Source organism: Cinclus cinclus, chromosome 27, assembly GCF_963662255.1.
Source record: "Cinclus cinclus chromosome 27, bCinCin1.1, whole genome shotgun sequence".
NCBI classification, from domain to species: domain Eukaryota; kingdom Metazoa; phylum Chordata; class Aves; order Passeriformes; family Cinclidae; genus Cinclus; species Cinclus cinclus.
The window spans coordinates 4,076,309-4,145,488 of record NC_085072.1 but is presented as its reverse complement, the minus strand read 5'-3'; the positions used below and the strand labels follow the sequence as shown (position 1 = coordinate 4,145,488).

Below are 69,180 nucleotides of genomic sequence, written 5' to 3'. Positions count from 1 at the left end.
AGCCCGGAGCTGTGCCTGCCTGCCTGGGGACTACTGTGGGATCAGCGGGCTCAGGGCACCCAGAGCCTCCCGCATGGATGCTGTGAGCCCAGGAGTTCAGGGAAAGGCTGCTGGGGACCCTGGAGGTGCTGGGGCACCCGGGATGAACATGAGCACGGAGCTGGGAATCCAGCCTGGGTTCCAGCCCTGCCCTCGGGACCGGAGAGGCAGCGACTCGCTCAGTTCCTCTGGCTCTGTGCCTGCCGAGGGGATATCGATCCTGGCAGCCTTCTCTGTGTCCATTTGCTGATGGCATCGAACTCTCCTGGAGGATTTGATCAGCTCTGACCCAGGCACTGAGCAGGAGGAGCCCTCGCAGCGACCTTTGTGGGGTTTGCAGAGCTTCTCTTGGGGTAACCCCACACATGGGCTGCACCCCTGGAATCGCTGAGGTGTCTCCCATCCTATCCACCATCCTCTCACCACGCCGTGGCCTTTCCCATTGTGCCTCAGCTGGATTTCCAAATGTTAATTGGGCTCTGACATTCCGGTGGTGACACGAGTGCTGTGCTGGTATTTTGGGTTCTGGCTGATGGCTGGCAGAGGGGTGTGAGAAGGGGAGATGTGCAAGCCCTGAGGCTTGGAGAGGAGAAGAGAGCCACTGCCAGCTCAGCCATGGTGGGAAGAGCACCCTGCAGTCCCTGGGATTCACATTCCCAAGACTTTGGGGGGTTGGGTTATGATTTTTCACTGGAGCCAGGGCAGCACTGAGGCATTCCTGAATGAGCAGAGCCGGCTGCCAGAGCAGCTCAGGTAGTGCTTCATCCAGAATTCTCCATAATTTATCACAAACACCTTCCCCCAGGGATTCTTTGGGACCTGAGACGCAGGCTGTGAGCAGAGCACCCTTGTTTCTCCTTGAAGGCAAACATGTGTCTTAGAAATCCCCAGGAGCTGAGGACATCACCCTATTTGGAGCAGGGACCTTGACCTTAGGGTGCCTCTAGAAGCTGCTTTTGCCAAGGGATTTGTGCCTGGCTCATCCTGTGGTGTCTGGGGTCTCCTCAGCTCTGGCCTGGGGCAGGCAGGGGGTCTTGTCCTCCTAGGGGCTTGGTCTTTATGTCCCCCCTCACCGACCACCGTGTAGATTTCCTTTTGCTTCAATTCCTGGCATCAGCACTGCCCAGGTTGAGGCTGCACACACGGAGGGTGGTGGGGCTGCGCCCCCCTCCTCTGTCCCACTAAAGCAGAGGAACAACAAACACCACAACCGCTCTTGTTCTTGCTGTAAACAGAAACACTGCAACAGCCTTGTCGCTCTGCAGGAGCCGTGCTCTGGGCAGCATCCCGTGAGCACCTGGATCCACGGGAATATTCCAGTAGCAGGAGGGTGGCTGGGGAGCTTTTCAGGACATGGATCTCACTGGGAGGCTGCAGCTCTCTCAAAGGCCCAGCCCGGGGCATTGCACTGGAGCTAGGCAATCCCGAGTGCTTCTGCAAAACTGGCTCCTCTCCAGCCTCCTAACCAGGATTTGGATGGAAAGGAACCTTTTCCAAGGGCAACCAGCCTGCCCGGGCCCCGGTTGGCCCTCACCAGGGCTGGGATTTCGCTGTTACAAACGAGCAACACAAGTCACCTCTTAGGGAAGGTGAGGCTGGAATGGAGTGTTTGTGCTTGGTTCTCTGATGCTGGGAGGGGGCAGAGAGCCCCTCCCTACAGCCAGACCCCCGCTTGGTTTGCGCGGATGGGTCCCCCCAGGAGGGGCTGGGAGCCCTGGCAGCGCCGCATGCCCGCAGGTGAGCGCCAGGGTGTGCCCCTAATTGCTCCGGTGACCGAGCAATCACCACCGTGTCATTACCGTGATGGATCGCAGCAGTTAATGTGTCAATGGCCATTACCAGGGGGCTGTGTTTTCTGTGGATTAATGAATCGACACAGCACGACGGGCTCCTCGGAGCCGCAGGGCCCGGCGGGGGGGATTGATGGGGAAAGCAGGCGAGGCAGGAGCCGAGCTCCGCGGGGGCGGGGGGTTGGCAGCGCCTTGTGGGAGGGAGAAGAGAAGGGCAACGGCTTGGGGTGACGAGCATCCTCCCTCATCGCTGCTTGCGGGAGCTGTTCCCACCTGGAAAAGGGAATTTGAGGATGGCTGTCACTGCAGGGAGCCGGAGACCCTCAGCAGCCTAGCGGGGAGACCCTTCCGCCAGGAGCCGGGGGTCCGCCGGGGCGGGGGTCCCCGCTCTGCGCTAGTGCTTTAAGAGGCTGGCAAAGCCGGCGGCGGGCTTCCCAGCTCCTCTTCATGCAAAACTTCCCCGGCCCCGGCTCTCCTCCTCCTCCTTTTCCCCCTCCTCCTCCCCCTTCTCCACCTCTTCCTCCTCCTCCTCCTCCTCGCCGCGGCTGCGGTGCGCGGAGCGCGGCGGGTCCCGCCCGGCTGCGGCTCGCTCGGCTCCCGGGCCGGGCCGGGGCTGGGGGGGCCGGGGCCGCCCCCGCCGCACGCCGCAGGGCCCCCCCGGGCTGCCCGCGCCCCCGGGCCGGGGGCGGATCGCGGCACCGGGCACCGGGCGGAGACGGGGCCAGCGGCGCCGCCAACTTGGCACTGCCCGCGGGTAAGTGCGGGCGGCGCGGGGGGAGCATCCCCGGGACGCCCGGTGCCCCCGCACCTTCCTCCGGGGCCGGAGTGCCCCCCGCTCCCCCTCCCTACAGCCTCGCCTCTCACCCCCCTCCACAACGCTCCGGCGAATTTTCCGCCTTTCCTTCTTATTTTTGGGTTGGGGGGGCTGCGACAGCGGGGGCTGCAGCCCGGAACCCCCAGCGCTCCCCCCTCTCCCACTCATCGCATTATTCATTGTTGGGGACTGCGGAGCGCTGCCCCCTCCTCGCCCCGCTGCTCCTCTCCTCCCGGGGCACGGAGGGCACCCCTTGCAGGTCCCCAACCTGCCACCTTAGTCCCCAGAGGTGCCCGCTGCCCGGCGAGGGCTCCGGGAGAGGATCTGGGGGGCTCCTCCGGACGGAGGGGGCTGGCAGGGCTTGGGGCAGGAGGCAGCGGGCAGGGGAGGGTGGCCGTGACCGTGGCCGAGCCGCTGGCGGGGGCTGCCCTCGCCTCGCCGCAGCGGGCAGCGCCCGCAGAGCCGCCGCAGGGCAGAGCAGGGGGGACAGGAGAGCGGCGAAGGGCTGAAGGCGCTTCCCCTGCCAGCTCGGAGGGGCTGTGGGGAGTACGACCCTTCCCCGTCGCTGGAGCGACCCTTCGGAGGCAGCCCTGGGCCGGGCAGAGCCCCGCTCCAGCACGGGGTCGTTTTCCTCTCTGAGCGTTCTCCCGCTCCTTGGCGCTCTCCGGGCGAGAGGATCTGAGGCGTCGGGAGCCGCTGGGGAAGTTGGCAGCCGTGAGAAAAAACCGGAGAACTCTCCCACTGCCTGCCCGGGTGCAGCCCCGCCAGCCCTCCTCTCCTCCTCCTCCTCCCCTCGGTGTGATGAGTTTGCCGTGCTCTGCCAGCCGGGTGATTTTCCGTGGGCTGCTCCGGCGCTGGGGGATGCCCGCTGCCTTCGGCGGCGGCTGCGACGGAGAGGCTGCGGGTGAGTCACTGCCTTTGCCATCGCCATCGCGCTGCAGGTGACCTGTGGCTCGGGGCTCGGCGGGGGTGGCACGAAGCAAGGCTGGCGGTCACCGCCGGCAGTGGCCGTGTGCCCCGGGCAGGGCTCGGGGAGGGACGGAAGGATGAAGGGAAGGAGCAGAGCTGATCTGTTGAATGCAGCGAGGAGCTCGGGAAAACACCATGAGAACTGCCAAAAGAAAAAGCTCGTTTCCTTCCCTGCCTTCGCGCCCTGTAAGCGACGTTTATCCTCACCGGGCAGCGGGGAAGTGCCAGGAGATGTTCTGGGCAAGGCTCTGGCGGGGGGAGAGCTGGGACAAGACCCTTTTCTCTGTGACCTGCCACCTTTGCGCTGGGAGGTTTGGTTCGACGGGATGTGCCGAGATCCCGTCTGATTTTGGGCAGCCTGGCCGAGCTGGAGGGGCAGTGCTGGGGGCCCCGGTGAGGGCGATCCCTCTCTGAGATGGAAGAGGGTCCCCGTGGGCAGCAGTGGCTCCAGCTGCCCGAGGTTGGTGGGCTACGGGCAAAGCCCTTCTGAGGACAGCATCAGGCACTGGGTTAGGGGTGCTGAGCTACACCCTGGCGTGTCGGAGCAGCACCAAGGCGATTTTCCTGTGGGAATCCAAGCTTGAGTGGAGCCATGGCCTGGCCCCACATGCCAGGGGCCAGCATCGCCCTGTGGAGGAGCCTAACAGCTCCCCAAAAAAGAGCATCACATGCTTCAACTTTGGCATCAGGCAGGAAGGAGGATGGATTTGTCAGCTCAGCCACCCCCTTCCAGCTCTTCCCAGAAAGGCAACGGCTTCAAGAAGTGGCAGGTCCTAATTATAACATACGTGAACCCGCGCCCGCCGCCCTTTCCAGCTTTGTGCCCGCTGCGGGCACCGGCTCTTCCTCCCGGTCGCTGGGTCTCAGGGAGGGTTTTCCTCCCAGCAGTTCCCTGGATGGCCCCGCACCGAGCCCGGCTCAGGATTGGGACCTCTGGAGTCACCACCGAGGGGGTGTGGGCAGGGGCTGGCACTGCCAGACCGCAGTGTCGGGGCGTAGGTGTGATGGGGAGCGGGGACACCGCGTGCTGCCACGGGCACTGCCGGGCACCGGCAGTCAGGCCGCGCTCTCGCTCGGAGCCAGCACCGTCCCAAATTGCAGATGGCGATAAAAAATTAATTGTGGGATTCTGCTGCACGTGGCAGGAGCGGGGACGAGCGGCAGCTCCTTCCCTCCCTTCCAGCTGCTCCTGCTGCAGCTCTGCGCCGGCTGCCGGCGGAGACCTCGCGCCGTCTGCCCGCAAGGTGAGCCTCTGTTCTCTCTCCGCTTGCTCTGGGGCTGGATCCTGCTCGCCTTCCCCCCCCCCCCCCGCCCCCCCCCCGCCGCGCCATCCCATCCTTCAAAGTGAGGGATTAGCCCTGACCTGCTTGGCAGCGGGAGGGAGGTGGAAGGAGAGGGCCTGCTGCAGTTAAGGACATGTATATAAATATGGTGTGATAAATATTCGCTGGATCTCATCTGCACCCTACCGGAGCACTTTTGTTTGGACATCAGGAGATGCTCTGGAGCACTGAGGTGGGTGGTTGTACCCAGCTTTTCCCCACTGTGGGGCTCTGAGCTGGGTGCTGGCAGGACCTAGTTGTGGAGAGGACACTTTGGTGATGGGCTCAGGTTTGTGCGAGCGGTGTGATATTGGTTCATGCATTGATCGAGGGGCTGCATTTTGGGGCTCACTGGGGGAGTTTGGATGGCACAATCCAGGGTCTCTGCTCACGGCTGCCTGCTGAGCCGTGGCCTTGCTTCTCCGAGCGAACACCGGGGTACCAGACCTGAATACTTAAGGTTTTACCTGTCGAGAGACAACTTAACCTGGCGTCCCTTCCCTCTGTCCACATCTCAATTCTGCTCTACTTCATGGAGCTTTTGCAATTAAAAAGACCGGGAGCCAAGCAAAGTACCCTGTAGCTGCTTGCAAGCGGGAAGAGTGAGTGTACACTAATTGGGATATTGTGCTGCCTGCTGACTGGCCCTGCTTGCTTGAGGAAGAGCAGGTGGGGAAAGAAATAGCCTTGATTTTCAAAAAGATGCTGTGGAGCTGGTAGGAACCAGTGTGGCTTAAGCTGGCACAGCCCTTCCAGTGCCAGGGCTGGGCTGGAGTTTCTGGTGCTGGTGGAGCTGGGCATGGGGATGTGCAGGTGAGTGCTGGGTGCTCTTGGTGAATTATTGCTGCATTTCCTGGGCTGTGTAACCAGCTCAGCCTCTGCCAGGTTTAACAAGCCCCAGAAAATGCCCTGGCTCTGAACTGGGAGATGACAGATCTGCTGCAGGCAGAGCTCTGGGGAGTGGGGTCTGCTCGGAGAAGGGTCTGTCTGGAGTGTTCCACCACAGCCCAGCCCGGGCAGTGCTTGGGGGGACATGCAGGAGGAGCTGCAGGAAGGACCACAGAGGTGATGCCTGGGGTGGCCAGTTGCTCCTCTGGGCACTGGAGAGGGTTTTGCAGCAGAAGATCTCTGTGATGTGGGGGAATTTTTAATCAGAGCTCGATTTCATGGAATCACAGAATGGTTCGGGTTGGAAGGGACCTTAATGCTCCTGCAGTTCCAGCCCTTGAAACGGGCAGGGAACACCTTCCACTAGAACAGGTCGCCCCAAGTGGGGCTCACCTGTCCGGCGCTCCGAGCCCTCTCCTGTTCCTTCCAGGGCCCTCCGTGGCTGGCGATGCCGATGGCCCTGTGGCCACCACTAGAGGGGGGCAGGATGCCACCGTGCTGCCCGGCCCCATGTCCGGGGTGCCGGGATCTGCAGGGCTCTGCCTGTCCTGGGGCAGCAGCACCCAGCACCGGCTCCCTCTGCCCTGGTGCTGCTCAGCCCACCCTGGCTCGGGCAGGGGATGACCCACGGCCGGGCTCTGGAGAGCTCGCTTTGGTTGGTGCTTGTGCTGGGGCATAGCTGGGGTGTGGGCGATGGGAAGGCTCCGTCCTCACCGGTGCTGTGCTGCTGCAAGTAGGAGAAAGCAGAATTGCTCCTTCCTTTGGGGCTGGGGTAAGCACGATGAGTGATGAGCCCACCCTGTTATTCCCACCCTTGGGGTGCCCCTGTGGAGCTGTGCAGGTGCGGCAGGAGGGTGGCTGTGGCCCCTTGCTGCCCGGAGCGTGTGGATAAGGGTGTTCCCTGCTCCATGAGCACCTGCTGTAGGCAGGTGTCTTCCAGATGTGCATGTCCCTCCAGATGTGCCCCTGGTGGAACAGCTGCTTTGGGGAGGCTCAAGCATGGTGGAACCGAGGTCTGGGCTGTGTGGAAGCAGTGACTTGTGTGTGGCTGAGGGGGTGCCGGGGGCAGGTGGAGGGGAGAGGGTGCTCATCTGTCACACCTTCCTGGGCTGTTTGCAGTAGGGGCTCATCGGGTAACTCCGGCTCCATCTCCCCTGATGATTCTGTGAGGGTTCCGAACCAGTTCCCTCCTCCTCTCCCCATTATTTGTGCTTTCTTCTTGCCTGCCGTGATATTTTTACCTTCAGTTCGTTCAGATTATAAGATCAAAGGAGCCACAAAGGGGAGAGAACAGAGAGGGAAAAAGCTTAAAAGAAGAAAGGGAAAAGCAGTGGGCTCTGGGGGCACTGCCAGCTCTGTGGGAGCTGCCGTGGGCTCTGAGGGCTTTCCTGGGAGCGGGTCCATGGTGTGAGCATCCCACCTTTGATGGGCAGAAGTGTTGCAGCTCCAGGGATGAGGGTGGGAGAGGTGACCTGCTTTTGGCTGGTGTGGGGCTGTGAAAGCGGCTGTTGTGTCTGAGCATCCCTTCATCTCCCCATCCTCCTCCTCCCCTGCACTGGCAGAGCCTGACCCGCTCCCAGGCCGTGCCAGAATCACATTCCCCTGCTCTGTGCCCACTGGTGATGCATGGGGTGGTCCTTGCAGAAGGGACAGGACCATGCAGGTTGATCAGGGATCACCCTGTCCCTGATCCCCATGTCAGCGGGGCCGCACTCCCAGGGGCTCTCCTGTCAGCTGGGGCAGGGGATTTGCTGCAGCATTCCCAGTCTCCTGCCTCTGGAAGCACAGAGCTGGGCACCGGGTTAATTCTGGTTCCTTAAAAGCCCCGGCTGTCAGAATCGCTTTGGAGACGGGCCTTCAAGCACTGCGGAGGGGAGGTGTATAATTTATGGAGGTGAGTTGAAGCCAGGGTCCTCCTGGCTGGGATGGCTTCGGAGCAGGAGCACCCTCGGGGCCAGTGAGGTTCTGTCCGGCAGCCATGGGCTTGGGTGCCGGCTCTGGGCTTGAGCTGAGATTAATTGAAGCTGTTTCCTTGGTCTCACTGTTACTGCCCGTCCTGCCTGGGGAATACATTTGCCTGCTCAGCTCCGTGCTGCTTTTGGTGCCTGCATTAATCATGTGCTGCTCTCAGCATCCATCAGTAGCTGCTGGGAGACAGTGGGGATGGGCATGAGGGGGAACCTGCCTGGGGGGAAACTGAGGCAGGGGCTGTCTGCTGGGCTGGGGGCAGCTCAGGTGCTGTCGATATCTGCTGCTGGAAGCTGTCGATAACGGAAGCAGCTGCTGGTTCAGGAATCAGTAGCTGAAGGGAGAGCGGCAGGAGTGCAGTGCTTTGGGTTGTGACTTGGAGCTGGAATGCCAGGTTTTGGCAGTGCCTGGCTCTAGCTGAGGATGCAGATCTCAATTTGTGGGGCTCAAGACAAGTGGGCTTGTGGAAGGTGACTGAAAAACCTGTTGGGAAAAAGTAGGGGTGTTTTAGGATAGGTAGGGTCCAGGGGATGTGTGTGGGGTTTGCCCTCCTCTGAGCACTGTCTTGGGACTTGTCCCACCCTCGCAAGTCCCTTAAGAAGGGACAGGTTCTCAGGGCCTCCTCCGAGTTGGTCCTGCTCTGTGGGGCACAGTGACCCTGAGGCCCTGACCAGCTCCTCTACCTGGATGCCATTTGGGCTAGGCCAAAACCCCTGGCGTGAATCAAAGATCTAGTGAAGCCCAAATGTATTTTTTGCAATAATCCCCAGTGCTAATTTCCCCCATCTCCCTGACGAAAGCCAGAATAGCCGATGTCCTCTTCCTGCTCCTTCCTAATTTTCTCTCTCCCCTTTTCCCCTGTCCCTCCAAGGTCTCCAGAGGACACACCCGAAGCTTTGTGTGGCCTTTTGTCTCTGCTGCTGTCTCTCCTCCCTGGTGTAGCCATGCAGACCCCGGCACCCTCCTGCATCCCAACCTCCCGCTGCTCCCCCGGGGCCAGCAGCACCGTCGGGAGCCGCTGACGGTGCCGGAGCAGGATCCCTCTGGAGCCATGCCACCCTCCCGGCCCAGCCCGGCCCCCTGAGCGCCGCGTTCCCGGCCCAAGCTCTGCCCCAGCACGGCGTTGGCGATGAGCGGGGGTGGCTTTTGCATGGAGCATTTGTCCTTCTGCCTCCTCCTGAGTGCCTGGAGCTGGGGGTGGGCGCCCGGGGGTGCTGCCAAGCCCAAAGGCCAGGGCTACCCGCACATGAACTCCATCCGCATCGACGGGGACATCACGCTCGGGGGGCTCTTCCCTGTGCACGGCCGGGGCGCCGAGGGCAAAGCCTGCGGGGAGCTGAAGAAGGAGAAGGGCATCCATCGCCTGGAGGCCATGCTCTTCGCCCTGGACCGCATCAACAACGACCCCGACCTGCTGCCCAACATCACCCTGGGCGCCCGCATCCTGGACACGTGCTCGCGGGACACGCACGCCCTGGAGCAGTCGCTGACCTTCGTGCAGGCCCTCATCGAGAAGGACAGCACCGAGGTGCGCTGCGTCAGCGGGGGGCCCCCCATCATCACCAAGCCAGAGCGGGTGGTCGGCGTCATCGGCGCCTCGGGCAGCTCCGTGTCCATCATGGTGGCCAACATCCTGCGGCTCTTCAAGGTAGGGTTGGGCCAGGTGAAGAGAGCCCCTCGGCAAAACCCCGGCGGGTGCTTTGGCAGCGTTTCTCCACAAGTGCCTCTTCCTTCACAGCTGGGGGGAGGCAGAGCTGGTGTTGTTAAAATGCTTCTCCTGCCTCCCCCAGGTCCCCGGGGATCCTTTCCTCCATCCCCCTCCAATGACGACACTCGGAGCAGGAGGATTTTTGTCTCATCTCCCCCGGCTTTGTGGCACTGGTGCTCCCACCCCGTGGTGGGGGCTGGATGGGAGGAGGGCTGAGGGTGGGTTTGCTGCTGGTTCTGGGGAATGCTCTGTCTGGGGTGTGGTCATACCCCAAAATGTAAATCCCACCTGAGCCAGGCGGCTGGGTGGCCAAAGGGCTGGAGGATGCCGTGGCCGATGGCAGGGAACAGCTCTGCTCTGGCCTGGGAACGTCAGCCAGGCTGGGGACACTTGTCCTGTGCCACCAACCCCGGGGGTGCTCAGCCTGTGGCGGGATGAATAGGGTTCTCCCTCCTGCTCTGTGCCAGCTGCAGGAATGCTGAGGAGTTGATAATTCCTTTCCCCCTTGCTGTAGAATTATTTATCCACAACCACGTCCCTGGGCTGCAGAGTGTGTGAACAAGGGTTTTATGCAGAAATGAGGGAGAAATGTAAATATTCTGTACCTCCAGTGGCAATAAGGGCCCCATCCCATCTTGTCCTTCTCCCAGCACCCTGAAATTCCTGTGTTCTGCAGGCTTGGTGCTGTTTCCCCCTCTCTCTTCCCCCTCCTCTTTCTCTGCCAGCCCAGGATGCTGAGAGCTGGGTCCCCTCCTGGGAGAGCTGGAAGCTGTTAGTGAAGACAGAAAAACCAGATCGCTGATGGAGTTTGATTTTTCTGGGTCCCTTTTTTTAAAAAAAATGTGTTAATGTTCCAGGCGACGAGTGAGAGGGCTATTCAATAATTAAAATAATATAAATTAGAGGGAGTGGGAGGAACTTAAAAGCTATTTGCCAAGACAAAAAAGATTGAATACTTGCTCTGGAGAGGAGGAGGGATGCTGGCAGGGTGGAAGGAGGCAGGAGAGTGACAGTCAGAATAGTCAGGGGTAGCTTAAATCTTTTTAGGTTCTTTTTTTCTTTTTTTTCCCCTCACCCTTCTCCAGTTTTAGTCCTTGGACAGTCCTGCCCCAGCTGAGCAGCTGGGTACTGGTGCTGCTGCTGGTGCATCCTGAGCCCCAGAAGCTTTAATCCAGAGCTGATCCCAGCCTAACGGGGCAGGGAAGAAATGCAAAGGTGGAGGGATGAGCAGGTAGAGGATGGAGACCTCAAAACCCCTTGGGGAAAGAGAATAAGGAACATCTCAGTGTTTCTTAGACAGCAGTGAATCCCATTGTGGGGGTTGGTGCCCTCCTCAGTGGTCCCAGCACAGGGACACCATTGCCATGGGACTGGGGTCTCATTACTGGGTTCAGCCATTCCTGCAGCAGGCAGGGACTGGGGGTTTGGGGGTTTTGCAGGCTCTTCCCCCTGCCACGACCCGAGTGCTGCTGCTGCTCTTTGTTATTCAAACACTGCTTTTATGGCAGGGACATGCTTAAAATGAGAATAAGGCGACTTCCATTTCACGCCGCCGCTGACCTTTAAGCGTGGGTGACTCTGCTCCAAGGTTCAGCAAAGCGTTGGCTGCCTCGGGCACAGTCAGCTGCCTCTGCCCATTCCCTGGGGCACGGCCCTGGCTGGAGCTCTGCTCCTGCTTGGCCCTGTGTTGCTGTGTCACTTCTGTCCCCCTCGGTGTTCCCCCAGCACAGGAACACTGGTGGAAAGCGCTGGGACGGGGGAACCGTCCCTGTGGGATGTTCCAAAGTGGCCTCTGAGCACTCTGGTTTCTGAAGTGCTCGAGTGGTTCTCGGAGAAGGCTCCAAAACATCTGGGAGGGCTCCAGCATATCCAGGGAGCAGCACAGAATGAATTAAAGTCCACCAAGACAAGGAGTCCGCACAAGTCCTGCAGAGCCCTGGATGGGAGTGAGGCACAGCAGCCCCCCCAGTTTTCCCCCTTCTCTCCTGTGACCGTGAGCACGCTGCAGGTGGCTGCTCCTGTCTCAAAATGATGCTCTCCCTGCTGTGTTCCCCTTGTACCACCCCACACTCCCTCCTGTGCTCTATCCATGTTACAGCCCCCAGCGTTCCCCGCTAGGCCAGCCTTGCTCCTCCCTGCCAGGGCTTTTGTTGCTCCTGCACTGCATAAATAAATAACGGGTCCTTCGTTAGCTGACGCCTCCTAATTAAAGCTGTACATCAGTGGAACAACTTGCAGATGCGGCATCCTCTGTCCAAGCTGGTTTCATCACTCCTCGTCGCTCTGCCTGCAGAAAATCCTTTCCCCAAATCCGTGCTCTCGGCCCCGTGTGATAGCATCTCTGTGGTGTCACTGCCGGAGCCCTCTGGCACGTTCTAGCTCCTTCCCACCCTTTGCTGCTGCCTCTCCAGCCCCAGCTCTACCCACTGGCTCCTGAACCACCACAGCAGTGATGGTGTCAAGGAAGCCAGGATCCCTTCTGCAAACGGGGTCCCCTAAAAGCTGCTTTGGGCTCTGAGGTGTGTTTTTCATCCCCACCCACAACGAGCTGTGCCAAGGTGGAGCACTCAGCGTGGGATGAGCAGCCAGAGGCTGGGTTTGACACGTGCCAGGCACTTTGTGGCAATTCTTTCCTCCGTGGCAGAAAGTGCAGCCGCTCTCTGCAGCGCGGGGCTGTTGTACAACATGAATAATTCACCTGAGGACGGGCACTCCGCACCTGCAGGCACACGAGGCTGCGCTGCCTGGGGGTGGCAGGGGCAGAGCTGGGTCAGCCCCTGGGTTCTGGGCTCAGCCCGTGGTAGTGCTGAGACCCCCATGGCAATTCTGGGCTCCCTGGCTCATGTTGGGGTGCCCCAAGGCTGTGGGGGCAGCGGGGTAGAATGATTCAGGACACGCTTCCCCATTCAGCAAGTAAATAACCTTCACTGAGCGGGAAGGTGGCAGCCGGCTGGGGATGCTCAGATAAATCACCTGCTGCTTCCACTTCAGTTCCTTGCTCTTCCCGGGCCTTATTGGAACAAACTGAGGCTGCCCCGCTCCCCTGGGCTGCCCCCAGCCTTGAGGTGTCCCCTGGGCAGGGCTTGTTGATGAGGAGTGGGACAGGACGGGTGGTGGCAGGTCTGGCAGGGATCAGGGACAGCATCTTCCTACACCTGCTGTGCTTCCTGCAGTTTTATTTCTGCTTTTTCCCTCTCCAGGGAGATGCTGAAGGCTGGATCCTTGGCCTGACCCCTGCCCAGGGAAGGGGCAGCAGGATGGGGCTGCAGCTCCTTCCATCCCGACGCCGAGTTCTGAGCAGCCCCACTCAGCCCCTCGCTGCTCCAGCCCCTGCGGTGCTTAATGCTCTCCCTAATTAAAAGCTGCCATCCAAATGGCTCGATGATGGAAATTCTAATTAAATCAATTCCATCTTGTCGGCGAACCAGGGGTTTGCATAAGATATGCATGAAATTAATAATTATAGGGAGGGAATTAGCTGCTCGTGACCCTGTTTCTGGCATGGGGGAGTTGGTGCAGGAGCCCTTGGCCAGCGTGCCCAGCTCTGGCTCTGCAGTGGTTTTGGGGTTTTTGGCTGGTTTTTGGTTCTTCCTGCCTGCCTGCTCAGGCTGATGTTGACATCAGTGGTTTAAGCCTGATCTGGGATGTGCTGAAATCACCACCTTTTCCTAATTCTTCCCAGTCTGGGGGGATTCTGTCTTCTGCTGGTGGAGAAAACACCACAGCCACTCCTGAGGCACATTAATGATGGGTGATGATGGAGGGTACCAAATGCAGCTTTCCCAGTGCATTTAAATCAGCCATATCAGTCCATTGATCCTGAGGGAGCAGGATGACACCTCCAACCCCACCTCCCACCATCTCTCTTACTCCAAGGGATGCTTCTCCAGGCTCAGGGTGCTTCTGGGTGATGTTTTTTTATTCAAAACAAGGAAGAAAGTTTTACCCCCTGCCCCCGCTCTTGATAAGGCAAGGAACTCTTGAGGTGCAGGGGAGCTACTAATTTCCTCAACGCAGTGTTTGTCCCAAGCTGGAGATGAGCCAGACAAGAGACCACCATGCCCAACTTTGCAGCTGAGAGATGTTTCCAGCTCCCTCTTCCCACTGCATCCTTCTTTCTAAGAACCTTGAATTCCCTGCCTGAGTTTTGCTTTTATGTACCTAAAAGGACTTTTGTCTTTTATCTGAGAAAATAGCTGGTGCCAGGAGTTGGGCTATCAAAAAGGCAGAGGGGGAGAAAAGGCAGAAGAAATCTATGAAATGGTCATTTGGGAACTGGTATTTTATTTTCACTTTCTTCCAAGGCAGAGGAGTGAGAGAAAAAAAGACCTTTCCTTTTGTTTATTAAAATACAGCTTCCAGTCCATAGCCTGAGGATCAACAGGTATTTTCTGGGCTTTGCTTTCCAGCTCAGGCTGGAGCAGGATGGGCAGGCCAGGGTTTAATCCCAGGCTATTGGAGTTTAGGTGGGATGGTGGTGGTGTGGGGAATAGCTGGGAAATCTCCATCACCAGTGCCCTGTGGAAGAGGTTGAACCAAAGCTCTTGGCAGAGGTAAATGATTTTGGGAGCATCCAGGCTCCCAAATCACCTTTGGCACGGGCACTGCTGCTGCCTGTGGGCACGCTGTGGGCACTGCCTCCATCCTGAGCCGTGGCCATCCTGCAGGTTTGGCAGGGAAGAGGAGGGATTGTGCTGGGAGCAGCCCCCCTGCTCCCCCCGGGATGAGCGATTGCCAGACGAGCTCCTCACCTGCTGAGCAGAATTTTAATGGAGTCTCATGCACCAGCTCCAGTCAGAGATCCCCAACGAGCAGATCAGAGCCCCTCAGAACGGAGCACAAAGCAGATTGTCACGGGGAGTAATCCTGTTTGTGCCTTGATAAAGATTCCTTCCTCTCCCTCTCCCACTCCTGCTCCATCTCTCTGTTTTTTCATCTCCTGTTTCGCAGGCAGGTAGAAGGGTGGCTGCTCCTTTCCAGGGGCCTTTTAGCATTCAGGTGCAGTCGTGGGTTTATAACACCAGAATCGCATTTAATAGAGAGAGGCAGGAGTGGGAGAGGGGAAATCACAGAGAAACAAAGGAGGAACTGGGAGATGCAGGACTGGAGGAGGATGGAGTGGGGCCAGGAGGGTTGGGGCACTCAGGAGGGTCCATGGGGTGGCCTTGGTACATATCTCATCCCTAGGAGGCAGCTCCCAGCTGGGCTCCCAGCGAGGTGGCTGGGGCTTATTACACCAACTCGGATTCCCACAGCTGGTGGGGAGAACCTGAGCTTGATAATTTAATAAGCCTTTTCCATCTTTAAGATAAATGAGAATGTGTGGTGCGTTTTGGAAATGGAAAGTGCTGTATAAGTGTTAAACATTGCCTGATCCTGTGGTGCTAAATCATTGCAGTGTGCTGGGAGAGGTGTGGGGCTCTGGTTAATTTAAGGGGCTTATTGAGGGCTGGGGGGGGGCAGGATGGGTTGGATCTGTCCTTCCTGGGGAGGAAGCCAAAGGGAGACCCTGGCAGGGTTGGCCTGGGCAGAATTATGGTTTTTTTTCTTTGGTCTCTCCTGCACTGGATGCTGCAGAAACCCTTTTGGGGTCCTGCTGGGTGTTCCTGAGATGCAGGTGTTCCCCAAGCCCTGATTCCCCTGGACCACCTGATGGTGGCACATGCTCCACCTACCCCGTGCTCACCCTCAGTTCCCACCTCCCTCTGTCCCAGAGCAGGGCTTTGGGAGCACGGACAAGGTTGTGGGGTGGAGATCATCCCCTCCTTGTCCTGATTCTGTGCCTTTCCTGGCTCCGTCCCAGATCCCCCAGATCAGCTACGCCTCCACAGCGCCGGACCTGAGCGACAACAGCCGCTACGACTTCTTCTCCCGTGTCGTCCCCTCGGACACCTACCAGGCCCAGGCCATGGTGGACATTGTCAAAGCACTCAAGTGGAATTATGTCTCCACCTTGGCCTCCGAGGGCAGCTACGGTGAAAGCGGGGTGGAGGCCTTCATCCAAAAGTCCAGGGAGGATGGTGAGTGGATCTCTCCTGGGATGGGAGCAGCTGAGACAGGAGGAGAAAAGGATGGGATGGAGGGATGTGTCTGGTTGGATTCCTTGGGCTGAGCTGGGATGTGGATGAGGCAATGGATGGTGTTCTTTGCGGGATGGCCCCAGAGCAGTGTGGGTTTTGGGGCTGCCCAAACAAGGATCCAAGTTTTCCAGCAAGTCTTGGGACCAGCATTCCTGGTCTCCAGTCCAAAACTCTGCAGGGCAGGCTGCTTTTGGGAAGCATCTCGACATCCCATTCCTTGTGGGATCTGCCGAGCTAGTCTCACCCCTCCCCCTGCACCTGAGCCACAGTGCTGGGCGCCTTCCAGAAGACAAGACTTTTACAAATGCTCCCAGGTTTTAATAGAAAATCAAGTTGGCGCCACCACGAGCTGCACCCAATTTTAGTGGAATTATCCCCCAGGGCAGGTGCTTTAATTTGTCTATGGGCTTTGGACAGGCAGAAAGTCCTTGCTCAGCAGAACTCTTTGGGAGGATTTGTCTGGAGGCAGAAAGCGTTTTGCTGACAGGAGCTCTGGGATGCTTAGGGGGGATTAGCAGCCTTGGGAGCAGCACAGGAGCTTGTGGGGACCCAAAATCAACCCTGGGATGGGCGAGGAGCCCTGGGAATCGCTGCTGTGAGTGCTGCTACCACAAACTCAGAGCTGCTCCAGGACCCCGAGGAGGGGCTGGCACAGCACTGGGGTCCCTCCTGGCTCTGGCATCACCTCAGCCCCCCAGCACTGGGTGGGACGGGAGCTAAAGGGTGTTTTTTTGAGACAGTTAAACCCCTGCAGGGCGCAGGCTGCTGCTTATTACAAGCTTAAGTGTGTCTGAATGGCACATTAGGTTCTGGCAAAGTCGGTGGGACACCGGCCTATCTGGAGCTAGTCAAACTGCGTTATGGCCTTATAAATGGATAAAGGGAATAAAAACTTGGAGGTGATGAGCTCCTAATCAAAGCCCTATAAATAGGAGCAGCCTTAATTCCGTCTCTTGCGCGCGCGCCCTGGCACCGGAGCTGGCTGTGCTTTTAGTATGCAGAGAAACCCATCTGGGGATGCAACCTGGGAGCTGCTCTTCAGGATTTTCACTTGAAAAGTGGAATATTTTTCACGGGGCTGTGGCTTCGCAAGGAGCAGTGCGTGGGGATGCTCTGGAGCAGTGGCTGCAGGGGGATGTGGAGCTGCAGGTGCAAAGGGGCTGTGCTGGGGGTGTGTACCAGTACCTGGCAGGTTTGGGGAGGGGCTGGGGGATGCTCTGGGGGTGTGTAACAGTGCCTGGCAGGTTTGGGGAGGGGCTGGGGGATGCTCTGGGGGTGTGTACCAGTACCTGGCAGGTTTGGGGAGGGGCTGGGGGATGCTCTGGGGGTGTGTAACAGTGCCTGGCAGGTTTGGGGAGGGGCTGGGGGATGTTCTGGGGGTGTGTAACAGTGCCTGGCAGGTTTGGGGAGGGGCTGGGGGATGCTCTGGGGGTGTGTACCAGTACCTGGCAGGTTTGGGGAGGGGCTGGGGGATGCTCTGGGGGTGTGTAACAGTACCTGGCAGGTTTGGGGAGGGGCTGGGGGATGCTCTGGGGGTGTGTAACAGTACCTGGCAGGTTTGGGGAGGGGCTGGGGGATGCTCTGGGGGTGTGTAACAGTACCTGGCAGGTTTGGGGAGGGGCTGGGGGATGTTCTGGGGGTGTGTAACAGTGCCTGGCAGGTTTGGGGAGGGGCTGGGGGATGCTCTGGGGGTGTGTACCAGTACCTGGCAGGTTTGGGGAGGGGCTGGGGGATGCTCTGGGGGTGTGTAACAGTACCTGGCAGGTTTGGGGAGGGGCTGGGGGATGCTCTGGGGGTGTGTAACAGTACCTGGCAGGTTTGGGGAGGGGCTGGGGGATGCTCTGGGGGTGTGTAACAGTGCCTGGCAGGTTTGGGGAGGGGCTGGGGGATGCTCTGGGGGTGTGTAACAGTGCCTGGCAGGTTTGGGGAGGGGCTGGGGGATGCTCTGGGGGTGTGTAACAGTACCTGGCAGGTTTGGGGAGGGGCTGGGGGATGCTCTGGGGGTGTGTAACAGTACCTGGCAGGTCTGGGGAGGGGCTGGGGGATGCTCTGGGGGTGTGTAACAGTACCTGGCAGGTTTGGGGAGGGGCTGGGGGATGTTCTGGGGGTGTGTAACAGTACCTGGCAGGTTTGGGGAGGGGCTGGGGGATGTTCTGGGGGTGTGTAACAGTGCCTGGCAGGTTTGGGGAGGGGCTGGGGGATGCTCTGGGGGTGTGTAACAGTACCTGGCAGGTTTGGGGAGGGGCTGGGGGATGCTCTGGGGGTGTGTAACAGTACCTGGCAGGTTTGGGGAGGGGCTGGGGGATGCTCTGGGGGTGTGTAACAGTGCCTGGCAGGTTTGGGGAGGGGCTGGGGGATGCTCTGGGGGTGTGTAACAGTACCTGGCAGGTTTGGGGAGGGGCTGGGGGATGCTCTGGGGGTGTGTAACAGTACCTGGCAGGTTTGGGGAGGGGCTGGGGGATGCTCTGGGGGTGTGTACCAGTACCTGGCAGGTTTGGGGAGGGGCTGGGGGATGCTCTGGGGGTGTGTAACAGTACCTGGCAGGTTTGGGGAGGGGCTGGGGGATGCTCTGGGGGTGTGTAACAGTACCTGGCAGGTTTGGGGAGGGGCTGGGGGATGTTCTGGGGGTGTGTAACAGTGCCTGGCAGGTTTGGGGAGGGGCTGGGGGATGCTCTGGGGGTGTGTAACAGTGCCTGGCAGGTTTGGGGAGGGGCTGGGGGATGCTCTGGGGGTGTGTAACAGTGCCTGGCAGGTTTGGGGAGGGGCTGGGGGATGCTCTGGGGGTGTGTAACAGTACCTGGCAGGTTTGGGGAGGGGCTGGGGGATGCTCTGGGGGTGTGTAACAGTACCTGGCAGGTCTGGGGAGGGGCTGGGGGATGCTCTGGGGGTGTGTAACAGTGCCTGGCAGGTTTGGGGAGGGGCTGGGGGATGCTCTGGGGGTGTGTAACAGTACCTGGCAGGTTTGGGGAGGGGCTGGGGGATGCTCTGGGGGTGTGTAACAGTACCTGGCAGGTTTGGGGAGGGGCTGGGGGATGCTCTGGGGGTGTGTAACAGTGCCTGGCAGGTTTGGGGAGGGGCTGGGGGATGTTCTGGGGTTGTGTAACAGTGCCTGGCAGGTTTGGGGAGGGGCTGGGGGATGCTCTGGGGGTGTGTAACAGTGCCTGGCAGGTTTGGGGAGGGGCTGGGGGATGCTCTGGGGGTGTGTAACAGTGCCTGGCAGGTTTGGGGAGGGGCTGGGGGATGCTCTGGGGGTGTGTAACAGTACCTGGCAGGTCTGGGGAGGGGCTGGGGGATGCTCTGGGGGTGTGTACCAGTACCTGGCAGGTTTGGAGAGGGGCTGGGGGATGCTCTGCTTCCCCATCCATGGGTGCAGCCCCCAGGGGATCCGTTCACGACAGGCACGATTCAAACTCACTCTCCTGCTCCACTAGGCACCAGTAAGGAGTGGAGGTTGTCACTGGTGGTCCTGCTGTGGCATGAGCTCTTTTCTTTGGAGATACCTGTGGTTAGCAGGAGCTCCTCTAACCAGATGTTAACGATCTGACAGCGTAATTGCAGAGTAAAGGAGCGCACAGGGAGCCAAAGCAGCTCTGTGTTAATCCAGGGCTGCCACAGTCGTGTAATTTGGGTATCCACATAACCTGGCGATGTGTGCATTAGTGATAATTTAGTTATCAAAAAGCAGATTTCCACGGTGCCCGCAGTGTGAGGGCAGCCCGTGTGGTGCCAGTGGTGATGCTGTGTCCCTGACACGCTGCAGGATGGAGATTTAGATTTGTGGGAACTGGCTGTGGGGCCCTGGGTGGGCTCTGAGCTGCTCCCTGGAGCATCTCCCCTGGGGCGAGTCTGGGGTGTCAGCCACACTGCTTTGCCCATGGAAGTAAAGCCACAGCCATCAAGAATGGTGAGGCTGGACCAAAAACACGCTTTTAAGTTTTTTTTCCCTTTATTTTATGTATTTAAATCTCCTTAGCCATGCCATCTGTGGTGACAATGCGAGGCTGGAGGAAGAGCCAGGCTCTGCCCACTTCACCTCTCTGTCTTCCCCTGTGCAAAGGGCTCTGTTGGCACCAAACACCTTTACACAAGCACAGATCCATGGAGAAGGACTGAAGGATCTGTGCCCTCTGTGGGATATTCCTGGCTCTCAGTTGCATTTCTCCAGCAGCCTAAATGATCCTGTGATTTGTCACTGCTTCCAGGGGCCTCCAGCCTGTCAGAGGCACGGACAGGGCTGTCAGCTGAGCGAGGATCTGGCCTGTGCCAGGGGCTGGCCGGCTGTTGGTCAAGTGGTGGAGTTTCCCCATGGGGGTTTTTATGCTGGGGGAACAGGCAGGAACAGCCCCAGCCTCATCCCCAGCCCCCCATGCTGGCTCTGCCCAGGGCTTCCTCACCCACCCAGCTCAGGGTGAGCAGCTCCCCCTCTCCTCCCAACAGCGCTCTGCTTCATTTCTCATGCCAAGCTTGAGCCTTCGGAGTCGGGTTTTATTTCCATCAGGCAATAATGCTCATTGCTGTCGTTAGCAGCTCGCACTCAAGCTGTTTGCTTTCTGATGCATTATCAACTTGACCTTCAGTTTCAATTTTTAGCAGAGCCTCACGTTGAAGCTTCGCAGCGCAGTGGAAAATGGTTCTGCTTGAGGCACAAAGCGACCTCCGACAGCGATGCAGGGAGGAAACTTGCCCTGGAGATGGGTTATTCTTGCAGCTGGGGCTGGCCCTGGGCTACCACAACAGACTGACCTGGGTGGCTGTTACATCTTTATTCATTTATCGTTTCATCTTTATCCATATTTGCAGTCGCTCTGGTGATGATGCTGTTGGCCCCTGGAGGTTGCTGGTGGCTGCAGTGGTGGCTGGAGAGTCCTTATTTGCTAGAGTGCTGCTGTTTGGTTTTTAGCATTGCAGAGATGTTCAGTCTACAAAGGATGTGTTTTCTTCTGCCATTTTTAAGTGTTTTAAGTGCATTCTGCTCCCAAAATCCATCCTACTCCCCGAGATCATCCTGCACTGGCAGTGGCTGTCAGCTGGATTTCCACTGCACACCGAGATGCACGGCAGGGCCAGCATCGAGGTGTCCCTGGTGTCCCCACCTCCAGCCCAGAGCTCTGTCCAGCATTTCCCCATGCCCCTGACCTGTGGCATCATTTTGGTGGTCAGGCAGACCCACCCAGCACCCTCTGGCGTCGTTGAGGTCTCTGCTGTCTCCAAGCTCTCGGGGATGAGGCCTGGGATGGATGTTTGTGTAACAGAGCTGGTGTGTGCCACACCTTGGGTTTGTGCAGGGGGGAATATTCCCAGCCCAGTGCAGGACTCCTTAGCTGTGTACCTGGATCAATTTTGCTGCCGTTTCCCCCCACTCTATTGTTTCATCCTTCACTAAGTTTTCCATATTTTTAGTTAAGAGCCTTGATGTATATTTGTGATGCCTTTGCTCATCCCTGTGTGACATCCCTGGCTGTGTCTTTCTGGTTCCAGCCGGGTTCATTACTCGCGGTGGCTGCACCGGGAGGTCGCCCCCAAAAAAGCCACTCCCAAATCTTGAGCCAGGAGGTTTGACTGCAGCGTTTCTGTCTCACCACTCGCAGGAGAGGGCGCAGATCTCCGTCCCTGATGGCTTCTCCTGTAATCACTTGGTTCCTCGAGGCTTTGAAGTGACACAAGCAATGAGTCCCGGGGCAGGGGAGGAGCCCACCGCTCCCAGTTAAGGCTGTGGGCTCGGGAATCTCATGGGAAGGCTGGGACTGGGAATGGCATCACTGCTTCTGTGCGGAGCCCGATCCCTCCCCGGGGTGCCCAGGACTGCCCGGGCTGGTGGGAACACCCACATCGCTGTTCCCAGCACGGCTGAGCGGGGTCCCTGCTTTACCCCTGTCCCTGCTTGCTGCAAGCTTGGCAGGCTCTGCGGGAGCCCTGGCAGAACCCTGAGCCACGAGCGAATTAAGCAGAGGCAATCAAGGGGGGAAGCCGGAGTGGCTGCGCTTTAATGGGGGAGATTAAACCCTGACCCGTGTTTGACAACAGGCGCTTCCCCAGCGGCATCAGGGGAGTCCCCAGGGCCCTGGAGATGCCGGGGGAGGTGAGATCCCACTGGGATGGGAGGGATAAAGCCACGAGCCTGAGGATGGTGTAGGCAGCGCTGGCAGGGGAGGTTTGGAAGGCGGCTCAGGTTTTCCAGGCTGTTTTTTTTGCTGCGGGTGCCCTGTGTCCTGCGCCACCAGTGACAAAATGCACGGGATCTCCTCTGAGCATCCTCTGACTGCCTGGCCCCAAACTGCATCCAGCAGCTGCCTGTGGGGTGTTCCCCCCATCTCCAGTATTCCTGCTCCTCTTTGGTCCTTTCCTAAGCTGGGGGAGGAGAAGAGGGGTCCCCACACCTCACCTGCTGCCTTGTCCCAGAGTCACACCTTGTCCCAAATCAGGGAGCAGTGCTGTGCCATCTGATTGGAATAGAGAGAGTGGTCGCCTCCTCCCCATCTCTGCCACCTCCTCGCTTGGATTTCTGGCTTTAGAGGAGTGTTTTGACTAAATGGATTTTTGTGCGAAGACAGTGGGAGCATCACTTGGCAAATCCCCTTTGCCTGTGGTGCTGGGGGTGTGAATAATGCTGGTACCGAGAGACGCAGCTCCCCAAAGCACACAGCCACTGCCCCCCTGACAGCCTGGACTTCTTGCTGTTGGTTTCATTAATTAAGAAGATAAAAACATTGTCAGCATCTGCTGTGGAAACCAGGGGCTCCCCGGCCCTGCAGGCTGTCACCTGGAGGAGCCGCGTTCCTCGTTAGTTTGATTTAACGAAGCAGCTGAGCAACATCATGGTCGTTTCTGAACTGCCATCGATTTAACCTCTTTTCTTGGTTATTTATGGGCCCATCTCCTGTGCCACGTGTGCAGGGAGCTGTTCCCTAGCACCAGTGCCTGGTGGCACTCAGGTGTGTGCCCGTGCCAGCCCCCAGCTGCCACTCGCCTGTGCGCTCTCCCTCCTGGCCGTGCCAGAGCTTTTGGACAGCTCTCGGTGTTTGTAAAGTGCTGCTTTTGTTGGATTTCCTCCACCGATTGCCATGGAAACTGTAATTAAGCTGCACGGTGGCCCCTGGCAGCGTGCTGTGACACCCTGGCCTTGCTGGGGGCTCGGTGGTGACCGGGGTGAGTGTCCCCAGGCTGGGACATTCCCGTCCTGCTGGCGCTGCCGGCTGCTGCCCGCCTCGCCTGGCTGATCTGTCTGTTTATCCAACTCCCTCCACTCCATCCATCTGGCTCCCCATATGGGAAACAAACAGCAAATTGGCCCAATTTCTTACCACAGGTAAACAAACCCCCCAAAAACCCCTGGAAAGCCCCGGTCAGTGAGTAGAGGGTGGGGATGCTGTACCCCCATCCCTGCAGCCCTCCCTGCCTGCTCAGCACCCAGCACATTGCCCTGCTCTTGGGTTTTGGCTGCAAGGGGCCAAATCTTCCCAGTTTTCCTGCAGCCCCAGGTAGGGAGCAAAATCTCCTGGAGCCTGTCCCCACCCTGTCCTGTCCTGCTCCTCTCCAGGGCCCTGCTCTGGGTATCTGTCCCAGCTCCGGGTTGGTAATTATGCTGACCTTTGCTTAAGCTGTGATGTGTTAGTGGCAGGAGGCATCAGCCATGTCATTTACTATGCAAATTGGGACCATCAATTACATCCAGAAGGTCCCACAATGTTTAATTTTCTCTCCCATCTCTCTCTTTATTGGCATCTGCAGAAATGCAGGAGCAGGAGGGCTCTGGCATTTTGGAGCTGGAGGTTGGGAGCCCAGAAGTGAAGTGTGGGGGCTCTTCCAATTGCTCTTCCAATTGTGTCTTTTAATTTTAATTACCTGTTTTTGCAATGGCTCCTTGGAAAGCTGGGCTGGAACTTGGCCAGTGCTACAGGGATGGGAATAAGCCCCTCTGCAGGGCCTGGCTGCTCTTCCCATGGGATAGTTTTGCCAGAGTTTGACCGTTCTGTGTGCAGAACCCTTTGCAAATCCTGGGCTAGGGAGAGGCTGGTGCTTGGAACTGGCTGGAAAATCCTCACTGAGCTGCCAGGATGGGACCGTGTGCCTGTCCTAGGGACATTTGAAGTGTGATGTGGTGGTGGCTGAAGGTGACAGGTACCAGAGGAGTGGGTGAAAGGCAGAGAGGAGCTGCAGAGATACAGGGTAGGAGGGAATGTGGTGCAGAAGGGCTGGGCTGGAGGAAGAGGAGGAATGAAGGCGGTGACCTGGGAGAGGAGGGGAAAGGGGAGGGCAGGGGGACATGTCCCAGGGGGCTGGGCTGAGGAGATGGTGAAGTGCTCGGCCCCTCAGTGGGAGTGCTGGAGAGACCCCGCTTTGCCTGTTGGGCTGAGGAGCCCTGTGAGAGGGGCCATCCCCAGGGAACAGGGACTCGTGGGATGTCTCAGTGCCAGGGCTCTCTCTGCCACAGGCGGGGTCTGCGTGGCCCAGTCGGTGAAGATCCCGAGGGAGCCCAAGCCGGGGGAGTTTGACAAGATCATCCGCCGGCTCCTGGAGACCTCCCACGCCCGTGCCGTCATCATCTTTGCCAACGAGGATGATATCAGGTGTGGAGGGGCCGGCCTGGCCGGGAGCAGGGTCTGGGCAGGGATGCACTGGGATGCACTGGGATGCACTGGGATGTGTCTGCAGTGGGGACAGAATGCACCGTGTGGCGTGCAGGGGGAACCCACTCAGAGTGGCCACCTGGCAAGTGGCTGCCATCCAACCACAGCCACACAGAACCCAGCAGAGGAAACTCCCACTTCTCATCGGTTTTGGAAGCCCTGGATACCATGAGCTGCTGCTTCACACCGTGCAGGGGCTGCTCTGAGCTGGCCAGGGCAGTACCCAGGCACTGGTTCATCCCCAGCCCCAGCGTGGCAAAGGAGCAGATCCTGAGGACCTTGCAGGGACCTTTCCGGGACCTCCCCAGCACTCTGTGCCCAGCAGGGCCAGGGCTGTGGCTGCACTTGAGGGTGATGAGCTGCTCTGCAGGCAAAGTGGCGGCTGCAGCTCCGTTGTTTATGGAGCAGAATGATTCACATGGAGCTACCCCTGATTTCCTAAGTGTCTAATTTATTAATCAGCAAACATTATGTAAATGTGGGTAAACTGCAAGTTTAAATCAGTTTACATCAGATGTGCAAACTCTCCCAGTTTCTTTTTTCCTTCCTTAATAGAAATGTCTGCAGAGCTGACATTGGGTGGGGGTGAGAGGGAAAAGGGATTTACCTTGCAGGATAAATGGCAGCTCCTGGTATCCAGGCTCAGGAAACATTTACCCATCCAAATGGGATTGCAGCCCTGGGCAGTGCAGTTCTGCAGCCTCCTTTAGCTCAGGAGTGGGGTTCTCCATGATCCTGACCCTGGATTGTGGAGCCTGGGAGATAGGAAGGACAGACTGGAAAGATTGCAGCTGGAATTCTTTCCTGGCTCAGTTCAGGTGTAAATCACTGATCCCACAGGAATGTCCTGGGTTTGTCCTGGGGAGATCTTGCCCTGCACAGGGTCCAGGGGCAGCTGGAGGTGCTGCTGTCACAGAGTGGGACACGGGCTGTGAGTGTCCTAGGGAAGGATGTGCCCAGAGCCCAGGGCAGCCCGGGATGAACACAGAGCAGCCTGCACTGCTTCCACTGCACGCCTGCCTCTTCCCATCTTGTCTGTACTCTCTGCTGCATTTCTATGGGGTTTTTTCCTTTATTTCACATTTCAAACACCATCTGGACTTGAAATGATCAGCTCTGACTCTGGGCATGAGTCACAACCTGCCTCAGCTCTGCATGGGGAGATGGAGCTGCCCTGGGCCCTGCTCCCACATGGCTGGGGACCCACAGGAGCCCCCAGGGGGACAGAGCCCAGAGGGTCAGATCCAGGAATGCTCCAATCCCATCCTCCCACTGAGTTTCTGACCTGGCTGGCACTGGAGGAGTGCGCAGGCATGGCTGAGTGTCTGGCACCAGGAGGGATGCTCAGCAGGAACATGGCATCTCTACTCCCAGCTGCTGCTCAGCTGCCCAGTTGAGCCCAGCAGAGCCCAGTTTAGCTCCATGCTGGGTGCTGGCAGCACTGGCTGCTCCTCTCCTGGGGCAGGCCATGCTGGGAGCACGTGCTCTCCACGCTGCTGCTTTCCCTGCCTGCTGCGGCATAACCTGATTTTTTTTTATTTTCCTTAATGTTGGGTAATTAAGGGGAAATTCAATTACCAGTCAGCAAATATGCAAATGAAGCAGGAGAACCAGTCTGTGTGCCCGGGCTGGGAGGACAGAGGGTGCAGGAGCTGAGTGACACCGTTGGATTTTGTTGTGTCCGTGCACACCGGGTTGTGCCTGGAGCAGGAGATGCCACCAGCACTGTGCCAGCATTCTCACTTCCCTGGGGCCAGACAAGGAGTTGGTGGCCCATCCTCTGCTGCTTCTTTCCACAGAAGGGTGCTGGAGGCAGCCAAGAGGGCAAACCAGACGGGGCACTTCATCTGGATGGGCTCGGACAGCTGGGGCTCCAAAATTGCCCCGGTCTTGCACCTGGAGGAGGTGGCCGAGGGTTCTGTCACCATCCTGCCCAAGAGGGTCTCAGTCAGAGGTATGGGCTGTGCTCCACGGGTCCCCTGAGCTTGCCCTCCTTCACTGCAGGTTTTGGCTGTGAAACCATTGTGGCATCACAGGATGGTTTGGGTTGGAAGGGATCTTAAAGATGGCCTGATTTCCCCACCAATCACCTCCTTATTTTTCATGTGCCTTGTTTTCCCTACTCTCCCTTTACCACTGGTGTACCTAGAAAGGAGTTTTCTGTTGCTCTCAAAGTCCCAGAAAGTCTCTGCTGTGCAGAGGATCTTCCCTGATTGGATTTTCCACTCACATCTCTGCACAAGTGGCACTTTGGACACAATCCCACCACACTGTGATGTGTCCCCATCGCTCACAAGAGCTCCCTTCCCCTCTGCCTGGGGAATTTGGGAATGTGTGATGCATCTCTCTATCATCCCCGGGATTTATCCCCTCCATCCACTTTCTCCCCGGGCAGGTTTCGACCGCTACTTCTCCAGCAGGACCTTGGACAACAACCGCAGGAACATCTGGTTTGCCGAGTTCTGGGAGGAGAATTTCCACTGCAAGCTGAGCCGGCACGCGCTGAGGAAGGGCAGCAGCATCAAAAAATGCACCAGTAAGAGCTGGGGGGCTGCTGTGGGAGGGTGAGGGCTCATGGGGGGTGCGGTTCTGGTTGTGAGCATGGAGCTTTTTGCCTGGTGGGGATCCTGTCAGAGCTCAATTCCAGGCTCCCAACTCCTTCCTCAAGCCCCACTGTGCATTTTGAGTCATTTCCAGCCAAAAGAGGCTTTAGGGACGAGTGCAGTAAACAAGGCAGCCGGGGATCTGTCTTGCTGACAGCGCTGCTGTCAGGTGATGGTTGGAGGCTCGGGGAGGTGACATGTTTACTGAGAGACGGGAGAGATTTACTGCCTGCCTGGCACTGGCTGAAGACAGATGATGGCACCGTGGCTCGCGGGCTGCGACGTGGCAGGACTTGGGGACATTGGCACATACCTTTGTCCCCTTGGGAGGGATGTCTTTTGAAGCCATCGTGTGCCATCAGACAGAGGGACCTGGCTGTGCCTGCGAAGTTGGATCGTGAAGGTTTTGTTTTTCCCCCTGCTTTCACCACTGAGGATGAGCAGGATGGTGCTTCCACATCCCTGTCCTTGCGGGCATTCCCCAAAGGCTCAGCTCTTCAGGTGATCTGGATGGGTGGGAGCTGGGCAAGCAGCAAGGGCAAGCCAGAAAACTGGCTCACGGCCATGGCCTTGCGTAGTCAAGAGCTCCTCATCCTTCCCAGAGCATCGCTGAACCCTCGGCACCAGGAGATGCATGAGCAGGCCCTGGGAGTGTTGATCTCCTCATCTCCACCGTGATGTAGCTTTTAAACAGGTGATATTTCAAGGCTAAGGTGTCAGTGGAAGCAGCTGAAACTACAACGTGGCAAATGTCCTAGGAGCTGTCTTTAAATCATTGGAATTTGTCAGCAAATAAACCATCTCCCGTGTGATTGCTTGGCTGATAGAGCAGGGAACTAACGCCTGCTGAAGCAAATCTCCTGCCCCTGCAGATCCACAAGCTCCTGCATTTGCAGGGCTGATGCAAATGCCCAGTTTAGGGCTGTTTTCCTCAGGTTTGGGTAGAGCCCAGCATGCCCAAGAAATGCCAGCTTGGCTTGTTTTATTCCACCCCAAAAACCAAACCAAAACCAGACAGTTCCTGGCTCCTGTTCTTGCATGGGAGGGCTGGCAGGAAGCTGAAGGCTGATCTGATGGAATTCCTGATGGTGCTGCCTGTGTTACCCCTGAGACCAGCCCCAGCACCCAGCAGACGTTTGCCACAAGCATCCCACGTGGAGGGACCATCCCTGCTCCTGGCTGGGCTCACCCAGCCCAAAACCACGGCAAGGTGTGGGTGCTGCTTCCAGCACCCACAAGATTTAGAGGTTCTCCATCCCCAGCTCCCCACAGGTGTGCTGGGAGTGGTTTTGATTAACTCCTGCCAAAAGGCAGGACCAGTGGTGTGCTGGGAATTGATTCTAATCCCGACTCATCTGCCGCTGGGGAAGAACTACGTCTCTCCTCCGAGGGGGCCACTGAGCCTCGTCACGCTCTTGAAAATTAATTACCAGCCCTGTAGAACGATGCACGACCCTGCTATTATAATCATCAGGTCACCTCCCTTTTGTGGCCCTCATCTATTGGAGCTTGGCAGAGATTTATTGTTTCCAGGTTGGGAACAAGTCTCAGCTGTCTGCTTCGCATTGCCCCTCTGTGCACCAGCCTAATTCCAGTCTGGAAAAAAGCAGCTGGGGCTGGGACAAGGTGCTAACAGACAGAAGGACAGTCCCAGGGATGTCTCCTTATCTGCACTGCTCAGCTGTGGCACAGGGATGCAAATCCAGCTTCCACAGCCTGTGCTGTTGTGGCGGGTTGGATTTTGGGATGTGTGCGGGATTGAGGTGGCTGAGGGAAGCTGAGGACCAGCCCTGGGTCCCGTGTGTCCCATGGGCAGGCCAGTGCTCTGGATGATGGCAGGGCCTGTGAGATCGCCATGGGCTCAGCTCCCCTGGACAGTCTATTACAGCTCCTCTTTTAATGGGTAATTATCTTGACAAGACAGAGTGGCCTGTCTGCGCCTTTAGAGATGAATATGGGGAAGGGCCTGAAGTTGAGGGAGAAGATTAATGGCTCCTGTCAATAATGTGGAAGGAGGGATCACCTGCAGGGCTTTGCATGAGTAATCTCCACGTTCCAAAAGTGTTTTTATAACTTTGAAGTATGGGCTATGAATTCACCTCCCCGATATCATCTTTTCCTGTCGGTCAGTTCATTATCAATTTGCTTTAGTGTCATGTCAGTGGCACAGGTCCCAGCATGGGGACCTCCTGTGCTGCTCGTGGGGCCATCCCCTCTCACTGGAGCTTCATCCCATCCTCCACAGCAGGGAAGGAAGGGATCAGCACCTGCTGCTGGATCCCCTGCAGTGCCCGTGAATCCCACCTTGCAGCAGGGCGCATCTCTGCCTGGTGGAGCTGAAGTTAATTTTGGGCACCCTGGCATGGCTTTCTAGGATGTGCTGCCTCTCCAGAGGAGGGAGGTGGTGCCCTCGGCTCCCTGACAAACCCTCCTTCCCTTGGAGACCTGGCAGGACGCCTGGCCATGCCTCGGGGCAGGGATGGAGGGGCAGATGCCGGTGCCCCTTGGGAGACGCACTCTTAGCTGTAATTAACAGAGTGCTGCTTTAATCGGTGTCTTCTGCTAAGTGATAAACATGTTTGTGGTCCCATCAAGGGTGGTTATGACAGGGGGGAAGGCAGCTGTCACTGGTAATTGCCAGATCCTTGTAGGATCCTGCCAGCCGGGGAGGCTGAGGGGTCAGCAAGGCAGGAGGGTGGAAGGGGGTGACGAGGGGAGTGGGGTGACAGGAGGCTTTGGCAATGAGATGGGGCACAGGCAGGCGTGATGGATGCTGCCTGGGTGGTCCTTGACAACCCTGGTGAAGCGTGAGCTGGTGGAAACTCCTGGGAGATGAAGGAGGGATGAAACATGCAGGGGTGAGGGTGAGATGTCTGTCACAGCCCAGCCCGCGTCCTGCTGGGGGACCTGGGAGTTCAGGGATGTCCCATGGCACAGGGATGTGACGTCCCAAGGGCTCTTGCAAGTACAGCAGGGTGCCAGCACCCACAATTTCAGAACCACCTGATGGGGAGGTTGGCTGGGTGTTCCCCAGGGAGTGTTCCTTGGTTGTGTGTCCCCTGGGTGTGCAGGTTTGGGAATGGGGTTGGAATTTCCAGCTCCTCCAGCCCAGGGTGGGCTCATTTGCAAAGGTTTGGGTGCAGCAGACACATCCTAGGGGGGGGATGGCTGAGGCACAGGAGGTGGAACCCCCTTCCCCTGTCCCCGCAGATCGGGAGAGGATTGGCCAGGACTCCTCGTACGAGCAGGAGGGGAAGGTGCAGTTCGTAATCGACGCCGTCTATGCCATGGGACACGCCCTGCACAACATGCACAAGAACCTGTGTCCTGGCAAGGTGGGGCTGTGCCCCCGCATGGACCCGGTGGATGGCGTGGAGCTGCTCAAGTACATCCGCAGTGTCAACTTCTCAGGTGTGCCATGGCCCTGGGGCACTGGGAGGAGCAGCCCTGGGGCCTGGGGATCTCTGGTTGTCCCCAGCGTGGGTCACACAGCAGCACCCACAGTTTATTTGTGGGGCCATTTGGCAGCTGCTGCACTGTGAGTGCAGCGTGGAGGGAGGGCAGCAGATCAGCAGGCGAGGAGGTCTGAGCTTCCACATCTCCTGAGAGCCTTTGGAGTGTAAATCCGGCAGCAATCCTGCCCTCAGCCTGCCCTCTCCTGCTGTCCTGCCTTCACCCTGCCCTGACCCTGCCCTCACCTGCTGTCCTGCCCTCACCCTGCCCTCACCTGCTGCCCTGCCCAGCCTCTCCCCCTGCCTGCTCTTCCATCCCAGCTGGCAGAGGTCCCACTGCCTCCTGCTGCTCTGCCCTTGTCTGCTTCAGATCTCCTCTGGAAGCACATCTTTTCCTCTGCCATGTCTCCTTAATAAATATTTTCTGTCTGGTCCCCTTATTATTTCTATTTATCTCCACCCTCTGATCTCCTCCACAGTGTCTCTTTTTATTTATTTTCCCCCCTCGCTTGATTCTTTTTTTCTTCCTTTCATTAGTGTTTATCTTCAGAATTCACTTGATTAAACTTCTAAAGCTGCTTTTGCCCCTTTCTTAAAAGAAGCAGTGAGGGGGGAGCATTGAGACAGAGCCCCTTTGGAGCCCATCAGCAGGGTGGGGGTGCTGTGGGTGCTGACCCCCCCCTTTCCTGCAGGCATTGCTGGGACTCCTGTGACATTCAATGAGAACGGAGATGCTCCAGGGCGTTACGACATCTACCAGTACCAGATCAGGAACTCCACCCCCGAGTACAAAGTCATCGGGCAGTGGACAGATCACCTGCACCTCAAGGTAAGGGCATGGTCCAAGGGGAATGTCCTGCAGGTTTCTCTTCTCACCACACAGAGTCTGGGAGCCCCTGGGTGCAAAGCCAAAGGTGGTGGGGTCAGAGGAAGGTGAACCCCAGGTACTGAGCTTCAGCACGTGTGACCACACCCTAGAGACTCTGGATGTGGGACAGGAGCCAGAGCAGAGAGATGGAGTTTCCTCAGGGAAGGAGGGACTTCATTTTGGGTTCCTTGTGTTGAATCTTCCCAAAAGACCAATGAAAAGCTTCACCACCTCCCTGTCCCCACGCCAGATTGGGCTGGGACCCTTTGCGTGATGTACTGATGGGTTGAGGGTCCAGATCCAAGCAGGGCAGGGCACCCCCTGTGCCCAGGTGTGCCCGGCAGGTGCCCGCTGTGCCCTCAGCATGGCTGGTGCCATCTGTCCCGCAGGTGGAGAACATGCTGTGGCCGGGGGGCGGGAGCCAGCAGCCCAGCTCCATCTGCAGCCTGCCCTGCAAGCCGGGTGAGAGGAAGAAGCTGGTGAAGGGCATCCCGTGCTGCTGGCACTGCGAGCGCTGCGACGGCTACCAGTACCAGCTGGACGAGTTCCACTGCAAGCGCTGCCACTTCAACGAGCGGCCCAACGAGAACCACACCAGCTGCACGCCCATCCCCATCATCAAGCTGGAGTGGAGCTCGCCCTGGGCCGTGGTGCCCGTGTTCATCGCCATCGTGGGCATCATCGCCACGCTGTTCGTGGTGATCACCTTCGTGCGCTACAACGACACGCCCATCGTCAAGGCGTCGGGGCGGGAGCTCAGCTACGTCCTGCTCACAGGCATCTTCCTGTGCTACGCCACCACCTTCCTGATGATCGCCGAGCCCGACCTGAGCACCTGCTCCCTGCGGCGCATCTTCCTGGGGCTGGGCATGAGCATCAGCTACGCCGCGCTGCTCACCAAGACCAACCGCATCTACCGCATCTTCGAGCAGGGCAAGAAGTCGGTGAGCGCCCCGCGCTTCATCAGCCCCGCCTCGCAGCTGGTCATCACCTTCAGCCTCATCTCCCTGCAGCTCGTCGGCGTCTGCATCTGGTTTATCGTGGACCCGTCCCACTCTGTCATTGACTACGAGGACCAGCGGACTACAAACCCCCACTTTGCACGGGGCATCCTCAAATGTGACATTTCGGACCTGTCCCTCATCTGTTTGCTCGGGTACAGCATGCTCCTCATGGTCACCTGCACTGTGTACGCCATTAAGACCCGTGGGGTCCCGGAGACCTTTAACGAAGCCAAGCCCATTGGGTTCACCATGTACACGACTTGCATTGTGTGGTTAGCTTTCATCCCGATATTTTTTGGGACGTCGCAGTCGGCGGAAAAGGTAAGGGAGGAGGGGAGAGGCCTGGCTGGTGTGCAAGGCTGGGAGAGGCTGTGGTGTCTCGAGCAAGAGGAGTTCTTCCCTGTGTCTTGGTCAGCTTGGGAATTGGGGTGGGAAGTTTTCTGTGCTCTGTTGGCCCCTCTGCCCCTGGTGGATGAGGGCAGTGGGCAGCACAGGATGCTGCTGTGTGGGCTGGGGAAGGATGAGCCCCCAGGGCAGGTCCCCGGTGTCATGGGCACAATTTCTGCATGGACAGGGATCCGGTGCTGCCCAGCGAGCCCCTGTTCCCAGTGCAGAGTTCCTATGGGACCGAGGCCAGCCTGGATGAGGCTCTGTGCTCAAGTGCGAGGGATTAAGAACAAAGAATAAAAATCTCATGAATGAGACCCAAATCCCTTTGCCTGCCAGCCAAAACAGGAATCATCGCGTTTGTGTCAAATACAAACAGCTCCCGCCTGCCAGCCCAGCGCTGCTCTGATGAACAAACCTTGGAGCTGCTGGAAATCCCTGGGATGTCCCAGCACCCAGACCCCTCTCTGGATCCCCTGAGTGTGTCCCCATGCTGGTGACACCATGGCTTAGGACACACCTGTTGCAAAGGTTTGCTGAGGGAGCTCTTGCTCCGGACACCTGAGTTTGTTGTGTCCTGGAGCATCTCTTCTCAGAGCATCCGTCCTTGAGGGGGCTGAGTCTGCCCAGCCACCCCTGACCTTGGCTCAACCAAAAAGTCCCACCAGGTCTTCTCTGGCTGGAAGTGTGAAGGAGAATTAAAGGAAATAAATGGAGCCTTTTGCAGCATTTCCATTTTGATGAGATGGCAGGGGAGATACTAACAAGAAACCAGGTTTTTTAAGAAATTATTGCAAAACAAAAGCTCCCTGAAAGCCTCCTTAATGTGCTTGGCATACTGTGGATAATAAAGATTGAAATGATAATGATTGTAGATTATGCGCAAGGTTGCTCACCTCTTCACTGCAGCTTGTCACGGGATAATTTAGGGCTGCTGAACGCTGCCTGTCAGGCAGCAGCTCTACAATAGGCTGTGCCTCTCGTTGGGGGTTGTAATGCACAGGCCTGCTCTGTTATTAGGCTGCTAACAAGCTGATTAGAGGCGGAAAAAGTGATGTTGCCAACTCCCCTTGGATGCAGAGCTCTGTCTCACAACCCAGCCCTGCCTCGAGCCTGCTGAGCCGACCCTGAGGGGCTTGGGGATTCCAGCTCGGAGATCTGCTCTGCCGATGTGGGAATGGGCTTTGGGTGTCCCCAGGCTGTGGGAATGGGCTGAGTGTCCCCAGGCCATGGGAGTGGGCTCTGAATGTCCCCAGGCTGTGGGAATGGGCTCTGAATGTCCCCAGGCTGTGGGAATGGGCTCTGAATGTCCCCAGGCTATAGGAATGGGCTCTGAATGTCCCCAGGCTGTGGAATGGGCTCTGAATGTCCCCAGGCTATAGGAATGGGCTCTGAATGTCCCCAGGCCATGGGAGTGGGCCCTGAGTGTCCCTGAGCCATGCCTGAGGGATGATGGATGTACTCAAATGACACTGGAGGAAGCAGATGATTGGGGCTCCCTCAGCGCTTTAATTGTTGGTTTGCACTCTTGAGGAGAAAAAGGTTGAAAAAGAGTTGTTGCACAGCCTGCACGGAGAGTGTGGCTCTGAATGTGGCCTTAGGGTGACAGCTGGGGGCACTGGCATTGGCATCATCCACCTGGTGCTCCGGGGGTGCTCCACGGGGCACCCCCAGCTCACCGTGGGGAGGGATCCTGTCACCTTCACCCCACTGCTGCTGGCACTGAGGGGCTCTTGGGCTCTGTGGAGTGTCTGGACCCTTGGAAAAAGGAAATCCAGGAACATTATCTGGGCTGTTTTCTCATGGCTGAAGTCCTGAGGATGCCACAGGGCAAACCCGCACCCGTGAACCCCTGGCACTTCTGCCCTGACCCCGGCTGAGGCTGCGGGGCCGCAGCCAAGGCTGCCCCGTGGTCTGGAGGAGATGGATGATAATCCCCGTTTCTACTTTTATTTGCTTTACCTCGTGCCCACAACTTTGCATGGAGGTGGCACATTACTGTAACAAGTCCCCCAAGCTTTTTCTGAAAAGAATCTCTTATCCCCGCCGATCCCGCCGGATTACAGAAATAGCAATAACAGAGGATCTAAAGAAAGAGACAATTTCCTGCACTGATAAGGTGGCAGCAGAACAGTGGAGTCATTGTCTGCTTCCCTGTTTATCACATTTGCTTTTAGCCACGGAAAAGAGGGAGAGGGAAGGATTGAGAGGGACTGTCCAGTGGTGTTTGGAGTGCTGGAGGAGCACTGAGCAGGTTTGCCCTTCCCCAGCACCCACCACGGTGCAAAACCTCTTGTGGCAGGGCCAGGCGTGGATTTAGAGTGGGAGCAGCTTCCCATTAATGCAGAGATTTGCTGTGGGACAGGCACAAGCCTGGGCTGTGCCTCAAGCCTGGGCTGCTCCCTCGGGCAGGACGAGCTCGCCCAGGCCTGAGCAAACCAGCGCTGGGTTAGGGGGCTGGTGTGGGGTCATTTTGGGGAACTGCTGTCCCTCAGCATCATCGCCCTGAGCCAGGGCTGGCTGTGCTCTTTGGTCCAGCCCACGAGGCAGCAGGAGCTGGAACTTCCTCAATAAGCACAGCTCACACCTCCCAGGGCTCCGGAGGAAGCTCCAGTGTTGTTAGCCAAGGGGCAAAGCAGGGTCCTGGGCTGGAAGCCAATTAAGAGAGTAGGAAGTGAAACTGTGAGAAATGGTCATTTTTTTTTACAGTGGCAAAAGGTTAACTGTGCAGAGCTCCACGGCTGTGTGGAGTCTCCAGGCTAAAAATATTCCTGTCTGATCTGGAGAGGGGTTTGCTGCGGCGAGGCACGGCCGTGGAGGCTGGAGTGGGCAGGAAAATTCTTCCTGCAAACGCATCCTGGGGGAGAAAGGTTGCCACGGTGGCCTTGTGAGACCCCAAAAATGCTGCAGGAGGCAGAGAATGGAGTGGGGAGCTGGGGCTGGTGCCAGCGGGGTCTCAGCACAGGGGAGTCCCCGGCAGCACTGGGAGAACTGGCCTGGGAGCGAGCGGGGAGCACGCACAGAGGTGTCTGAGCTCAGCTCAGCTCAGCTCAGCTCAGCTCAGCTGCTCTCTCCCTCCTTGCTAAAACGCCCCCATGGCACAAGGAGGGGGGACTCTGCAGAGGCACAAAATATGGAAATTGCTGGATTGGCAAGGGAAGGCAGGGAGCCAGGGAGATGAGGGGTGCTGAGCTCAGCTGTGCCCCACAGGGTCACGTTGTGCTGGTTCCCAGGCAGGGCTTGGGGTGCCTGGAGTTGGGGAGGTCCCAGTGTTTCCCTCATTCCTGGCCAGTCCAGGACATCTGTGGCAGAGTCTGAGAGTTGGAGTGGGAAAAAAAAAAAAAGGGAAGAAATAAAAAAGCACACGTATTCTGGCACAGAGATGTGTTTTGACTTTGCTTGATGAAATGACATTTTTATTTCCAAAAACTGCCTAGAGAGAGAAGGTGGAACAAACAAACTGGCGCATGTGACAGCAGGAGGTTTTATTCTGGGGACAAACCAAAGTTTTTCAGTTGACTCAGAACAAGCTTGGTGGCATTTTCCCTTCTGGGCCAGGTGCTGCTTGGCTTTGTGTGGGGTCACAGGTGGGACCTGTGGGTTCTGGGGGAGTCCTGGAGCAGCTGTGTCCCACCAGCTCTCACTCTTGGGAGCTGTGCAGAGCCTCTCCCTCAGCATGTGCTCTCCATCACCTTTTCACTTCAAAAACCCTCAGGCGAAATGTGTGCCCATGGGGACATGGGGACCCCTGCTCTGGCTGCTGCTGCTGCAGCCCCCACGCTTCCCTGGCTGCTCCAGGTGCTGCCTCCTCACAGGGCATGAAATCCCACGTGGGAAGCACCTGCAGGGGAATCCCTGGACACTGAGTCACAGGTGAAGTTCAGGAACTGCTTTAAGGCTCCTCCTAAAGCCTTGTCAGTGACCTGAACATAAGTTGTGTGCAAAGGCATCTGGAGACCCAGAGCCCCCTCCCTGCTCATCCCCAGAGCCTCAGAACTGCCTGGTGAAGGGGATGCTGGAGAGGAGGGAGCCAGGTGCTGGCAGAGCAGGGATGCCCACGGAGCAGGGACTTGCCCTCCCAGCCTCCCCAAGAGGTGGGATGGGCAGAGGGGGGGGGTCCCTGCCTCCACTTGCCACCTGCTTCAGATGCCCTGGCTTGAGAGGAGCCTGCCAACTGCTCTCCATAGAAAAATGGATTATTCTACAGTCAGATTAATGGGCTTTCATTTTGCAAAACATCTGTCACTGTTAGTCCTGGACAGTGAGCGTGAAATTAGTTTTGACTGCAAAAAGGCAGCGTCGGTGTGTAATATGTGACTTACATGACAAGAGCCCGGGAGTCAGCTGGGGAATGGGAATTACCTGTTGAAGGGAGAAGAGCAGTGGGGTGTGCCACGGGGTCAGGTGTCCTTGCTGTGCCCAGCACCAGCGTTGCAGCTCCTGTCCTGAGGCTGGTGGAGCATCAAACCTCACACTGAACACCCAGCACTGCCAACATCCCAGCAGTGCCTCCCTCCCCGCTCCATTCATTTAACCCCAACTTTCCCTCATTTCTCCATTTCCTCCTTTCCCTTTTGGACCCCAGGGACTTGGGACAGGTCTCAGCTGGTGGCCTTGTGTCTTGCAGATGTACATCCAGACCACGACGCTCACCATCTCAGTGAGTCTGAGTGCCTCGGTGTCCCTGGGCATGCTCTACATGCCCAAGGTGTACATCATCCTCTTCCACCCGGAGCAGAACGTCCCCAAGCGCAAGAGGAGCCTCAAGGCGGTGGTGACAGCGGCCACCATGTCCAACAAGTTCTCTCAGAAGGGAGGGTTCCGCCCCAATGGAGAGGCCAAGTCAGAGCTCTGCGACAACCTGGAAACACAAGGTGAGGTGGCTCCTGCAGGGACTCCCAGCGGGATCCTCTGAGGATCTTAAACACCGGGAATGGGGAGAGCTGAGCTCCATCTGCATGTCCCTGACTCCAGTGTGTGCCACACGGGGCTGGGGGAGCTCAGAGTGGGCAGGGCTGGCAGTTCCTGTGGTGCCAGGGAGGGAATGGTCATGGCAGCAGTGCCAGGGGCGGGAGGCACAGGGGGACGTCAGCGCAGCGCTGAGGGGACATTTTTCACTCTGTCACTGCCGGGTCACGTATCCTTAAATAAACAACAGAATAAATAATTCACAGGGCTTTGATATGGGCAGATCAGCTACGAAAACATCGCAGCTAACAAATAGCTCTGTCAGCTCCAATTCCTTCTGCTCTATCTAATTGTTATCTGGGAACACCAGTTGGAAACCTGCAGCAAGGTTCCACTGCCAGCCAGGCACTGTGAGCTGCCCATGTCCCCTCCCTGTGGGCTCCGTGGGGACACGTTTGTGCTGCTCAGGCTGTCCCAGGCTGTGCCATCTGTGCCAGCACTCATCCCTACTCTTAGCTGGAGGGTGTCCCTGTGCCTGCTGACCCTGTGGTACCTGGGGACCTCGTGGGGGTCTCAGCAGAGTGTTGTCCTCACCGAGGGCAGAGGCCCAGTGCTGCAGGGAGCGGGGGGGTTCATTGCTCTGTGGCTTTTGCTGTGCTCCCTAGTGTCACTCTGGGATGTGTGGTGGCTTTGGAGCCATCGCTGCCTCTCTCCTGGTGTGTGAAGGCTGGGGAAGCTGGGGGGTGGCAGCAGAGTTGTGTCCCTGTGACAACCTCTGGATGAGGGGACAGCCAGGGTGGTTGATTTTGTGTCTTGCTGCTCCTCTCCCAGCTGTCATGGGGTTGTGGCCAGGGGTGTGAGACACCCAGCTGGGACCCCAAAACCAAAACCCCCTGGACCCCAGGGCTGGCTGGGACCAGCTGAGCTTTGGGAAGGTGCAGCAGCTCTAGGTCTGGCTGTAGGAGGTGGCTGAGGGAAGTGGGTGGGACCCTGAGATCACATTCCCGCTGCTCAAGGCACGTCCTGGGGGCTCTCTTTGGGGTGAAGTGACCTTCAGGAGCACCCACCACTGCTCTGAGCCTCAGGGAAGCATCCCCACTGTCCAAATCCCTGAGCAAACTTTGTCACAGCCTTGCTGGCACCTCCTGGCACGATCAGGGGGACAGGACAGGAGCCAGGAGGGGCAGGTGGCCTCTGCTGATGATCCACGTGGGCTCTGTGTCTCCTTGCAGCACTGGCCACCAAGCAGACCTACGTCAGCTACAGCAACCACGCCATTTAGCTCCAGGAGCAGCGACCAGAGGGAGCCGAGCTCCTCAAAGGGACAAGGGCACAGCACAGGGAGGTGGCAGCCAGGGGACACCCCAGGGCAGAGCTCCTGAGCAAAAATGCCATCAACAGCAGCAAAAAAAATCCATAAAGAAACGCTAAAACTCTTCCAGTGCCCACGGTGGCAATGCATGGCTCCCACGGAGGGACAGCGGAGCGCGGGGACAGGGGCAAGAGGGGACGGACTTCAGTGAGTCTTTGGTTTTTTTTTTTTTTTCCCTGTATTTTGGCAGAAAAAAAGAAAAGAAAAATAAGAGCCCCAGTATTTTCCCTTTTCTGGAATTTGTGAGATTGTTTGTGGTTGTGCAGAACCTTCTGTTTCCACTTCTTATTTTTTTAATCTTCCATTTTCTTTTGTTCCTGTCTTCCTCCGTCCCTATTCACTCTCTACCCCATATCCTACCAAATTCTATATGTTGCAAAAATGAAAAATAAATAAAAATACTTAAAATTTACATTAAAAAAAACAGACAGCAAAATAAAATAAAATAAAACCTAGACTGTGTTCAAAGTGCTGATTTCTATAGGTGGTTCCTTAATGTATGTGATGACCATATGGATTGAAATATGTCTGCTTTATGTACTGACCAGTCAAAAAAACAAAAACACACAAAAAAACAAAGTTCAGTGCCTGGATGTTTATGAATTATTTGATGACTGTGTAGAGCATGATCATTTTTATACGAGGAGATTTCTAATAAAAGACCCTGGTTTTGCACTCGGCGTTTGCTGTCTCTTGTGACTTGGTTTCAGGAGGTTCCAGGGAAGGGTTTGGGTGGCCAAACCTCTCTGGGAGAGCTCAGGGCTTGGTGTCCTTCCTCTCCTGGTTCCTGGAGATGCCAGGCAGCTGCAATCGGTGTGAGAGGGGATGGGACAGGGAGAGGGGAGCTTGGCACATCCCTGGCACGGGGCACTGGGGCAGGTTTGGGGTGGCAAGGGCTGATCCCTCCTCGTTTTCACTTCCCTGAGCTGTGTGCAGAGGCTGCAGGGATGGAGCACAGGGAAGATTTCCCAGGGCTTGTCACACCTTCAGGCTGCCCAGGGCGGTGCTGGAGGGGTTAATTTAAAGTTGTGCAGATGCGGCACCTGGGAACGTGGTGGCTTTGGCATTGCTGGGTTAAAGGGTGGACTGGAGGATCTCAGAGGGCTTTTCCAACCTAAAGGATCCTGGGCTAACGAGGACCAACAAAAGCAGCTCTGCCTTGTGGGAAGGGTTCCCCTGCCTGGCTCCAGCCTGTCCTTGGGGTGGCACAGCCGTGTGTGAGGGTTGTGGTTGTTCCCAGAGTCCTGGCTGTGCCTTTTTGGGGCAGTTTGGTGCATTGCTTGCTGCTGTTTCTGTCTCTGGCCTGGGCATTCCAAGTGTTTCCCTCTTGGATTGGGGCTGGCTGTGCCTGTTGGCTGCTGGATCAGGAGAGGTGGATCCAAACCTGTCTCTTTTGGGAGGAGAGGAAAGGACACAGGGAGGTGCTGGGTGCCTCCAGCTTCTGGACAAGCTTTGTTCCAGTTGCCCAATAAAATGTTGGAACTGGGGGTGCTGGGATGGCTCCCTGTTCCCCCAACCCCAAACTGCTGCTGTTTCCCCCTCTCTGAGCCTGTGTGATGTCACCCCTGTATTTTGCACATTTCTAGAGCTGTTTGTGTGTTAATCCCAGCTCTGTTCTCACCCTGGGGTGTGTGGGGGGCACCTGGGTGCCCTGAGCACCACAGGAGCCTCAGCCAGGAATTGGTGCCAGAGGGAAATGCAGCCTCTCCCTATCTGTGCACAGAGGACAGAGCCTGGCTTAAAGGCAGGAGTTTAAAAAAGGGAAAAAAAGCAGCGTAATGAAAAGCTGGAAACTTTGATAAGATCATACTTGTCAAAAGAGCTTCTCAGGAGAAAAAACTGCTCCGTTCCCAGCACATCCATCACTGTCAGATCGGATGTGAGGCACTGCCTGGCTCAGAGGGCTCTGAGAAAACCCAGGTTGATGTCTCTGGTGCAGCTCTGGCTCGGGGATTCTGCTCTCATGGTGTCACGAGCAGCTTTCACCCTGAATTCTGCTGGATAATGACTGGAAAGGCTGATTCTGGCTTCATTACAGCCTCCACCTGCCTCCCTTCACCGTGCCTGTGAGGGGGGTGTTCTAAACCCTCCAGATAGCCCCGTTCTTGTCACCCCAAACCTGAGCTGCTGAAGGATCCCTGTCCCTCCCAGCCCATTCCAGTAGTGGATGCAGCGACCTCCCAGCACAGCTGGTGGATTTTATCCAGCATCTCGTGATACAGTGCTGTTTAATTCTAATAACCTCTTTGATTATGGGAGCTAATTAAAAGGGAGCAGTCTGTGAGCCATTGAGATGGATGGATCCAGCCAGGCTCTGCTGTGGATGTTGCAGCAGGGACCTATGAGGATCCAGATTCTGCTTTTCTGCTTTGCTTAATATTTTGGAGGGTAGCTCTGCCTGTGGCTGGGGAGAACAGCAGGTTAGATACTGATTCCTGGATATCAGATTCCTGTTTTTTGGTATTTTGGGTATTTTTTTTTAATGAGTTACCTGGAAATTGTTGTCATCATTTCTTCTCCTTGCCTCCCTTAGAGCTTTAAAAGCACTTGTCTGATTTTCATCTTATTTCTGTGAAGGGCTGTTGAATTTAAACAACGATAATTGCCTGAGTTCCTTGAGTGCTTGACCTGCAGATTTTTCACTTTTTCTGGGACTTTGAGAAGTGGCAAGGAAAAAAAACTGGGCTGGTGCCAGTTCCCTCCATCCCCTGCTCGTATCTTCCTGCCTCCTGGAACTTTCTGTTATCCTTGGCTGCTGTTCCCAATTTCCGGCTCTTCTCCTGAGCTCCCATATCTGGGGATAAGGAGGAACTTTTAGGGTCCCAGGGCACAGCTGGGGGCTGGAGTGGGAGCTGTGCCCCTGCCTGGAGCAGCAGCAGCCTGGAACCAGTCATTAACTCTCTTCTGTGAGAGGCAAATTACAGACTTCGGTGGCATAATTAGGCCAACTCGATGGGAAATGGAAAAACAAGATAATTTCCCTGTGAATTTCCAGCCTGCCTGAAACATCGTGCCTCCCTTCCTGTGCCCTGGGGAAAATCAGCCCCTGCCCCTCTGGGCCTGGAGATGTCCTGTTGCAGCTCCTTGGAGAAAATCTGGAGGAAGGGGATGGGAAGAACAGCGCTGGAGCAGAGCTTGGTTTGGACAGGACAAGAGGACAGGGCTCCATTCAGCTCCTCTGCCACAAGGAGAGCCCCAAGGACCCATTTTCACCCTAGGAGAGCCGAGTGGGGCTCAGAGTGAGGTGGGGCTTGGGTTCAGAGCAGAGGCAGCAAAGTTGAGCTGGGTGCTGTGGTTCCATTCATGGCACACGACCAGCTCTGGGAAAAACTGGAGCTCTTTTCTCTGCTCCAAAGCCCTGGAGGAGCTGTGATGATCCCCTCAGTGCTGCTGGGAAGGTGGGCAGTGCCTCTGAGTCGGGTTGAGGGGACAGTGGGTGCCCTGGAGGGAAGGTGGCAGCACCCTGCCCTGTGGCTGGGGAAGATCCAGCAGCACTGGAGCCCTTGGAGCTCCCTTTGGAGCAATCCCTGTGGCTGGAGCCATGGATGGAGACACAAGTTGTGTGTCCAAGGGGCTCTCCCCAGCCCCAATGTTCTCTTGTAGGGCCCAGTGAGTCAATGGTGGTCTGTGTTGAAATCTCACTTCAGTGGTGAAAGCTGCAATTAGCATTTAATGAAGCTTCTTGCTTTTATTTTTAGGTAACCTCCGATTCCCTGACTGTGTAATTTAGTCCTCCATTGCTTGGAGATAATTAAAGTATGTCACTATAATTTGCTTTTTTTAAAAGCCTGTAATTATGTTTTTATTGAGAATAAAAAAAAAGGGGGGGAGGGGGAAACAAAAACAATGTTAGGGGAGGAGAAGGCTTTGGATGGGCAAGGGGACTTCTTCCAGCTTGATGGGTTTGAAGCTCGTTCCAGGATGCTGGGTAGGCTGGGGACAGAGGAAAACTCCTGGTTTGAGTGGGAAACAGTGAGGTGAGGTGTTTGAAGTGGAGGGGTGAGAGCCCTGGGGCTCCTCAAGCCCTGAGCGTGGTTGGGGACTGCAGGAAGGACCAGCTGGGCTCCCTCTGCCACCTCGCTGCTGCTCCTCGGCATCCTTCTCCTCCTTCATCTGCCCCCCAAACGCCAGGCTCTGGAACTGCGCTTGGCTGAACCTGGGGTGGGGCAGCACAGCCGAGGTCTCATCCCTACCCTCCCCACTCCCAAAATTGCCTTTCCTAGCCAGGCAAACATCTATGGGCACGCAGGGCTTCATCCAGCTGCAGCATCTGCCCCCAGCGACCGAACAGCAGCTCTGCCCTCCCTGCGCAGCCACGAATTAACAGGCAGGAATTAAATGTCTCTTCCCAGGCCTGACAGCGCTGCGCAGCCCTCGGGGGACGCTCGGGCTCTGTTTGCATCCGCAAACGCTGCTGCTGGATGTCAAACAGCCGCTGTCCCTGCGGTCCCCCCGGTGCTGTCGGACGCCGAACGCGCCAGCCGGAGTGTCCTGCCTCGCTGGTGGCCCCGGGCCAGGAGCTGCTCCTGGGCAAACCAGTGAAACCAGTGCCTGTAAACTGGTCTGGATGGAGAGCGCAGCCGCGGCCGCAGGAGCCGCTCACCTGCAATTCACAGCCTGGAAATTGGCTGTCGGAGGGAAGTTGAATAACGAATAAATTCGAGATAATTGATTGGCCTGTGGCCAGTTCACAGTCGGGGAGAGCTGAAATGAGTTGGATTGTTGGCTTTTTCTTTAAGTTAGTCTCTCACTCACAAATGTGAGCGCTAAGAGGTTTGGTTTAGTTTGGAATATATTTAATTCATTAAAATGTTGATCTCTGCTAGAGAGTTCGGATCTGATGCCAGGCTTTATTCCTTATCTAAATGCAAAGATTTCTTGCCAGAAATAAAAAGCAGAAAAGAAATCTTGGTGCTTAGGAAAAGTGACATGATGGAAGGAGCCGGGGCTGGACTGCTCCGCACTGCGGGGAACCTGCTGGGACTTGAGCTGACACCCTCACCTGGCCAGTCCTGGTTTCCTCCTTGCCACACTGGGGTGCAGCATTCAGGGTCCCATCCCATAGTGTCCCCACGTCCCGGGTGCTGCAGGTGTCACCCCGAGCTCCCTGCAGCCAGTCCCTCCTCAGGGCTCTGGGATGCTGCGGGATTTGGTGCAGTCCCCTGCAAAACTTCCCTCTGGAGCTGAGGCCAGAGTGACTCAGGAAAGTTTTGGATAGAGCAGTACCAGGCCAGGGATTTCTGTTCAAGTGTGTCCTCAGCGCCCAAATCCCGGTTCCCTCTCAGGTACCTGAGTCGGTGGCACTGGGGGCAGGCTCAGCCCCCTGCTACTCTCGCAGCTCTTTTGTCCCCCACCCCTGGTGTGCAGAAATGTCCCTCCCCCGCCCGGTGTCACCGCACCTTCCTCGCAGAGCCTTTGTGATCTGCAGGGGATGACAAAGGGGAAGGAACAGCACTTAAAAAACCCACTAAAACCCACACACCATCACCAGCTTTTGTACCGGTTGCTATGGGAACCCCATACGTGCACCGGAAACGCTGGAGTATGCAAATGAGCTTCTTAATTAGTTCTCCTCAGCCTTTTATGCTCCTGGTGCAGCAATTTGATCATTAGATGAACATGCCACTTCATTATCGGCAGCTTAACCAAACACGGGCTGGCCTGACCTTTGGGGTGGCCAGGGCGCTTTGGGAGCCGGCTGAGGAGGGGGATGACGGGGACCAGCGGCTGCAAGGAACTGGGAGCCTTCTCCAGCAGCTGCCAGACCGGTGGCAGCTGCCGGTGTGGGTCCTGCTGCCCTCGGAGAGGAGCAGGGAGGCGCGGGCTGTGTCTCCAGACAAGGAGCTGGGATGCTCTGCTGGTCTCGAGCTGCAGGACTGAGCTCCGGGAGAGGAGGCACAGCTGGAAAAGCCAAGCCCTGAGCCCCCCTCGAGCCCTGCGGGGCCGGTGTCACGGTCACCATGCTGTGCTGGCCTTGGGGACAGGCGCTGGACGCGCTGCCTCCAGCCCCACGTGTCAGATGCCAGCCGGCTGCACGCGTGATGCTCGAGCTGTAAATGCTATGAGTTTTTCACCAAACAAGCTTCATTAATCGTCTAATAACCGGATTAATTAAGGACACTGAAAGTAAACAGCAAGAATGTAATTTGCTTCTGATTGCCATGTAATTGCGGGAGTATGGTCCTATTTGCATATGCAGAAAGTGTTGTTGACAGTGGTGCTGGGACAGAGAAAACAATGGATGGAGGGCAAACGTGTCCTTGGGGTGGCCAGATCCCCTCAGCCGTGCTCTTCCCTGCCTTTGGTGCTGCCTGCATGTGTTTTGCTCTGTGGTTCTCTGCCTTCCTCCCAATTAATCAGCCCTCCTGCTATTTGGGGAGCTTTCTGAGCTATTTGCTTAGGCAAACATTGATGCTCCAAATAGACTGACAGATCCGCTTGGGAACACTCCTGTGTCCTGGGAGACAGCAGAAATAGCTGGGGAGGAGCCCCTGTCTGTCTGTCTGTCCTGGCTGGGGTTAGGGCCAGTTCTCCCTTTGACCCTGGGGGGACTCAGGGATTCTGGTTGTGCTTGCAAGAACTTGCCCTTGGCAAACTCCAGAGAGCTTGCAGTGCCCAGAGGGGAGCCGAGGAGCGGGAGGTGAATCAGGACATGCAGAGAGGGAAGCAGAGGCTGTGTGGATTTGGGGCAGAGCCAGGGACTGAATTCCAGCGTGGAATCCCCACACCATCCTGCCTCTCTCATGTCCTCCACCCCTTGTCAGCTGGTTTATTTCCCAGGAAACACAGATCTCTGGATGGTGACTAATCTTCCGACTCCCTGCCTCCCGTTAGCCCAGAGTGAGTTTTCTTCTTGCTGCTGACCTTGTCAGCACCAGCTGTACCCAAGGAGGCTCCTCCAAGGTGACAATGCACTGCCCCCATGCACACGTGCCTGTGCCCACAGGGGAAACTCAGAGGACTAATTCCATCTTGGAGAGCCCCAGGCCTGTGTTTTTCTCTCTCCCTGACAGCCAAGACTTGGATTAAACCCACAATGAGGGGGGATGTGACCTTTCAGGAGCAGCTCGGGGTGTCTGTGGCAGGCACGATTTTGAAGAGGATCTGTTTGTTTTCCTGGTGGTAGTGATGAGCTCTGTAGGCTCCGGCTCTTTCCCCCTGTTCTCCACGTGCAGATGGACTTGGATTAAACCATTGTGCTCTGTTGGTTCCAGACAGGCACCTGCTGCTCACTTGTGTGAATTCCCGCTCAGGCAGGATAACAAACGGAGAGGACGATCCTTGGAGCAATTGTTTTGGAACAGAGCTGGCAGGCAGGATGGACAGGGGCCTGTTTGCCAGCAGAACGCTGCTGACAAATCTCTGTGAAGAAAAACAGGGGCTTGGGACCCCCCCCCCCCGCCTGTCTGTGGGCATCCTTCCCGTCAGCTTTTTTGTTTCCTCGTGGTGCCTGAATGTTTTGGGCCAGTTTCCCACGGCTTGAAGTGCCGTACCTGTCCCCACCAGCTGCCAACCTCCATTCATCACAGGCAGCGTTTTGTTTTCCTCTTCTGGAAACTTGAAACGTTTAGAAGGGATATCAAGTTTTCCCTTGGAAATCTGGGTGGGAGAGGGGTGGAAGGCAAGTAGCCTCCTGTTTATTTTGCACTGCCTTTCTGTAAGCTGCTATAAACAACCTGTCAGCGTTCCTCCAGTGAGGCTGCTGAACAGGCTCCCCCGGTGCTGGGCTTGGTTCCTTGCCATGCAAGGTCTCGTTAGAGGTGCTGCTTGCTGCTGCTTAGCCATGGACTCCCTTTGAGCTTGAAGAGCAAGACAGGGAAACAGCAACGATTATGATTAGGGTTTTATTTGGAACTCCTAAACGCTCCGTTTCCCGCAGTGAACAACATCCTCGAGCAGCTGGAGGCTACACCCCACCAGTGCTTCACGGTGAATTTTTTCAGAGATAAACAAGGGAAGCAATCAGCCCCTCTGGAATGCCGAGGGCTGTGGGTGTTGCTGCCTGCGGTGCCTTTGACACCTCTCCCGTTGTCACTTTAGGAGCCGAGGCCAGCGCCAGGGCTCTGCCCCTGCCGGTGCCAGGTTGAAGCTGTGTCTGAGCTTCCTGAGCTTCCCTGGAAGAACCTGGGCTTGCTCCTGGAGAAGAATTGTTGTTCCTGTCTTGGCCGAGCCAGTGCATCCCACTTTTGATCCCACCTTTGCTCCCTCAGCATCTTGTCTCCTGAACACGGAGTGTTTGGTGGGTCTTCAAACTTGTGACGCTGAGTTGCTCTTTGAGGTTCTTCCTCCTGTGTCCCTCCTTCCCTTGTGCTCTGGAGTAGGTGTGAGGGAGATGCAAGAACCTGGTCCATCCAAGGGATGGATTTGCAACCAGATCGCTGTGGCCTGGCTGGAGCAGCCTCTGGCTTTGAGGATACCAAGATTCCAATTCCATTCCCACATGTTCTTGGCACAAGCAACAAGCAATTCATCTTTCCCTATCTCACCCTGAAATCCCTCTCCTTCCAAGCAGGTTCTGTATTCCAGTGCTGATTTTCAAGGCTGATGGGGAAGCTGCTTCTGCTCTGATTGTCAGTGCTGCTGTTTTTCTATTATTTTTCAGATGCCTTGTGTTTTGAGGGGGGAAAAAATAAGTTCCAAACTCTGCTTTGTGATTTTTCTCTTCTCTTCTCTGTAATTAGATGGAGCAGTGATCAAAATATGTTGCATTGCACTGCAAGCTTCTCCAGGCAGATGTTTCATCACCGGAGGAGAGATGACTTCCTCATTTACATTTGGGGAAAATTAAAGGAGAGGAAGAAAGAAGAAGGCGAAGGGGAATGCTGGGTTTCCTGTTGTGTGAATACATCTTGCAAGGCTTTGGGAGAGTGACGTGTGAGAGAAGAACCAGGGCCAGGAGGGAGAGGGAGGCCAGACTTTTTTCCACCCTGCTGACATTCAGATCTTGAGTCGTGCACCCCTTGGTGTTTATTTTGCTGCAAACCCCAGGGATGTTGGCTGAGGTTCATCCTGCTGCTTCCTTGGAGAAAGATTTTGAGCCCAAGGCTGGCTGTTATCCCCACATTTGGACTTTCAGGGGTGCATAGAGCTCCTCAGCTGCTGCTTCCCCTCTCCAGCTCTTACAAAGGAGATTTCAGAGCTGCTGGGGGGGTGACACCCAATCCACCTTCTGTCCTTACCTGGAACTCTTTGGTGCACTGGGCTTTGTGTTGGTGGTCAGAACTGATTAATCCCCCAAATATGACGGGCGAGGGAAGGAGAAGCAGAGGAAAAGATGGAAAAATGCCCATTTTTGGAGATTCTGGTACCAAACACCACCAGCTCAGGGACAGAAACTTGGACCTGACTGGAGAGAGGCTGAGGGAGCAGGGAAAGCCTCCCCCACACTGGGAACATGGAGCACAATTCCTCACACTCAGCTCAATAAGAGAGCCATCAAAAGTAAAAATGACAGCAATTCCGCAGTCAATATAATGTGGCTGCGGGTTAAATAAATAATGTTTGAATGATAATAATTGCAAAATGATACTATTTCATCCACCACAAACATGTGGTTAAGCTCTCATTAGCTGAGGCTGGAGCTTTGTGGGAAGCAGAGGCTCTTTGAAAGCAGATCTTTGGATTATGCTGCTATAGAAATTCCTGGACTGCTCCTGCAAGTGTTTAATGAGGCCTGTGAGTTTGCTTCTGGGATTGAGAGGAGAATTGGGAAAGGTGGCACCCCAAAGTGAAGCTGGATTTTTATTTATTTATTGGAGGGTTCTCAGGGGGATGAAAACAATGGTTTTTAATTAGCGGGCTCTATTATAATCCTTGAGCTCAGTGGGGGGAAAATGTATTTATTTTTAGATAGAACGTTTAGTTTAGAGCGTTTAATTTATAATTTTTTTTTGTGTACAGGCAAGATCTCCCACATCTGGCAGAGTTTTGTCTGAACTTCAAACTCAGTTAAAAACTGCTCTGTCCTGTCCCAGCTCCTTCCTCCATCTCTATCCTGGAGCAATGCTGTGAGTGTCCCCCAGAGATGCTGCTCAACCCCAAACTGGGGAAACTGGTGTGCTCAGCACCTCACCAGACAGGGCTGATTTCAGACTTGGCTGCGATATTGATCCTCACTTAACATAGTAATGAGAATCTTCTTCCCTAATCAGCGAGGGAAAAATCTTATTTTCCAGCGGCTGGAAGGAAATGAGCTTTGTTGGATTGTGGTGGCTGTGGGGTGGCTGTGGGGAGGGGGTGACACTGCCTGGGCTTCACCACAGCACCGTGGGCCGTGTGTCCTTCTCTCTTTGCTCCCCACTATTTGGGGACAGCATCCACTGTGCTCACCCTGAAGCCGTGCTCGGCTTTTTGGGATGAGCTCCACAAAAACTAATCCTTGAACCCCCTGCTCCTTTCCAACCACGGATCCCACAAGCAGCCGTGTCCATACCAGCCCCTCAAAGCCCAGCCTTGCGCCTCACCTTCCTCATCCAGCGCGATTTTGAAGAGGAAAAGCCGTATTTCCCCACGGTTCCCACCTCGGATCTCCCGATCCGCGGGCTCGCAGCCGCTGCTCCCGGCCGGGTTCCCCTCCGGCCCGTCTGCCTGACGGCAAATTGTTTTTTGATGGCTGGCCCGGTATAACTGAACTCAATTTGCCTTTCAAAAGCAGCTAATAGTCGCATTAAAAAATCCATTTTCACTTGTGATTGAATTTGACGGCGGCTCAATCAATAAGCGAGCGGAGTGTTTCACACGCGGTACCCAGCGCCCGTCGCCATGGGAACGCTGGCAGCGCGATGGTGAATCCCCTCCGATCGCTGTCACCCCGAGCTGTCACCCCCAACAGGCAAGGGACGCCCTCCAGGCCCTCCTGGAAGTGATGCCGGAGGGATTTTCTTCCTCCTCCTCTTCTCTGGGTAGGACGAGCGCTTCTCCGCGGCTCCAGCCTGGCAGACGTGGTGGCCTTTGGTGGCACCGGGAATGGTGGCCCTGGAATGTCCCTTTCCTTCCCAATTCTCGCAGTCCAGGGATAGAAGAAGCCTGAGCAGGTCTGAGGCTGGGCAGGGCAGCAGGGCTGGGAGCCACAATGAGCTGTCCTGAGAGGCTGGTTGGGTTTTTTTGGTTTTTTGTTTTTTTTTGGTGGGGGGCAGAGATAATGAAATGATGACATGGATACATTTATATTTGTATTCTATTTTTTTTAATCGGGTTCACCCACGTTTGAAAAAAAAAAATCAAACGAGCGTGGCATCACTTTGCCTCCCCACAATCTGGCTGCTTCCTCTCAGCCATTGTTTCCCTCTTCCTATTGTGGTGCAAAATGGAAATGAAACAGCTCAGGCAGGAACTTTGCAATTGAGATATGGCCGGGGGGGGTGTTTTTTCCCTAATTTTTTTTTCTTTATTTTATTTATTTCCGAAGCGGTTTTCTGAGGGTTTTTTAATTAGGAACACTCACTCTGCGTGCTCTGCTCTCGAGGCAGGGGAGCTCACCTGCAGGTTGAGGCCCTGGTGGTGATGCCAGCGCGGGGCAGTGCTCCCTGCACGGTGCTCACCTGCCCTCACCTGCCGGCTGCCTTCAGCCCGAGGGGGTCCAAAATGAAAAGAAAAACCTGCTTTACACCACTGTTGGTGTTTTTGCTGCAGGGAGCTTGCCTGGGGCTCCAGGATGCCTTTGGTTTCTTTAAAATGCATCTCTAAGCATATTCCAACAATGTGCCCCGTCTTGGAGCTCATTTCCATGGATTGATCCATGCTAGAGGAAGAAAGGAGAAATCTGCGTTGAGTTCGAGCTAAAAGAGGGAAGCCAGGCACCCTGGGCTCTGTTTGAGCTGGTGACTGGAACTCACCCCCACCGAGCACTGGATGTGATTGAACTTTGCTGCCTGCCTGGGTTAAATCTGACTCCTTTGGCTACCTTGGGTTAAATCCTTTCCCTCCCCAGCTCATGTTCCCAGCCCCCACGGCCACTGTGTAAGACCCTGGTGTTTGCCCTGGGCCAGGGAGGGTTCTTGGCCACGGCATTGCATTTCTCACCTTCCTTTCCCTTGGGGTGTGAGCTTTGTCCTGGGGGGAGCTCAGAGCTGTGGGTCAGCTGAAGCTGGGGCCATCCCAACCCCTCCTGTCCTCTGCTTCCATGCTGGAGCTTGTGGCACAGAGCAGGCAGGAGGAGCTGGGAGTTCCCAGCCTTTTTACCAGAGTCATTTCCATTAATCTCACAGGCTGTGTCCACCACAGCTCCCTTGGCTGCTGCTGGTGGCAGAGGAGGATTCTCCCTCCCCACATCCCCAAACCCTGCACCAGCACGGCCTGAGCCACCTGCAGACCTCTGGGAGCAACCTCAGGGTCAAGTCTTTGTCTCCCGACAGGTTCAGGGCTCCTCTAAACTGAAATTTCGGTGTCACCAGAAGCTGACACCTGTGTTTCATGTACTGGATAAAGGAACTGGCACAGGAGCTGGTTTGAGAGGTTTGGGAGCAGAGAGGGAGCTGCAGCCTCTTCCACCTGAGCGAGGACAGAGGGTGGCAGGGACCTGCTCCTGCTCCTGCCACCTCTGCTCAGCAGCCCTGGCCAAACTGCTGTGCCCGAGCCTTGCTGCCCCTCCATCGTCCCCTCAGAGAATCTTTCCCTGGGGTCTTCAGGGTAAGAAGAGTCTCCCCTTGTTCCTACACTTCCCTGAAAGCTGAGGATGTAACTTCACCCCCCCAAATCCTTCTTTTCCCCTGGGATGCTGGCACACCATGCCAGAGGGTGCTGGGGGAGAGCCTGCTGACCCCACTCAGGCTGCTGATGGATACCTGCCTCTTCTCCTGGGAATAGAAACCTTCTCCTGGTGGAAAGCTGCCAGAACAGAGCCTGAGCAGCCTGGTGAGATATCTGTGGGCTCCTGCCCTGCCCGCACAGACCCCTCGGGGAGATAAGGCGCCCCTGACAAAGCAGGGTCTGTGTTTATCTCAGCTCCCTGCTCTCAAAGCCACGCGGGCCCTGCTCCAGCGCTGCCTGAGATGGTTCCCCGTGTTCCTTTTTCCCTGATACAAAGCTGCCGAGGTGTAATAAGCCGGGGGAAGGCGATAAGATGCTCGGTCAGCTCCGCGTGCCGCCGCAGCACGTGTGCTGTCAGCAGCCTTCGGGAGCTGCAGCCCAGGGACAGCTCGCTGGGGAATTAATCCTGCGGGGAGCAGGGACGGGATCCTCATCACCGTGATGCCTTTCCGGGGCTACCTAAAAAACAGGGGCTACAAAAATTAAGGTTATATTTATTGAAGGGCTTTCAGGTGTGTTTCAGGCACACAAAGCCCCCCCCCCCCCCCCCCCCTTCCCAGGGGCTACACCCAAAAAAATGGATGATGAGTGATGGGTTTTCACACTTTTATAAGTTTGGTCCGTTTGCATATTGGGGGCTAATCTTCCCATTACAGCTTCACTTAATGAAGTAATTTACCCCCAGTTCGCTCCCCCCAATTCACTTTTGTTTCCATCTCTAAGGGCCTGATGCAGTGAGGTGTCCTTGACTCCCAGGCCTGGAGAGGAATTGTTTTGTCAAAACGGGAAAGCAGCAGCCAACACTGTATATGGAATTTAGAGTTATACACTGAAGAATTGCAGGATTACAAATATATGAAAAATACAGAAGCTAAAATCCTAAGGGATCAACAGCTGGGCCCCATCTACTTGGCTGGGGACCCCCAGTGCCAGCCACTAAATCTGGGGTTGGTCTTTATCCCAGGGATTGGGAAACAGAGGAGGAATGATCCCTTAGAGGAAACAAGGAACAGGGATTAAATGATTTGCTGGAGTCGTGCAGAGATCTCCCAACGCTTGGGTGGCGAGCTCGGGGCGGTGGCAGAACTCAGGGTTGAGGTTTACAGTTTGTGATGAGGCTTAACAAGCTGGGCTGGAAGAGCTCAGAGGAAGGAAAAGGCATTGCAGAGGGTACGAGTGTGGAGCTCTGAACGAAATCCAGTCAGACTGAGCTGTGCCACGTTCTGGGCCACGCCATGCCAGGCCAGAGGCTCCTGAAGATGAGAACTGGCCCAGGTCTGCTGAATCCACTTAAAGAGACTTTGCTCCTGGGCCTGAGTGTTCCCAGCACTGCTGTTGAGCTCTGCAGAGGAGCTGTGTGACAAGGGATAAACCTTTCCTGATGGCAGCTGGCATCTCTCCATCAAAGTCAGCCAGGATAAAGGATGTTCTTCCCAGAGCAGAGGCTCCAGCAGCCGTGGCTGTGGCTCCCTGGAATACCTGTCTCCCACCTCTGGCATCCATCCTGCAGCCAATTGATCTGTGTGTGTTTTCGTGATCTAAGAGAGCCTCAGGACCTGATGTGGGAAATAATTTCCTGTCTTACACGGCCCTGGGATAACTTCCAGATCTTTCCCCTTTGCAGTTGCTTGGAGAGAAGTTAACTCATGGGTCTGGCAATAATGCAGCAATAAATGAAATAAATTAATGTTGGCCAGTGTTGGCATTGGGATTAATTAGTGGTCAGCTGTTGCTGTGTGTGACAGGGAACTGTCCTGTGTGAATGCTGATGCAGGGAAGGCCTGGGACAAGGTGCCAGTGGAACAGGAAAACATCAATCCCAGCAGGCATTTTCCTTCTGTCTTCCTCACTGCTACCCTCTGCCTGGGGCTTATCTATGTGCCAAAGGGCTCCGTGTCCATTAATAGAGCTCCCAGGAGAAATGAGGCCCTGGTGATTGCTTTCCCTCCCGTCTCCCCTGCCCTTTCCACCCCAATAATCTAATACATTAGCCAATTTGAGCCACATTTCAGGAAAGAATCTTGGGAATGTGCTGTTGGTAACTTAGCCCAGTCTGTCTTTTGACAGCAGAGAAAGGGGAGTTGATCTCTGAGGTCACTGGGCCAGGAGCAGTTTCCCTCTTTTGGAGTTGTTCCACAGCCACGAATAAGGAGTGCAAGTTGTCTGCTGATATCCATGGCCATATCTCAAAGAAATTGATAACCAAGGGCTAAAAAATTTAGAAATTAAGAGTATTTTCCCCTCCCCTGTCTTTTCTCCTTAGAAAGCTCTCTCCTGACAATCCCTGCCACAATCCTTCCAACCAAAATCTGTTGACGACTCCTGACCAGGCAACCTTTTGTCCCCATATTTGTAGGATGAATGCCTGGCTCCACAGCCCCTCTCCCTGGAGTTGCAGAACCTTTCCCATTTACCAGCAGAGCCCTCACAAAAAACCCAGAGAAAATCATATTTTTGGCAATTCCTTCAGGACACCCTTGCTGAGAAGGAAGAGCTGTTCCTAAGGGTGTTTTATTCCTCCCTGGAACGCGTCAGCCTTCAGCAAGTGGGTTGGAGATGACGTCTGGGTGCTGAGGAGCAGCGAGCACACATGGAGACTGCTCCTTCCCCGTGTCCCCAGCTCTCGGGGACGTGCCAGGCTCTGAGCCTGGTGTCTCAAGGCTTTGGCACCTGCCTCCTGCTCCAAGCCTGGCTGCAGAGCCGTGCCCGGCTGGGAGAGGGGAGATGCTTGGAGACAGAGGAGGAAGGGAGACCTCTCTTGTGAGGGATGTTCAGAGAACCTGCAGGGTGTCTTACAGCCAGGCAGCTGAGCCAGGAGAGCTCTTGCACTTTCTAATCTGTTTTGGTTTTTTGGTTTTTTTTTTGCCTTTTGTGGTTGCTGTCCGTGGGGTTGGTGAGGGCAGAAATGTTTTCTTGGGACAGGGAAAAGCCTGGTGCTGACTGAGATTTTTGGACAGCCAGATAGATCCTGCTGCCCATCAACCCAAACCCCAATAAAACTGGGGAGTTTCAGCTTCCTGCAGCCCTCCCCAGACAGGAGACCCACGCACAGATGTTTGCCAGCTGTGTTAAAGCACCACAGCTCCTTGGTTTAGCTCCTGGGCGGCTGCAGGGCTGTGAAGTGTCTGCTGCTGGTGCCTGCTGTGCTTTGCCTTCTGTTTTCTGCAGAAGTGCTGGGAAAGGAGCTGGGATGAGCTGAGGATGGAGGGTGTTTGTGTGGGGAGGGCTGAGGCCTCACAGCTGTAATTGTGCCGTTAATGGCGAGGGAAGGAAAACATTGTTGGGGAGCTTTTCATTAATACAAACACGGGAGAATTTATCTCTGCCACTAAATGCCTTAAACCGTGTCTGGGGGAGGAAGAAGAGCAGGCAGGGCAGTTCCAAATGGCAATGCTGGCATGTCCAGCTGCTGGCTGGCGGCATGGCAGGGGCTGTGCCAAAGCTTCAGATGATGCTCTGTACTGCAGCCTCGGCTGTTGGAGCTGAACAGCTCTGAGCGATTCATGAAAACCACTGCTGGCTGCGTGTCTGTGCCGGGTATAAACTCTCCCCAGGGGCAGCAGAGTGTGTTTGAATGCCTTGTTTTGATAGGGCGTCGCTGCCGGGTTTCAGCATGCACAGAGCCGCAGCCTGTGCCTGGGATCTGCCTTTGTGCGAGGATCAAGAGACGTGAACAACCTTCTTTTGTGAGCTCCAGGAAAAGAGGCCTGCCTGGTTTTGTGCCTCTGTGTGTGCTCTGTGTGTGTGGGAAGGGATTGTTGTTATTTTTATTTACTATCCCTGGTTAAGCACCGGTCAAAGATCTGGTTCTTTTTTTTTTTTTTTTCCATGCCTAGTCCTAATTACTGCACGGGCACGTTTGTTTCCTGTGAGAGGCTAAGCTCTAAAGCAATTTTCATCTGTGCTTTTGTTTTCATCACCCTGCAATGTGAGAGATCTGAGCAGCTGTCTCGGGTGTTTTGCTCAAAGTGAAGAACAAGCCCTAGTGAGAAGGGCAGCTGGAAAGAGAGATTAATTAACCTGGCCTTGGTTGGCCTTGTAAATAGGGGGAGAAATCTCTCTCAAACTGCTTGTTGCTTATTTAGCTTGTAAAAAGCTGCCTGATCTCACACTCGGTCTTAATCCAATCTTCCTTCCCACAAAGCTAATTGCCAGGAATGTGCCTGCACATCTCTGGTGTCCTTCTCTTCCTGGCCAGCTTTGCCTGCTGTGGGTCAAGGTGATGGAGAAGTCCCCCCGTCCTTTCCTTGGCTGCAGAACAGACAGCAAAACTCCGCTCGTCAAGGCCATTTATCTTGATAATCCTGGGAAGATACTCGTGCAAAACTGGGGAGAGGAGCACAGAGCAGAGGTGGTGGTGGAGCCTGTCCCTGCTCTGTTCCCGCCGGATTTACAGCGTGATGTAATTAAATGGAGGCTGAGTAGTCAGAGCCATTGATTTTCATCAGAGGCAACCTTGCTGTGTTATCAGAAGTGAGTAATCCCTCCTCTGGAGAGCAGACATTGATAGATCAATAGGAGAGAACATGCTGTACCTCCTGGCAGCTCCATCAACCTTGGAGCCAGAGCTATCAAGGGCACCAGTGTTCCTTCTCTCCTGCTCCCAAATCCTCCTCGCTTCCTTCCCTGCAGCTCCTGCAGCTTCTCCATCCTTGGTCTGAGCTTCTCATCAGCCCCAGACTGAGATTCCTTGTCTCCCTAGAAGTTCTGGTGTTTCCTTCCTTCCTCATGGGACAATCTGCCATTAAAATAATCTCCCTCTTGTTTTTGGCTGCAGTAATTACTGTGTTGGATCTCTTATTTCCAAGGTCCTGGCACCAGAGAGCTCCTTCTAGACTTGGACAGGCTTTATAAAGCAGGTGCTTGGTTTTTGGATGAGATCCACGGACAAGAGGAGGGAGGACCTCAAGGGGGACCTGGAGCAGGATGTTTTACCCATGAAAAGACTTTGGTGATGGTGGAAGGATTTTGTGTATGGTTTGAGCAGATTCTGGCATAGTCCTGGAAAACAGGACAGCTCTGAATGCTCGGCTGAGGCTGAAGGCTTGTAGGACAGCGAGCTGAGAGAGTTATTGATTTTGATTTTTAGTAAACAAACCTAAAGAGCAGGTTTTTATCTAAAGATGGGAGTCAGCAGAAGTTTTAATGCCATTAAGTGCTGGATACACAGCTTGGCTGCAGCAACGCTCAGCCACATCTCCCAGAGGAAGGCGCTTGGGACAGGAGAGGAAGGCGGTGGGGTGAGAAGAATTAAAGACTATCAAGGCTGTTGCAACCCCCTCCGAGCTCTGCTGTTGAGACTTGTGATAACAGAGTTGTTTTTGAAGATTTCATGCAAAGCTGCTCCTGGCTGGGGAGTGAGAAGATGCTACGCTGGCTGCAAATTGTCTTGATGGAAAATAGTGGTACTTTGGCCATTAGCTGCATGAACAACCACTTTGTTCTTCTCTCTAATCGCTTTGCCTATACATAATTTGGTGCCTAACACACCACTGCAAATACTGTGATTATTCTTAACAGTCATATACAGCACATATAATTTGAGGGTGAATGTGGGAGCTGTCAGTAGGAAGTGTCTGGGCTGTGAGCAGCTGAAGGTCATGCCACTGCAGTGGTAACTCTTTCTTGTGCTGGGTGCTGGGAATGAGAGCAAATTCTCTGTGCCAGGAGGTCTTGATCCATGAGGGGAGAACAGGGAGGAAAAGGAAGAGCATGTGAAGCACGAGCTGTGGGATGTCAGTGTCTGCTTCCATCCATGTCTGCTTTGGAGAAAGTTTTGTCCTAGGAAATGTCAGCTGTGACTTTCTGGCAGGATGTGTGTGTAAGGACAGCTCTGTCCCCTCGTGGGTGGCATTTCCCTGGCACAGCCCTGTCCCACTGTGCTTCCACAGTGTGGGTTTGTGCCATGAGCGCAGGCAGCTGGAGCTTCCTTCTGCCACGGGAGCAGAGAAGTTGTTTAAGCCTCACCTGGAATTAAAACTTGACAAAGAATCAGCTTTCCCTCATTGTCACAAAATCAATTATGTTGCAAAGGACCTCCAAGATCATTCTGTTAACCTTGAGTTTATGGGAGATTGTGTTGCCTCTCTGTGTGACAACAGGACCTGCTGTGTCTATCCCAGACAATATTCCTCCCTCTGCTCATGGAGCACATGAATGAAACGCTGCCATCCAGGGGGCAGAGTCCTGGGAAGCATCAAAAGCCTGACAACATCTTCCCTTCCCTCATCAGTCACAGCGAGACAACCAGAGCCAGTGCCATGCTCAGGTTGCAGCCTGACACGGTCCCCTTGCAGAGGGTACAAAGGAGTCTGGAGTGGTTCCCTGGCTCAGTGACACTTTTTCCCTTGCTTTGAAGCTTTCCAGCAGCTGGTGGGACTCACTGGGATGGCACACAGAGCCCATCCTCCTTAGCTCCTGCCTCTGGGAAACCTGGCAGGGACCAAGCATTGCCAGCAACCTGCAAATGTTTGGGATGAAAATCCAGCCTTTTACCTTGGCTCAGCCATAGCTGGAAAATGAAACTTTGGGAAGGTATCTGATCCTGTGGCTCCTGGGGAACTGGAGGGGTGTGTGGGAGGAGGCTCCCACTGGGACTGACTGACTCCTTGGTGTTTCTGCAGCAGGTGCTGAAGGTTCAGCACAAAAAACAAAAAGTTCCTGTGGCTTCTTTTTCCAGCCCAGAGCTTCAGCCTGAGCCCTCAAAACATCACCCATGATGTAACAGAGATGTGACAAGGAAGAAACACCCCCACTCCTGCATGCACCCCCTCTCCTCTCCTCATTCTGGCTGCCTCTTGCTCCCAAGAGAGCTTTGCAGGCAAAGTCCTTCCTGTGCTGGGGTTGTGCATCTCTCCCTGCTCCACTGGCTGTGCAGTGTGGGATTCTGGATCAAACTGTGCTCCTTCAGCATCAGGTGTGCCTGGTGAAGGTGAGATCTGAGAAGGGTGGATGTGGAGAGTGAATAATTGGAGGCCAAGAGGCAAAAGAGTGTCTGACAGAACAGGATTGATTTGAAGCTTTTCACTGGAACACTTGCAAAAAAAAAAAAAAATCAATGCTTATTCCCTGGACTTGAGAGTGTGTTTACTGTATTCAGCAGCCAGCATTAAAAGTGAATTCCAGCAATTGCAATTACAGCTTTCTCCTTCGTTGCCATCCCCCTCTTCACCCAATCCCTCTTTCCCCCCCTCACTGCTTGGCTTTCGTCGTCTTTTGGAGCCTAAGGCAAAGCTAATGCAGTCAAACTGAGAGTGGTTTTATAAATTGTAAAGCCCACCTTCCCCCTTCCTCCCCTTTCCCTGGGGATTTGCTTTTCCCGAGCGCTGTCAAAGCTGATTCAGGGAGGTGCCCGGCTGGAGCCAGGCTCGGGGACAAGGGATGGGCTCGTCCCGGTGCTGCCGGTGCTCCCTGAGGGACATTTGCATCCTGGAGCCTGGAACTCCGAGTGTGGGGGCTGCAGGAGCCCTGCGGGTCTGCAGAGCTGGGGATGGGATGGGATGGGATGGGATGGGATGGGATGGGATGGGATGGGATGGGATGGGATGGGATGGGATGGGATGGGATGGGATGGGATGGGATGGGATGGGATGGGATCCATGGGATGGGATGGGATGGGATGGGATGGGATGGGATGGGATGGGATCCATGGGATGGGATGGGATGGGATGGGATGGGATGGGATGGGATGGGATGGGATGGGATGGGATGGGATGGGATAATGGGATGGGATGGGATGGGATGGGATGGGATGGGATAATGGGATGGGATAATGGGATGGGATGGAGCCTGTGCGGGCAGGACTCACCGAGCGGGTACCGCACCTCTCGCACCCAGCGGGGCTTCCCCCTCCAGGGCACATCCACCCACGCAGGGTGCCCAGTGCTCCCCCACAGACCCTTCTGACTGGTCCCAGTAGAGGGCACTGATGTCTGTGCTCTGAGCACGTTTGTTAACCTTTAATTAACTCTCCGAGTCCCGCACTGGTGCCAGCTCTGAGCCCGTGAACCGCGTGGGGAAAGCATCGAGTGCGGGGTCACCTCCGGAGTCCCCAGGACAGGCTCCAGAAGGGACAGCTTGGAGCATTGTCCCAGGGCACAAAAATGGACTTGGCTGGGTTTTGGTTTCTATTTCTGCTGCAGCCGCCGAGGAGGGAACCGGAGCCCCCCTGCCCAGTTCGGGCACGGAGCCATCGCAGCTCTGGGGTGGGAGGCTCGAGTTGGGCTTGGGGTGTGAAGGCAAAGAGCTCAGCTTGAGCTGGGGGGGCAAAGAGCCCTCGCTGGGGCTTGGAAAGTGAGTGGGTTTGATCTGGAAGTCGCTGGTGGGGAAAATAAAATATGGGAAATCAAGAAATTATTGTTCCTGCTCTGCTTTCTCTGCTTTTCTGAATGTATTTTTTTTTTATTTTTTTGTTTAGGCAATTTATTTTTTTTTTTTTAATGTGAGCCTGCGTGGAATAAAACAAGGGACTGCCTGTGTTCTGCCCGTGCTTTCCATCTTTGTATTGATCTAATCTGCCTTTCAGAAGTGCTTCCAAAAGTGCATGAACCTGCTGCTTCTGGGTGTAACAGAAGCTTCTGATTTTTGTTGTTGTAGTTTTGGTTTTCTTTTTTTTTTTTTTTTTTTTTTGTTTGTTTTGTTTTATTTTTTAAATTAATGTTCCTGCCAGTTTAATCCAAAGGCTGGAGCTGCTTCCCACTGAGCCCATGGGATTCCTGGGGGTGCAGCCAAGACCCTGCTCAGCCCTTCAGGCAAACCTGCCAGGAGAAGTGGGAAATTCTGTGGGAAGGGAAGAATCTGTGCAAAAAGAGGGGAAAAAAAGGGAAAGGCCAGGGTGCTGCTGTGGAAGTGTGCTCTGAAAGTGAGATGTGATCTGCAGCTCCCAAACCATTGCCAGGCAGGACTTTGGGAGCACAGGGAAGGCTTGGGCAGCCGGGAGCAGCCTTGGACAGGCAGCACTTGGAGCGTTCAGCCCCTTCCTTGCCTTTGCTCTGGGCCCTGAGTGCTTTGCAGGCACTTAATTCCAAACCCAGAGCTTGAGGGAAATGTTTTTCCTCTTGATTTTGAGGGACGTGCAGCCAGGCACTGGGAAATGGACTCGGCGATGGGCTGACGTGAATGAATTCTGTGCCTCAATTCCGTGCCCCGTGTTCCTTGGGGAAATGGAGGAGATGGGAAAATCCTGCTGAGCTTTCAGAGGGAGGCTGTGGTGCCTATTTGCAATTGTGAAGCATCGATCGCAGGGGCTGGGGCTGCAGCCCCTTCTGCTCGGTTACATTGCCAGTCCTGAGCACAGAAACACAGGTTGTGTTGATCTTGGTGACTTCAGGCAGGTCCCCAGGCTGCTGGTGACAGTTCCACATGCTCCAGAGCTTCCCAAGAGCACCTCCAGCCCCAGAGCTTTCCCCAGGATACGGCTGGAGATGGTGCTAAGCCAAACCCTGCCTTTCCCATACACTGTGTGCAGCGTTTGTTTTCCTGAGTTCCTGAAGTTGCCTATACAGTGAAAAATATTGACTTAAACTCAGCTGCTGAGACAAGACCCTGGTGAAGCTGAGGAATTCCTTTTTCCAGCTGTTTGCAAGAGCAGGGGATGGATGTAGAGGAGGGGGAGCTGCAGGAACCCCTTTCCAGTGCCCTCATCTCCTCTCTGCCTCTCTTAGGCTGTGACAAAACAGTGCTGAAGGAAAAGAAAAATATATATATCAGTCCAGTGTTGAAGTCCCATTCCAGCTTGGAAAAAACATCTTCATTTGTCTTGAGAGGAATAAACAGATTTGGGTTTGGATTTCTCAGCCAGAAACAAAACTCCCTGAGCACAGAGCAGGTGACTGCCCACCTGCCATGGATCCTTCTCTTCCCAGGGATGCTCCTGCTCCCTCCTGGAGAAGTTGTTTAGTGGCATAGAGCACACAGAGCTGATCCCTGGAGCCTGAGCACACAGAAAGTGACTTTTGCTGGCTCAGGAATGGATCAGGGAGGGATTTAGGGACTCGGAGATCCCCCTGCACATCCGGCAGCCTCTTTGCTGACACTGCCTTTTTCTGCAGGTCCTGCTACTCCACCTCTGCGTCCCAAGATAAATCCCTTCCTGCTGTAATTACAAAAACTCATTTGCTTGTGATTAAGCAGTTTGGTGGAAGGTATTGGAAAGGTGGGAGCTGAGCTCTGCCAGGTTGTGCTTTAATTAGGATAAAAGGGCTTCTCCCTCCCACAGCTCCCCTGGCCCTGCCGTAGGTCTGATGGAGACAAGTTACTGTTGGCTTGACCCGCTGTTGCTGACTTAAATGAGTTCATTCAGCTCAGTGCAAGCGATGGGGTGTAAATATGCTGTAATTATTGGTGTTTGCACTGGCAGGATCACCCTGTGCTTACTGGGCAGCAGCTCCCTGCTGGTCACCTCTCCAGGCAGGGAGGAAGGGCACAAACCAATGGATTTAGGGGAAGAAAAGATGGCCTGGGGCTTTGGGGCGCTGTTGAAATGGGAGTGAAGGTTCTACTCTTCCCATCAATTGCTTGGACAAATTCTTTATGAAGTCCTAAAGCCACGAGGGAAGTTGAGGGTGTTTGATTCCTGAGGGATCAATAGGAGCCGGTGTCTTGCTGAGCTCCAGAAACACAGATGGATTTTCTGAATGCAAGGAGTGGGGACTGTCCTGCCTGCTCTCCTGGGATGGACAGAGACCGTGAGGATGATGGGCAGGGCTGGGAATCAAAGATCAGCCCCAGTTTGGCAAAACTGGAGTGTGGAGAGAACCCCCTGAGAAGGACTCTGTGGATGGAGCAAACCCAGCTCCTTCTGCAGGAGACTTCCCTGGGAAGTGGGAGCGGTGTCACGAACGAGGAGAAAACACCGATCTGCCGGTGTCAACAAACTAATCGGAGTTTGTGCGGTTGCAGAGCTTGTTCCCTTTAATGTCCCCCACTCCCCGGTGGGAGCCCGGCGACGTTAATTGCTTGCGAAGGCTCTCTGAAGTGTTCTGCTGGGAGGATGTGTTTACGTGATCTGCGAGCAGTACTTGCGGAAAGTGGCGATCCGAGCCGCCTGATTCATCCCCGATCGATGGGAACCTGCCGAGCCGGGCGCGGGGGAAGGGGACGGGATCGCTCCGGGATGCTCCGGGGAGGTTGTTGGTTGTTGGTGCTCAGGAGAGTCGGGAGGAAGAGAGGAGTTGCCGTGACTGCTCTGGGTCGCCTGGATTTTGTTTCTCTCTCAAGTGTAAGGACACAGCCTGGGCACCGCTCTGGGACAGAGACTGCGTGATTCAAATAGAACGGAGATGCTGGGATGAGCAGAACGATGTTCTGCAGAGCCACATCTCCGAGGATGAGCTGCATCGGCCTGGGAGGTGCTTCTGTGTCCCCTAGTTCACATCTGGCCGATGTGGGCAGCTTTCCCTGGTGTTCACCCTCCTGCAAAGCCATTTAACTTTCCAGGCTATTTAAACTTGGGTTTTACGAGAGGGAAGCAGTAGTTTCCCCTCCTCCCCCAGGCGGGAGCAGAGCCTTGGAGGGCTGTGCTGGCTGTGCTCTGCTGGCGTGTAGGGGATGCTCCTTGCCACAGTGGGTGCTTCCTCTGCAGAACTCATCCTCAGGGGGCTGGAGTTTGGACTCGTGCGGGGCTGGGAGGTGCTGGGCAGTGCCCTGGCACACCCACTCCCAGCCTTTGGTGGGAAGCTCCAGACCTGGACCAGAGGTGTCTAAGGAGGGGAGAGATTGGATCAGCCCTGGGCAGAACAGCAGAACAATGTCCCAGCCAATGCAAAGACCCTGGGAAAGGGTTTTAACCTCTCTGGCTCTTACATTTCCCTCATCCTACATGCTGGCCATGAAGACAGGCTTTATCCAGCATTTGAAAAGCTCTGGGATTGAGCTCTCAGCCTCTGTGGACAATAAGGTGACTTCAAACCCAGCCCCCCTGGCTCTGTCAGTGCGGGCTCTGTGCCTGTGCCAGCCAGGGCCGGTGGCTGCAGTCTGCTGGTGCCACCGGCCCTGCTGAGCCGGCTGTCAGTGCCAGGAGAGGTGCTGGCTCCTCAGGAGCCTTTGGCAGAGCAGCCGCAGCGACTTGCTCTGCATGGCAGGGGACCCGAGAGGTTCTGCTCCCAGCCTGCAGGATCAGCCCTGGGCTCTCAGCTCCCAGCGGGAGTGCAGGGCTGGAGCAGCCAGGCTTGCAAATGCACGAGGGCTTAAAGCAAACCTGACTGGAAACTGCCAGGGAAAGGATGGCTCTGGCAAAACCCCCCAAAGCTGGGCTGCTCCCGAGCACCAATTAGTCAGCAGCAGAGCCTCTTTCATCCCCTGACACGCTTTTAGCAATTTGTGGTTAACTTCCAATTCATCTGAAGGCAGGAGTGTGTTCTCTGTATCCTGGCATGCCCTCGGAATCAGGCTGAGCTGCCGTGTGCTGCAGCTTCCCCGGGATTGGGAATTCTGGCCGCTCTGGGCTGCCTGCACAGGGCAGACCTGCAGCAAGACCCTGCCCCTCTGCCTGCGGCTGGTGGCTCTCAGGGATGGGGAGGAAACCACCCTAGGGAGCGTTCTTGCCCTTTATTTTCCTTTTTATTTGTATTACCGACTCCACTGCAGGGGTGAGACTCCCTCCGACTGGAGCTGCCCGTGCTGGGGAGGCTCTGAGCTCTGAGTGGTTGCGAAAGATGCTGCAGTCTGGAGGGACAAGGAAGGCAAATGCAGGATGAGAGCGAAGCTAAGGGACAGCAGATCGGTGACAAAGCCGGGATGTGACCCTGAGCTGTGTCTCTGCCTCCAGCTGCCTGTTCTAGCCCAGCTGCCGGCATGGGAAAGTCCTGCTCATACCTTGGAAATGAGCTTAAGCTGACCTGCTCTTCTTCCCTCTCCTCCTGCCACAATCCTGGCCTCATTCAGTCTTACCCAGGACAAATTTCTGAGCGGTGTGTGTGGCAGCGCTGCGGTGGCACGTGCAGGCTGTCAGTGCTGGGGGTGGCTGAGGCACTGGTGTCACCCTCCTGCATTGCCCACAGCCTCTTCCCTCCATGACCTGCTCCTGGCTGGGACTTGGGCACTGCCCAGGACCTCAGGATGGGGCCAGGGTGTCCCCTGAGGAATCTTTGTGTGCTCCACTAGCCCTCAGTGCATCTCCTGTTCAGGGGGGATGGGGTGGGATGGAATGGAGATAAGGATGGGGACGGGATGAGGATGGGACTCCCCATGGCAGCGCTTCCCCATGGCCGGAGCCAGCCCCACTCGTGCCAGGACGTGGGAGAAGATCCCATCTGTGCCGGCATCTTGGCCTCAGGCTGGCTCTGTCCCTCCTGTCCGTTCCAGGGGATGTTAGAATGACACCTTAAATTACTTTGTCTTTGGCACCTGCCCCTTTTCCTGGCTCTAAAGCGATGGCGCGGAGAGAATGGGTGGTTATTTGTGAAAACAAAGACTGCCCGGAATGGGCAATCACCAGACGATCAAGGGGCCGGTGAAACGCCCATAAATCTCCAATCTGTGTTTAAATGGAGCAGGATTTGGTTTTTAATGCCGCTCTTTGTTCCTTCAGTGAGGATTATATCCTAACAGATGGGCAGCTCCAACTGCACCATCAGTCACCAGGCACTGAGGAAGGGCACGGTTTTGTTCAATACCTCCAAACTGGATCCCAGTAGCCCGGTAATTTCTCTCTTTCCCTCCTTCCTTCTCTCCCTTCGGTGGGTGTAGGAGGAAATCTGCCGCAGGAAAAAGCCCTCGGTGAGGCTGTCCCTGGAAATCTCCGGTAGGAAAAGCCCCAGGTGAAGCTGCACCTGCATCGGGAGGGTCCCTTCGCACCTGGAGCGTTGCTCTCTGCCATGCTGAGCTGCACTGGTGGAAGAGATTCAGAGCATCTCGAAATCTCGTCCTGCGGCCTCTTAAGCACGAACCAGTTGTAGGAGGCTTGGAGCGCCTTTGGCAAGAGATTATTTGATTCCTGGCTTTCCTTTCTTCCTCCCCGTTTTATTCTCCCATAAGCATTAATCTGGAAATTCCCGCTGGCCAAGGCTGGATGGATGACCCTGGGACAGCCCAGGTTGCATTCTGCTGCTCTTCGTGCTTTTCAAGGCAGTAAAGCTGGGTCCTTGAAGTGCTGTCAGTAATCATTTTTATAGTGGTCAGATTGCTCATTAGCACATTTGTTTTCAGATGTTTAAGATGGAAAGAAATCCATAGTCCTTGCATTTTTAACTTGATAACCACTCAATAGAACAAATAGAGTTGGAAATTAGAGCAGGGCTGGACTGGAAGTGAGCCCTGAATACTCACCTTTTACTTCAAAGGTTTTGGAGGCGAAATTCCCCCACAGCTTGGGGAATCACAGCCATTCCAGCCCGCAGAGAGTTCAGAACAGCTCCGGGTTACTGTGGTGATTAACCTGGAGGTGGATCAGGATTTGGAGGTTGCTCTAAACCAGGTCTGTTGAAAGCTTCTGCTCCGACCTTGTGAGGAAACCAAGGGTTGGATCAAAACTTTCATTTTTAGGTCATACGCCAAAAGAATCAGTTTTAAGAGCTCCTAAATTATGGTTCCCAGAGCTGGGAGGTAACCGGCAGGAAAAAATCCGAGGATGCCATGCAGGAGAGGCTTTTCCAAACAGGTCCTGGTGTGCGTTTTGGGATGGTCCCGAGGGTGCTCAGGCCCGGAGCTGGGCAGAGCTGAGCACCGGGAGGAATCAGCGCTCCCCACACCCCACCTTAGTGCTGACAACAAACCAGGAAAGGGCTGCGGGACCCTGCTGGGATCGTTTCATTGTTTTGTAAAGCATTTCGGGATTCAGTTGGAGGCAAGGTGCTGTGCAGATGCGAGCTCGTTAGAAGATCATTATCATTATTTACCTGCTGTGTCTGTCTGTCTCTAAATAGCATTTAACTGCCAGCCTATTTATCCACGTTCCCCTCTCACCCTCGCAGTGGCAAACACCAGCCCGCCCAGTTCGCCGGCCCCTTGCTCCTCATCCCTCCCCAGTTCCCACTGGTCGCCTTGGGCTGTGTGTTATGGGAGCCTGAGGGAAAAATCGGCTTTATTTTGAAGCTTTGAAATGCAGGGAGCGTGCCCAGGCAGAGCGTGTCCCCCTCGCAGCCTGGGGGGAGCTCGGTGCCGCTGTGTCACAGCGCTGTCGTGGTGCTCAGAGGAGATAATTAGGATGAGGAAGCTAAAAATTTTGCCTTGCACTTTTTTTACAGCCTCTAACCCTATTAGTCCCGTCATTTGGAGTCCGGGGAGGGTTGTTTCTTGCCAGAATAGATTGCAAATGAATTGAGTTCCATTACTTTGTTAATTAAGAGGAATAGGAGGGGAAGAAAAAAAAAAAAAAAGAAAGAAAAGGAAAGGAGGAGGAGGAGAAGCAGAAGTAATGGAGTTGGGTAAAACTTTGGAAGGAAAATGAAAACCTCCTGGGGATTTTCCACTAGTGCTCCCACCGATGTTGCCTTGGTGCTTCATCCACCCTGCAGTTTCTGCTCTTTTTTGGCCGCTGCCACCCCGTAGGGAACCCTGAGGGTTTCGTACCTCAGAGTGGCACCCAGGTCTCAGGCAGGGCCTCCTGGAGAGGAGACCCCAGCCCGGGTTTGGGGAGCCGGTCCCAGCTCCCCGGTGCCCAGAGCGCCCGTTCTGCAGCAGGGTCCCGCCGCCTGTGATGTGCGGGGCAGGTTCTTATCGGCCGCTCCCACTGTCTCAGAACCCTTCTGCTGAGCGCCTTTTGTCCCCTAATAAACTGATAAACCCCTGTAATCCGCCGGGGGCTGATGGCAGGGCAGCCCTTCGCTGCTGTGCCAGCACAGATAAGGCAGCTCCGTGCCAGCAGGGATCCGCCAGCAGCCGGGACGGGGCTGACCCTGCTGTCCCTGCCTTGGGACCGCTCGGGGGTGATACAGAGGTGAGGATGGGCTTGTCCAGCCTCTCTCTTCACCTGGCATGGGGGTTTAGCAGCGGTCGGGCAGACAGGCTCCTGTCCTGGGTCTGTGCCGTGGCACACAGGCACAACTCGCCCTCCCAAAGCCCACAGCGATCCCAGCGGTGTCCGAGCCACACCAGGCAGCACCGAGCCTTTTGCAGCCACGTGTGCACACGTCGGAGTCGCTCAATTTGCCAGCAATGAGCAGGGAGGAGGGAAAAGAGGTTTAATTCCGTGTTTTTTACCATTTTGCAGCGCTCTCTTCAGGGGGTTGCTGATCTCTGACCTGGCGTAGCCACAGTCCTTGTTTAGCAGAGTATGGGCTTGTTCTCCTGGTTCCTTACACTGGAAAACAACTCATTAGCACGAGGAATGAGCAGCCCTGGAGAGTGTCCTCCTGCTTTTTTTTTGTTTGCACAGCGCAAGGATGGAGTCTCTTTCTCCTGGCGCTGAGCAGCCTTGTGAGCTCACCTCCGTGTCCTCCTCCTCCTCTGCCCCCGTGTTCCAGGGTTAAAACCGGCTTCTCTCTCCCTTTGATGCATGATGTGGAGCTGGGGGCAGCAAATCAAAAGTAGGATCAAATTTCCCCCTGCCTTCTCTCCTTAATTGTGTGCATTTATGTATCTGTTTGCTGGTGCTGGAGCACTCGGGCTCAGCCCACAGCCCGCTGTGTGGGGATGGGAAATGAAGCACCAGGACGGTGCTGACAGCGGCTGGCGAGGGCCTGATCAATCAGGATGTAATAGAAAAATGGCTCTGGCTCCTGAAGGGAAGGGAAGCAAAGGATTTGATTAAAAAGTAAAGCAGTGACTGGTTGGAAGGGACATGGCGGAGGCGGATGAATCACCAGAGAGTTAAGGGGGGGAGCTTTGGTTCTGGGAGCAAAGTGAGGGGCTCTGCCACCCCCCTGGACTGACCTCTCTCATCACTGTCTGTCCTGGCTCTTGCTGCCCTTTTCCTGATGGAAATCTTGGGTTCCTGAAGGTAAAGCTGTGATGGGGAATTGCTCGGGGAGCTGGGAGTGGGACTGCCCTGCAGTGGAGCGATGCTCCCCAGGATGGACTCAGGGAGCATGACACAGGAAACATCAAACCCAAGGCCTGAATCCACTTGAAGAAGAGACAAATTGTGCCCAGATGGCGAATCCTGGTGTCTGAGCTGGCTGTGTGTCCCTGCTCTTGCCTGTGAGCTCCTGAGCTGTGCTGGGCTCCTTTCAAGATCTGGGTGCAGGTGCTGGTACTGGCCCTGCTGGCATTTGGTGTGGGCAAACAGGCACGAAATAATCGGCAGCTCATCGATCCAAGGTCACCCATGCCAAGGTGTGATCGATAGGAACGGACAGCTGAGTGCTTCTGTAATGAAGTGCCTTCACCTTAGTGGATTTGGGAGAGAGCGAGGGTATGGGAGATTAAATCCTCCTGCCATCGACAGCTCATCAAGCAAAAGATGTATTAGTGAAGAAAAATTATGCTTGCCGAGCCCTGAGGGGAGGAATTGAGCTGCTGGGAACTGTTTGTGCTGTTTGGGGGAACATCAAACAGGGGAGCAGCTCCGCTGCCTCCCAGCACCCTGCTCCCAGCAGGACTGGTGGGAACTTCCCGAGCAGCCTTCGAGGGCTTTGAAGGGATTAGGGAGTCAGGGGGGGAATTTGCCACGGCTGCTGGTGAGGATCTGGCTGTGCCATGCTAAAAGCCAATGATGTCCTTGCAGCCTGGCAGGCTGTGACAGCAGGAGAGGGCACC

General features: G+C 55.7%; 1 protein-coding gene across 1 annotated transcript; it reads left to right on the top strand.

Annotated features, from left to right (window-relative positions):
* Positions 1-8,919: 8,919 nt before the first annotated feature.
* GRM4 (glutamate metabotropic receptor 4) lies at positions 8,920-38,709 on the top strand. The gene is made up of 10 exons (XM_062509360.1): positions 8,920-9,438; positions 15,302-15,518; positions 24,010-24,145; positions 26,005-26,159; positions 26,601-26,741; positions 30,019-30,219; positions 30,953-31,089; positions 31,518-32,453; positions 37,147-37,393; positions 38,660-38,709. The coding sequence occupies exons 1-10, from the start codon at positions 8,920-8,922 to the stop codon at positions 38,707-38,709; spliced, it is 2,739 nt and encodes a 912-aa protein (XP_062365344.1).
* Positions 38,710-69,180: the final 30,471 nt, after the last annotated feature.

Coding starts and splice junctions, on each gene's coding strand:
- GRM4 (XM_062509360.1), top strand. CDS start 8,920: ATGAGCGGGGGTGGCTTTTGCATGGAGCATTTGTCCTTCTGCCTCCTC. Junction 9,439..15,301: donor ACATCCTGCGGCTCTTCAAG/GTAGGGTTGGGC, acceptor GCTCCGTCCCAG/ATCCCCCAGATCAGCTACGC. Junction 32,454..37,146: donor CGTCGCAGTCGGCGGAAAAG/GTAAGGGAGGAG, acceptor TGTGTCTTGCAG/ATGTACATCCAGACCACGAC.